The sequence below is a fragment of the Azolla caroliniana genome, unplaced genomic scaffold (assembly GCF_043228905.1).
Source record: "Azolla caroliniana isolate FFs.n. ecotype wild unplaced genomic scaffold, voAzoCaro1.0.p SCAF_14, whole genome shotgun sequence".
In the NCBI taxonomy this organism is placed as follows: domain Eukaryota; kingdom Viridiplantae; phylum Streptophyta; class Polypodiopsida; order Salviniales; family Salviniaceae; genus Azolla; species Azolla caroliniana.
Genome location: NW_028230449.1, coordinates 18,326,466 through 18,398,554, shown reverse-complemented (window position 1 = coordinate 18,398,554; position 72,089 = coordinate 18,326,466). Strand labels below are relative to the sequence as shown.

At 39.1% G+C, this 72,089-nt stretch overlaps 3 protein-coding genes and 1 non-coding gene across 11 annotated transcripts; 1 reads left to right on the top strand and 3 right to left on the bottom strand.

The window, feature by feature from the left end:
• The first annotated feature begins 28,650 nt into the window (after nucleotides 1-28,650).
• LOC147855709 (U6 spliceosomal RNA) lies at nucleotides 28,651-28,753 on the top strand. Its single transcript, XR_015530963.1, has one exon. It is a non-coding gene; the product is annotated as a U6 spliceosomal RNA (small nuclear RNA).
• A 3,079-nt stretch (nucleotides 28,754-31,832) lies between these two features.
• On the bottom strand, nucleotides 31,833-33,475 carry LOC147855708 (pentatricopeptide repeat-containing protein At1g08070, chloroplastic-like). 2 transcript variants are annotated; one of them, XM_087329958.1, is made up of 2 exons: nucleotides 32,304-33,475; nucleotides 31,833-32,101 (listed from the first exon to the last, which is right to left on the bottom strand). In XM_087329958.1, exons 1-2 carry the CDS (start codon nucleotides 33,433-33,435, stop codon nucleotides 32,067-32,069), a joined length of 1,167 nt encoding a protein of 388 aa, XP_087186084.1. In that variant the 5' UTR covers nucleotides 33,436-33,475; the 3' UTR covers nucleotides 31,833-32,066. The 2 variants fall into 2 exon arrangements, with proteins under 2 accessions (XP_087186084.1, XP_087186083.1); XM_087329957.1 differs by having other exon boundaries at nucleotides 31,833-33,475.
• A 1,096-nt stretch (nucleotides 33,476-34,571) lies between these two features.
• LOC147855707 (pre-mRNA-processing protein 40A-like) lies at nucleotides 34,572-50,058 on the bottom strand. Of its 7 annotated transcripts, none has more exons than XR_015530811.1 (32): nucleotides 49,844-50,058; nucleotides 48,426-48,490; nucleotides 48,237-48,305; nucleotides 47,848-48,153; nucleotides 47,585-47,758; nucleotides 47,405-47,454; nucleotides 47,250-47,319; nucleotides 46,943-46,995; nucleotides 46,744-46,801; nucleotides 46,132-46,490; nucleotides 45,953-46,046; nucleotides 45,484-45,591; nucleotides 45,329-45,397; nucleotides 45,181-45,258; nucleotides 45,013-45,099; nucleotides 44,893-44,927; nucleotides 44,488-44,593; nucleotides 44,308-44,388; nucleotides 44,094-44,186; nucleotides 43,953-44,006; nucleotides 43,538-43,654; nucleotides 42,833-42,931; nucleotides 42,676-42,723; nucleotides 42,487-42,579; nucleotides 42,291-42,398; nucleotides 42,124-42,188; nucleotides 41,948-42,050; nucleotides 40,288-40,590; nucleotides 40,021-40,197; nucleotides 39,756-39,786; nucleotides 38,168-38,224; nucleotides 34,572-35,505 (listed from the first exon to the last, which is right to left on the bottom strand). XR_015530811.1 is itself a non-coding variant. In XM_087330359.1 (29 exons), the coding sequence occupies exons 1-29, from the start codon at nucleotides 49,923-49,925 to the stop codon at nucleotides 40,069-40,071; spliced, it is 3,156 nt and encodes a 1,051-aa protein (XP_087186485.1). In that variant the 5' UTR covers nucleotides 49,926-50,058; the 3' UTR covers nucleotides 39,816-40,068. The 7 variants fall into 7 exon arrangements, 1 of the variants encoding a protein (XP_087186485.1); XR_015530810.1 differs by having other exon boundaries at nucleotides 40,042-40,197; XR_015530813.1 differs by having other exon boundaries at nucleotides 34,572-35,501; nucleotides 40,042-40,197.
• Nucleotides 50,059-63,521: 13,463 nt separating this feature from the next.
• LOC147855706 (potassium transporter 1-like) lies at nucleotides 63,522-69,581 on the bottom strand. Its single transcript, XM_087330687.1, has 9 exons — nucleotides 69,249-69,581; nucleotides 68,007-68,244; nucleotides 67,512-67,757; nucleotides 67,367-67,417; nucleotides 66,895-67,155; nucleotides 66,400-66,452; nucleotides 66,171-66,285; nucleotides 65,426-65,680; nucleotides 63,522-64,831 (listed from the first exon to the last, which is right to left on the bottom strand). Exons 1-9 carry the CDS (start codon nucleotides 69,285-69,287, stop codon nucleotides 63,723-63,725), a joined length of 2,367 nt encoding a protein of 788 aa, XP_087186813.1. The 5' UTR covers nucleotides 69,288-69,581; the 3' UTR covers nucleotides 63,522-63,722.
• Nucleotides 69,582-72,089: the final 2,508 nt, after the last annotated feature.

The following is a 72,089-nucleotide window of genomic DNA, read 5'->3' as shown; positions in this document are numbered from 1 at the left end:
ATGACTAGCGATCAAGATGAGCTCAATGTAGCAAACGAAAGCGCTGAAGAGCAACACACCTCAGGAGATATAATAAGTGAAAAAGTGCAGAATAACTTTGCCGCAAGAGTCTGGGATGAGTTCCAGGCAATAGGGCATCCTTCTGAAGAGAACCATACATCAGAAAATATCCATCAGGAAGAACAGAGCGAACATACTCATACGCATACAGTGGATGCTCCTATAGATATTACTCCTGTTGGTATAGAAGAACAATCTGCTGAAGACCAAAAGACCTCAGAAGATGTCCAAAAAGAAGAGCAGCAAGACTTTAAGGTAAGTGAACACAATGAGTTCAACGTAGCAGGCAACACCGCCAATCCAGAACTCATAGATGAGAACCCACAGATTGTCAATCTGATTGGGCACCAAGAAGTGTCAGACAGGGAACATAAAGCTAAAAGTCTTCAGACGATAAATGTTCCAGCAAACCAAGAAACCATACATAGTGATCAAGATGAGCTTGATGTACTAAAGCATAGTGCTGAGGAGCAGTATAGCTCACAAGATATAAGTACTGAAGAAGAGCAAAAAGACTTTACCCCAAATGAGAAGGGCCAGTTCAAGGCAATTGGACATCCTTCTAAAGAGCAACAAATATCGGAAGATATCCAACAGGAAGAACAGAATGAACCTCCTCATGTGTATATAGTGGATGCTCCTGCAGATGTAGTTACTCCTGTAGGTGTAAATGAGGAATTTGCTGAAGACCAAGAGACCTTGGAAGATGCTCAAAAAGAGGAACAGACAGATTTTGAGGAAATTGGTCAGGATGAGTTCAAGGGTGTGAGGCATCCCGCTACAGAACAAAAATCCGAAGATATCAAAGATGATGAACAGAAAGTCTTTAGGGGTATAGATACAGTAGAAACTCAAGAATTCTCTCCAGCCCATATAGTGGCAAGTGCTGAGTTCCTAGAATTGAGAAACGAAATCCAAGAAGTTATAACTAAGGAAATGAAAGCAGAGATAGACTCAGGTAGCGCATTCAATGAGGTGACAGTCCCTGAAGTAGCAATTAGGAATCAGGAGGAAAAAGAAGCCCATACCATTGAAGAGATCCTGCCAGACGAAGAACAAGTCCAGGAGCATGCAAAAACATTTCCTGCAATCAATCAGCATCTCGATGCCCTAAATCTGGAGATCAGTGAAGATCAACCTGAGCCGTTGGAAAACACAACAAAATCTACCAGGGTTACGGATGACCAAGAATCAACTTATCCCTGCATGGAACGGGAAATTAATCAAGAACTTGAAAACGAACCACCAGGTAGCACTGGTTCTGAGGAGTGTCTGGAACAGAGAGGTGAAATGCAAGAAGTTACACCTCAGGAAACAAAACCACAGATAGTCTCAGGCAGAACAGTCAATGAGGTGACAGTCCCTGAAATAGCTATTAGGAATGATGAAGAAGAGAAAACCCACACCAGTGAAGAGATCCTGGCATCAAAAGTCACAAGGATTGAAGTCCTAAAAGGTGATTTGCAAGACAGAGAGCAAGTCCAGGTGCATGTGGAAATAATTAAAGCAATCAATCAGCATACGGTTGCCCAAGAGATTACTGAAGTTCAACCTGAGCAATGGGGAAACACAACAGAATTTACGAGGGTTGGCAAAAAAGAAGAATCAATTTATCTCCACACAGAACATGAAATAAATGAAGAGCTTGAGAATAAACCTCCAGAAAACACCATTTCTGAGGAATGCCTGGAAAAGATAAATGAAATCCGAGATGTTATGCATCAGGAAAGAAAACCAGAGATAAACTCAGGTATAACATTCGTTGAGGTGACAATCCCTGAAGTTAGCAATGATGATGGAAAAGAAGCCCATAAAAATGAAGACATTTTGGCACCAAAAGTCACAGGGATTGAAGAAGAATTCAAACGAGACCTGCAAGCGGGAGAACAAATTCAGGATCATGTTGAAATAATTCCTGCACTTGATAGACATAGAGATGCCAAAGTTTTGGAGATCGCTGAAGATCAGGCTGAGCAATTGGACAACACAACAAAATCTACCAACATTGGAGAACAACAAGAGGAGAATGTCATTAATCCATTCAAATCTACATTAGACACATCTGCCTGTGAATCTATCTTAGAAAATGTTGAGGACTCAATGACCAGTGAAGAATCAGAGAACACTCACCCTCAAGCAAATGAAGTTCCAGCTCCACTTGACCATCTAGATCACCAACTGGAAGAACACAACCTACAGACACTGAAACGGAGAGTAGAACAAGAAGTCATTCAGGAACACCAACAGGACAACACAGGAATTGATGTGGAAAACAAACCATGGGCAGCAACAATCAAAGTAGTGAAAGAAGTCGAAGTTCAGACAGTCAAATCTACAGAAGGCACATCTGCATTGACAACAGGTCCAGAAACAAGTACTCAAAATAGTCCACTCAAAGAGGTTTCACAAAAATGTGTAGAAATAAAGGCTGACGCGGAAGAAAGTAGTGTTAATACATTCAAACCTACATTGAACTCATTTGACTCTGAATCTATCTTGGAAAATGTTGAAGTCTCAAAGACCAGTGAAGAATCAGATAGCACACACTCTCAAGTGCATGAAGTTCCACCTCCATTTGACTGTCTACATTACCAATGGGAGGAATACAACCTAGAGATTCTCAAACAGAGAGGAGAACAAAAAGTCATTCAGGAACACCTAGATAACAACACACAAAAAGATGTGGAAGCAAAAACATGGACAGAAACAAACAATGAAGTGGAAGAAGTCGAAGTTCAGACAGCCAAGTCTACAGAAGTAACATCCGCATCACCAATAATCCCTGAAACACATACCGAAAATAGAACAATCGGAGAGGTTTCCCAAAAATTTGTAGAAATAAAGGCTGGCGCAGAAGAAAATGTTAGTAACACGTTCAAACCCACATTAGAGATATATGCCTCTGAATCTGTCATGGAAACTGTTGAAGCCTCCATGACCAGTGAGGAAATGCATGACACACTCTCGAGAGAGAATGAACTTCCACCTATACTTGACCATCTAGATCGCCAACTGGAAGAACACAATCTACAGACACTGAAACGGAGAGTAGAACAAGAACTCATTCAGGGACGCCAACAGGACAATACAGGAATTGATATGGAAGACAAATCATGGGCAGAAACAATCAATGAAGTGGAAGAAGTCGAAGTTCAGACAGCCACGTCTACAGAAGTCACATCTGCGTCACCAATAATTCCTCCAATGTGTACCGAAAGTAGTCCAATGGGAGAGGATACTCAAAAATGTGTAGAAATAAGTGCTGGCGCAGAAGAAAATGCCATTAACACGTTCAAACCTACATTAGACACATCTGCCCCTGAATCTGTCATGGAAACTATTGAAACCTCAATGACAAGTGAGGAATTGCACGACACGCTCTCTCAAGTGGAGGAAGTTCCAGCTCAATTTGACCATCAAGATCAGCGACTGGAAGAACACAACCTAGAGACTCTGAAACAGAGAATAGAGCAAGAAGTCATTCAGGAACACCAACAGGGCAACACAAGAATTGATGTGGAAGATAAAACATGGGAAAAGACAATCAATGAAGTGGAAGAACTCGAAGTTCAGACAGTCAAGTCTACAGAAGTCACATATCCATTGCCAAGAATCCCTGAGACATGTACTGAATATAGTCCAATGAGAGAGGATACTCAAAAACATGTAGACATAAAGGCTGACACAGAAGAAAATGCTATTAACACATCCAAACCTACATTAGACACATCTGCCTCTGAATCTGTCTTGGAAAATGTTGAAGCCTCGGTGGCCAGTGAAGAATTGCATGACATACTCGCTCAGGTTGATGAAGTTCCAGCTCCAAACACAGATCGCCAACTGGAAGAACACAATCTACAGATTCTCAAACACAGAGTAGAACAAGAAGTCATAGAGGATTACCGAGATAACAACAAACAATCATTTGACACAGCTATTGAAGAAGATGAAATCCCCATACTGATTGAGCAACTAGATCTACCCCTAGAAAAAGACAATATGAGGATTGAAGACCAACAAAAAAGAGGCATCCAAGAGGAAGGAAATTTAACTGTGATGGAGGTCAATGCTGCATTGCCAGAGCAAATAGAGCACACAACACGATAAGAGAATTAAATTATTTCAACATGCAACAGGACAAAAGGAGCATAGAAAGCACTGACTCTGAGGATTCTAGGTTGCAGCATACTGAGAGTAATGTGACAAAATATGAAGAGATCATTGCCACTCCTCTAAATGCCATCAGCAAAGACAAACATGAGGGACAGCAAGAAGGAATGAATGTGGCGGGAGGATATGTAGCTGTGATGGAGGACAATGCAGTATTGCAACACACAACACCTTCTAGCACAGTTCATGATGAAGGATCAAGTTATTTCAGCATGCAACAGAAAAAATAAATCTAGGGAGCAATGATTCTGAAGATTCAAAATTGGCACATATTGAGAGTGATGCGACCAAATGTGGATATTCCAGTTAACCAGGAATCCAGATCTATTGATAACGATGAGATTATAATAATAAACCAAACTTCTGGAAATATCCAAAGGCAACAAGAAAACAACATCACTGGGTGCATGGATGCGGTGGAACCTCAAGATCATGTGCCTGAAGATATAGTTTATGTTCCTACAGAAAAAGAGGACGAATTTGAAAATACCACTATAAGGGATGTCAGACCCAACAGGAGAGAAGGATAGAGTAAAAGCACAAGGGCCAGGAGTTTATGTGATCAAATCTGGAATATTACCTATAACATTTAAGTAGAAGAACAAGTAGATGACACTAAACAACCCCATATGCTGACATTTCTAAAAGAGGAACAGGAACAAACCCCATCAGGTTTACTCACGCAAGAACAGTACACCCACCTTGCAGACTACCTCTGCGAGTTCAAGAAAAAAATGCACAAGATGTGAAAAAGCTTTGGTTCCTAATAGGAATCCAAAAGTCTCGTTCTGATAAAGAACAGAATGTGGTACGTTGAGACTGTGGCCTGCATTTTGTGGGCATGATCTAAGAGCAACAAGTGATGCAGATAAAAACAAGACTGAATTGTCTTCTAAAGAAAAAAAAGAAAAAAATCCAGACAAAATTATCAAGAATTTGGCAAAAATATAGAAGGTGGCGTTGCAAGATGTTCTTACATTTTTAAATCAGTTCAATTTATGATATTGCAGACTCAAATTTTAGTAGTGTCTTGTCTTTTTACACAGAATTGAACAAACAGCTAACTCATTTACAAAGATATACAATATGGCTTCTCTTACTTCCAACAATTCTCAATTAACTTTCCAGGTAAATTTCAATTCCATATTCATCTTGGTTTTTGGGTATTGATCATGTGATAATAGGTGCCAACATGCCAGAAATTTTCAGCTGCAGAATGGCATCACAAACTACCATTAATAAGGCCTTTTTTCATTCGGAAAATCTGTAATCTAAGCACTACTCATGACTCCAACCAAAAACCATAATGTAAGTACTAGTTGAGCAATGTTGAGTAATGTATACCAAATACTGAAGAGTGCTAAACATTACTGATTTTGCACAGAATTGAATAACAATTGCCTCATCAGTAAATAAATTACAAGACAGTGCCTGCTTCCAGAAAGTTCCATATAGTTCAAGGCAAAAAATATGATGAGAGATTAATTTGTGGCACTTTCGCAATTGATTTCCTCAAATGTCAGAAGGTTAACAAGACACGATCTGCTGAGAAATTTCAATTATAAATATTACTGAAAACAGCCAATTCCTTCCGCAATTCTGCAACCATGACAGAAACCAAATAAAATCCTCGTTATATTCTACCATAAACAAGTTAACGGAAGCTGTAGTGCATAGAACACACAAATAGCCACGAACCAGCCATACCATGATATGTGTGTACCAGTTTATGGGGATACAATAGTACACAATATAGCACTTGCAAAGGGGATTAGAGATGCATTATTGCTCTCAGAATGTGAGTCACCAACAAGTGATGCATATAAAGAAAAAATTCAGCAGAGAATGGCACAGCTACACTGTTGTAGCTTGAATATAAAGAATCGATCTGCCAAGGATCACCTCATCGGACAGACTCATGAAAATCAGATCATGGCTGAACACTAACAATGGCCATTATATTTGTTATATGAAAACAAGTGTTCATCAACTGCATAAAATAAGGTGCAGCTGCATTATGTTGTGTGTATCATATTAAATTCATAGACATGTACATATTTTTTCTCGGAAATATTTTGTTGTAAAATTGAAAATACCTGGATTGTGTATCAAATTCTGAGTTTTTTTCGTCTAGAGAGCAATCTTCAGGAATGAAACCCTAAACACCAAGAATAGGGTACCGATCTTTTCTTAATCTTAACATGTGAACCAATGCACCTGTGCTGCATCCCTCGCCTACATATATAGCCATAGAGATTGAGCGAAATTTCGCGACTGCTCTGTATCGATCAACAGCCAAGTCGAGGGCACGCAGACCATGAATTCGTGTTTAACATCTGTGCGTTTAGGGTTCCTTAATCTTTGTGACGACGAGTTTCTTAATTAAGTTTAATGAACAAAACCATGACCATTGATTCAGTTTATGGACTAATTTCATTAAGCTTTGCTTCTTCAATTGGGGCCTAGTCTTATGTTATCAAGTAATGCTTGGGGAATTGTCTCGACCATAGCCTACACTTAAAGTTGAGCCGTAATCGTTCAATATGGACACTAAAAGAAACTCGGTAGAATACTGCAAGAAAGAGGGTCTCACGTATGTGTGAAAGGGCTGAAGACGATTACAACCAAGTCTGTAAAGAGGTGTAAAAGCTACTCATTTAGTTCGTCTTAGGAGGTTGTATCCTCGTTCATTCGTTCTCTAGACTTGCACGTTTCTTAGTTTTAGATCTCTCTATCTCTCTCCCCTAGAGGATTAGTTCTAAGTGCTCTATTATGAGACTTGCATCAACAATCTCTTGTCTGAGCTTGGTTTGTTGTTGAATGCATGCTTGTTAGTTCTTGAGTATAAGTCTTGCTTGGTTAATTTGTTTGCATTAAGTGCTTTCGTGAGCTCACTTTGATTATGACATCTTTGGGCTACTAGTAACTACCCCATCTCCACCAACTATCTTGTTGATACTACTAACTTTGGCTTCAATATCTAAAGTTGTTGGCATTGTGACTAGCAGTGTAAAGCATGAGTCCTCAACTCAACTTTAGAGGGTATAACCTTTAGAAGATCGTGCACTACTATCTATATGTACTAAGAATTTGCATAGTTGGAACTTGGTGCAACCACAATGATAGGTTGTCTAACGAAAAACTTACAAATAGATTCATCACAAGACATTTGACCCAACCCTATATAACTTCTTAGCCGTCTAACAATGGTGTATTCTCTCTAATGTTTGGTCGCAAGTAAACATCCAATGCTCTCCATGCCATGATCGTCATACAAGGCACATCTCAATTTTGTCAATTATGTCAAGCCTGCGTAAATATACACATGCAAATTTAAATATCTGCACATGTTTACACAAACATAAACAAACACATCACTAACCAAAACATACATTGCACCGATATATAACAAATACATGTATTAATTCAACAATAAATGTAAAGTTGCATGAATCTTGTGAGATAGGGACATGGTTAGTATATGAAACATTTTAGCACAAGGTAATCCAATGGCTCTTATACATGAATCTATTTATATAATGGATTCACATATACATTAGAAGGTAGCCGTAATCATCGATGTTTACTTTGTAGGTATGATGAGTTAACCTTCAAAAGTTGAAAGAAAGAAAAATAGAGTATATGTAAATGAGTTCATGATCAATTTCTATTTAATGGAGCAGTATTATAATAGGACAACATATTTCTATTTTATAAACAAGATAGTACAACAAAGACATCGAAAATTACCAAAATGATAATGTTCAATCCCCTATACAAAAACTTACAACTATTTTAACGAAACAACCCCTTTTCATCTTGAAATATACGATGTATAATTGCTTTTCAAACTAGTATTTGTAATAGGAGAATTGGGTGTTAAGTCAACTGACTATCTTTTAGACAATGTTGTGTGGTGGTTTTTGGAGTAGGCCGATATTTACCTCACTTTTATGCCAAGCAACAATGTTATGGAAAAAGGAGACTCAACATGAGGAGGACCAGGAGAATTGGGAGATATATCTTGAAATGATCGTAGAAGTCATCTAGTTGGTTGATAGGATTGTGAACCGTGGTGGTTTATTTAGGTCAAAGTTTGAGTTTGAAAGGATAATATGTCTATGGTCTCTCCCTAAATAAGGGGATAAGTTAACATGTTACATTTGAGGTAAAGGTGGCACATATATTTGAATTAAAAACTAGACAAGTTTACAATTTCAAAGTTCAAACTCAAGAAAAATGTCATGGTTACACACATAACAATCAAGATCGAGTGTTATGGTTATACACATAAAGATTAGGGCCAACAAACCATATTATCTAGTTCATCCACGAATTGATAGGCCAATCTTAGACCTATTTACCTTCTTGTGTGGTTATGAGCATAGTGTAACTATGGGTCATTAACTTGTAATGTTTTACGATGAAGGTCATTACATTAAACTAGCGGCACATCACCAATGATGGTAGAGTAATTCAATCCGATAAACATGAGTAGCACAAAGAAATATTTGAGAGAGATAATGAGGTGAATAAACAATTCAAAAGACAAAAAAATCATAGCCATGATAAACACACATTACATTTATTGGTGTATTGAGGAAAATGGGCTACCTAACCATGGTGAAACTCAAACCCTCAATATAATGGTCATTTGTGAGCAGTGAGAGTATCTTCGATTGGTTCAACACTCAAGCTTCTATCGCCAACTTCTAGCTCTCTCATGTTTATAACATCATCCACCGGATAAGCGGATAAAGATCTTACACATAACTTACATGTAGGCATTGGTCAAACACACCTCTTCACAATAATTCATAATAAAAATTGGTTGATCAATGATGGGAGGAAGAATAACGAACACCATGTTAGAGAACCATTACACATGTAAAACTAACCCCTTATGACATAGGCCGAAATCTCATCATCTGTGTTACTTTTACGACAAGGTGATACAATGTAAAATGTAAGGATATGGCTTGACCACAACCTTCTCGCCGAGCAACCTTACAATCGATTGAAAGAATGCACCACACCTTTAAAGACCAAGTGCCACAATGCAGGATTTAAGGGTCCCACTCGGCGATGATGACTTGTGAGCTTCGGCAAGCAACCTTAAAATCGATCGAAAAAGAACGACACAATTTTAACGACAAGGATATGACAATTAACGACGACCTACAACCTTGAGTGACCAACCCTTAACGCAGATCGAAAGAGTGGAGGTTCGAACGATGGGGCCAATAGAGATGGTAATCAGGGTGTCGTGTGGACATGAGACGAAAGGAGGCCAGTGCACAAAAAGGTATTGTGTATGTAAGTGCTAACATTCCTTCCGTGTGAAAGCCATGAATTGAATGAAGCCAAGCAAAAAACAAAGCAGAACAAAACAAAGCAACGCACTTTGAGTTATATGCAATTACATTTCTGTCCCTTGTGGTTTTCTTCCTTTTTCAAAAACACACACACACGCACTCTCTCTCTCTCTCTCTCTCACACACACACACACACACACACACTCTCTCTCTCTCTCTCTCTCTGTCTTGTCTCACAGAATCGAGTCATCGATCGACCCGGCGTTTCCTTTCTTCTTTTGATTTTTGGTTTGTACACAGACACAGACACAGACAAAGACACAGGCAGAGGCGCTCGCTGCGAAGCCGCCATGGCCAGACGACACGGCGGAGAAGCGGCGGATCTGGCTCCGTTCCCTCCTCCTTCCAAGCGGCGATGGAGCCCTTCCACATGGCGCTTCGCCATCGCGGAGGAGGAGGAGGAGGAGCTTCCCGGCCTGAACCTGACTGCACCTGCCAAGGCCAGACTCGCTCCTCCTCCTCCTCCTCCCCCGCCGTCGCCGCCGCCGCCGCCTCCGCATTGGCGCAGCAAGAACGGGAGAGCAGCGGATCTGCGCGTGGCAAACGCCGGCGTAGAGAGCCATGGCTTATACGACTGCAGCTTCAGCAATTATTACCCGTACAACCACAACCACAGCTACAACAGCTACTACAGCTACTATTCTTCCCCCTCTACTCACACCAGCGCTTCCTTCTACAGCTACAGCCGTAATGGCGGCTACTTCTGGGAAGCAGACGCAGACGACGACGACGACGACGGTGGGGCGTTAAACGGAGGAGGAGGAGGAGGAGGCAGCAGCATGATGCTGCGGCGGTGGCGGGGCTGGAACGCCGGTTACAGCGGAGGAGAGGGAACGCTGGCCATGTGGAAATCGACGGCGGAGACGGCGGGGATCTGGCAGAGGAAGATGAAGGAGGAGTCGGTGGCGGTGGCGGTGGCGGTGGAAATGGCAGGAACGGTGCGGCAGGAAGAGATGGCGGAGGAGGAAGAATCGGAGGACATGAATCGGAGGAGTCGGAGTCGGAGTCGGAGGAGAGTGGGGAGATCGGAGGATAAGGATGGGAAAGCTTCGGCTGCAGCAGGAGGAGGAACGGCGGAGGAGGAGGATGGAGGAGGGGATTCGAAGAGGAGGAGGCAGAAGAAGAAGAAGAAGAAGAAGAAGAAGAAGAAGAAGGAGGGAGAGCGGGAGATGAGCCCGTCGGAACGCTACTACTGCCAGATTTGCCAGAATCTCACGGCGTATCCCGGCGGCGGCGGCGGCGGCGGCGCCTCCTCCGCCACCACCACCTAGGAGTGGGAGCCATGTAATATATAGATATATAGATATATATATATATTTATTTATTATATATTCCTGTTTTCTGTTTTGCTTTTTATTTTTCTTATAATTTCCAATGCATCGATTGGTGTACTCTCCACACCCCCCCCCCCCCCCCCCCGTGTAAATAACCGGAAAAAACAAAGCAAACGAAGAGCGTAGAAATTGGATATTTTCAACGTATATGCCCCTCCCCCCTCCTGCCTTTTTTTTTTTGTTATTTATAATCCATTATGTTTGTACGTTATTCCTTACAATACCCTCCCTCGGAACACATTATTCCGGTCCTCATACCGAAGTAAGTATGTAGTAGTGAGAATACTCAATTAAGTAATAGTGGAAGTAATATATCTCTTTGAAGGTACACATTCTCGTTTGCATTTGTACGAAATAGAATGTTTGCCAATGCATTCGAGTATATTACGTACGATGTTCATAATAATACTAAGTAGTAGTAATAATACTAACTCAAGTAGTAGTAGTAGTATGTAGTAATAGTAGTAGTAGTTGTCATATACATACATACCACTTGTCTCACATCCTGAGACCTTTTCCTCTTATACATTTGTGTAGTTTTTATCCTTGCTTTTCGCGACTCCCTAGGGTTTTCCCTTCTTGTCTCGTCGGGCTTTTCCTTCCTGCCGTAACCTTTCTTCTTTTGCTCCCCAACAACCTGGCAATACAAAAATCTTGATGCTTGTAAAGATATGGAGATTTGGATTGGCGTGTGTACGTTTGTATTGGAAATTTGAGTTATCTACTTTAGGGTTAGAGTTGAGGAATGTGATTAGGTGCTTCCGATAGTTTCGACAATTTCTCTTAGATACATGTAACATCCTTTAAGAATTCATTCACACTATTTGTGATACCTTAACAATAAGTAAGGTTGTTCATAGTACCAATGCACACGACTCCTCTTACTTTTTGGAACATTCTTGTTGAAAGGTACTAATCGTATGTTATTCCATGTGTGGGCAATGTGGAGCCTGACATGGATGTGGATACAAGCAAGGCAAAATGATTGTTAAAGTTATTGTCGGTGCAATCATGTTATTGTTGTTGACATTCTTATTGTGAGGAAGGATGATGGAGGCAAAGAAGCAAGGTGAACTTTTGCATTGAGAGAAGAGGTTGAGTGTTGTGAAGATTAACCAATGAAAAAGACAAGCAAAGAAGACCACAAAGAAGGGTGTAGTAGATTTCTATGCAAATGTGTATGTGGAGGATTGTATGAAAATTGTAATATACTTTTTAGGGTTTAGGGTTTGTCCATTTCGAATAGGCTTTTAAAGAAGTTGATTGTCCAATATATTTGTATGTCAACATTAACACCCACATTCTTTAGCTGAGCAATGATATTATACCATGTCAAAACTAATGTATAGACTTTTGTGATTGATGGTTTCATGTCATACTATCACCAAAATTTGTGCCCAATATTTCTGTGCACTCAAGCATATCTTTGCAGCATGTTAGAGAACGCTATGCACGCACGCGCACACACACACACACACACACACACACACACTCATATGTTGCATATGCATGTTTTTTAGAACATTGCGCGCATGCCAAAACTATTAAATCATCATAAGAAGGCGGAAAGTTTACAATGCCCACTAATTATATTAATTCGTGTTGCAATTGTGGAAGATGAGAGAACTTAAAAGAATGATGATACATAACAATGCAAGAAAACCAGGTTACATGACAACATAGAAAGAGAACGAGGTTGAATAGATAACTCGATCCCAAAACCAGAATATTTTTTCTAGAGGAAATTGATTGCATTGGATGTTTGTTAATTTTAGCTAGCACTCATTAATAGACGTAAAACATTTGATACTTGATCACCATTTTAATACTAGTGCATGGTTGTTGGAGAATATACTATGTCATCAAAGATTCTATGAGAGAGAGAGAACTATATGTATAGATATTGACTTTTAAGAATAAAATTACATGGATGAGTTAGCTACACCTTTGAGAGATTTTATACACATTAGGATGTGATCTACTATAGTGGAACACATGAATGAGCACAAAAATACATCATCAAAATTTGTTTCTACTCTTGAACTAGATCCATCTCATAGAGTTACATATGAAAGCTTGAGAAATTGAATATACGTAAAACTCACGATGAAGTAATAATATAAAAGAATATTTCCGGTCATTTGCAGATGTTTGGAAGCATTAATTGAAAAACATTGTTGCCTAGATGACAACATGCAAGAAATATTGGATTGAATATTGTACTTGACATAACAAATAAAAGGGAAACGAGGAGAACGAGCAACGATAAACACATAAATGATTGGAATCATCACATGGATATCCAAAGAAGAAAGATAAGGCAATTTGAAATTAGGATTTTCCAAACAAGTAAATACAATGAGAAGAACTAGACATTCCTATTTTTCATTAAGAGAAATAAGTACTAGGCCTAGTGACATTGTGGTTCGTGTACGGCCCACAAAATGATGCGTCCTAGGAGAAAACAAAAAGTATAAGCGAATAAGGAATTTTCTAATTTTCAATTGTAATGTTAGTATCACCAAAACGAAAAAGGAAGTGAGTTTTTTGTAGTAATTAATCAGATTTCATTAAAATTTGCCTTGGGATAGGATAAGAGGAGTAAGAAGAGGTTAAAGGAGGAGATAGTACATAATATACTTGAATGCATTGGCAATCATTCTTTTTCATACGAATGCAGACGAATGCGTATGTTATCAAAACATTCTTATGTTTTTTTTTTTACACTTTTTACCTTTACTTTCTTACCTTATAATCAATAATGAATACAAAAGTATGGCATTTACCATACTTTGAGGGTGTTCACCATACTCGAATGATCGAAACATTCTCGCATGCGAATGCATGTATGGTACATATGGTTTACAGTGTACTGTGTACACTATGAAGGAGGGTTAAAATATTATAATTGGATTACAGAGATATTAATGATGAGGCTCCTCTGGAACCCCTTGAAAACAAAACCAACTATTTTTATGGAAACATTAAACTTCATCTTCTAATACCTTTGAAGAACATGTACTGATTTTCCATGTCGACCCTCATGAGTAGAAATGGGCCCTAGAGGATGATGTAGAAGCTCTTCATACGTTATTATTGAGAGCGGCAACAATGAGGAATTGATTCGTGTTGCATTCATTTCTTGCTCGCATATCCCCACAAGAAGTAAGTAACATATTTATTATTTGCAACAAAAATAACTTAGAAAAAAAAGTTATTTCTTATTAAACCAAGCATTGCAAAGAAAAAAATCCTTCTGATTGATAGAAAAGGTATCTTTGCAAGACACTACATAACAATCATGATGGCTGGTAAACGAGTTCTTGTAAGAAAGAAAGTTTTTTTTACCATTTAACGAAGTAAAATCCACACATTCACACTCAAAATCCAGGAATGAGTGAATGATTATTTCGGAACAAAATTGAATTGATGACCTTTCTTTAAGTGTGTGTTCTTTGTAAATATACCATGCTTAAACATTTAAGTGACCAACGATTTTGTGCTATGTAAGTGTTGGTTTCCATGGGAGCATTGCGTATGAACCTAACTAGGTTCCATATTAGTGTCGTGTACGAGCATGTAGAGTTAATAGGTCAATGATTAGGATTGTGACTATTATTCAAATTCTTAAATCATCAAGGACGCCCTACTCCAAAATAACTTTGATTCCCGTCATTTGTATGATGTTGAGTAGGGGTTGTACGTCAAACAAGGTTAGTCAACAATGAGATAAAAAACATAGGGTAACATTGCAACAAAAAGAGTGGCAAAGGAGAGAAGGGGGTTACGAATATAGTGTGGAGCCCTACACCCAAAGAGATTAGTAGGAAACCTAATGGAGTGTTAAAATAAAATTGGGAAATTTCCAACAACTATATTGAGGAAATAGGAGAAAACTTAGTTGCTAGAGAAAGAGTTCCATGGTCCACCCATTATGTCATTTATAGTGTCAAAATCTTCAAGTCATTAGTTACCAATAGTGTTGAAGTTTCCAATGTTAATTTAGTGCTAGATTTTTTGGCATTCATTTTTGTAAGTAATATCGTAATTCCTAGCATGCTTTACATGCGTGGGTTGATGCCAAACTTTATGGTAGTACAAGCACAACAAAAAAGAGAAAGGTTGTTGTGTCCCACTTGTTGATGCACTATGTAATCACCATACATTTCAAAACATACAAGATCATTTTTTTATAACACACAATTTCAATAGGAACATAAATCTAGATCAAACAAATGTAAAATAACATAGATACATTTTATTATATAAGGGAGGATGATAAAACTGCTATCCACTGGTAACTTCTGGAAATATCTAAAGCATAAAATAATGCTTACTCCCAAAATTGTTGCCTATTACTATGGAAAAATCTTGCACTCGTCGGATATAGATCGTGTTACTCATCTACCAAGACATCAATTCCATTGCTTTCGGTAGTTTTGGTAGCCATGTAATCTTCATTGAACATTTGGGCCTATAAAGAAAACAAGAAACAATGTCATGAGATACGTTGAGCAAATACTCACAACATGCGATTCATAATGGATTAGGATGTAAAGAAATAGAGAATATAATTTTGTGCAGCATAATAGATTAAGACATATAGTATGTGTTGTGTGAGTGAGTTGGAGAGAGAGAGAGAGAGAGAGAGAGAGAGAGAGAGAGAGAGAGAGAGAGAGAGAGAGAGAGAGTGGGGAAAACGCAAAGTTGGGAGATGTTGGAGAAGGAAAAACACTATTTTTGATGTATCTTCTTGCTACTGTGTCCGTTTCCTTTGTTCTTTGGCTCATTTCGAAGCTTGCACGGAGAGCTTTCTAAAGAGTATCTGCACGTATCATTTGGGGGTCTTGGTAGAACGCTACGAGTAAAAATTCAATTCGGTTGCATGCATCTCATGATCGCTTGCTTTGACTCCTTCTCCAACACAATTACTTGTAAGTGAGCTCTTTCTTAATTCTTGTCATATGGATGATAGTGTTTTCATGAATATGGACGAGTCTCCAAATTCTGCAAAGGATGCATACTGTCAGGAACTCTATTAAGGTAGAGAAGGAATTAGTACTAAAAGAAGGATTAGTACTATTGTTGGGGAATAGTACTAAGACAGAGAAGGATTAGTACTATGAGAGGTGTCGAACTTTGAGAGAAGGAATGAGTGAGTGAGAGAGAGAGAGAGAGAGAGAGAGAGAGAATGATGATGCGAAAGATATATGTATTATATGACGGAAGATATACAACAGTAGTTAGAAGGCTTAAGACTGGCGTTGAACCGATTTGGTTCGAACTAATGCCTTGCGCCTCCTTTTATAGTGTCTTCAGGAATACTCCTGAAGTTTCTAGAATGTTCCAGAGAAATCTGGAATATACATCAATTTCCTAATAAAACCTAAATGAAAATAATATCCTTCAAATTACAACTCATAACCTAATGGTAAAGTCTCGACCCGTGTAACAAAAGGTTATGGGTTCGAGTCTAGTTATGACACTATCCCCCCTTTAAAACGACGAGTTTCACGAGTCGTTTTGGATTGAGGACCCGGTTTCTCGGGATATCGTCGATGGAAGTCTTCTAGAAGAGCACGAGCATTGGTCACATTCTCGATCGGTTCCCAAGTACGCTCGCTGGGACTATATCCTAGCCAATCGACTAGATAGTAGAGCTTGTTGCGAATAATCTTGGAATCGAGGATGGCAACGACCTCATACTCAGGTCCATCTTCGAGCTCGATAGGAGGTGGAGGTTGTATAGTACGTCCTGGGATAGTGCTCTCGTGATAGGGTTCGAGGAGAGAACTATGAAACACCGGGTGTATCCGAAGTTGCGGAGGTAGCTCGAGACGAAAAGCGACATCATTAATCTTCCCGATAATACGGAAAGGACCTAATCGTCGATAATCCAACTTCTCACATGGGCGAGTAGTCTTGATGTGTCGTCGTAGCAGCCACACCCGATCTCCAATGTTAAAACTGGATGGAAGTCGATGACGATCTGCGTAGTCCTTGTGTGATTGTTGAGCTTGCTGGAGTTGAGTAGATAAATCCGCTTGTATCTTGCGTAACCGCTCCAAACGATCCTCCGCGCAAGGATTTGTGGACACTTCTGGGGTTTCAAGGACACACCACCGGGGATGATATCCCGTATAAGCGTAGAATGGCGTGACTTTAGTCGATGCGTGGATAGCGTTATTATAGGCAAATTCGGTGAACGGAAGAATATCTGCCCAGTCATTCTGATGATAGTTGAGAAAGCACCGCAGATACTGCTCCAGTGTTTGATTTGTTCGTTCGGCTTGACCGTCGGTTTGTGGGTGGTAGCCGGAGGAGAGGTTACAAGTGACCTTCAGCATTTTAAAAAGGTGCTTCCAGAATTTTGACACAAACTGGGGTCCACGATCGCTGATGATATTATCAGGGAGTCCATGATGCCGACATACTTCCCGCATGACAATTTCGGCGGTGTCTTCACTAGATATTTCTTTAGTACATGGTAAGAAATGAGCCATCTTCGTATATCGATCCACCACTGTGAGAATCGCACTGAATCCCTTAGAGACTGGAAGATCTGTAATGAAGTCAAGAGCAATGGATTGCCATGGCTTGCTTGGAATTGGTAATGGTTCTAATAAACCATATGGATGATGTCTTGGCATTTTCGCTCTGCAGCATGTATCGCAAGTCCGAACAAAATCTTCGACAAATTGTCGCATACGGGGCCACCAGAATGATCGTTGTACTAAATCTAATGTTTTAGTACTACCAAAATGTCCTGCTGTATATGTGTCATGGCAGTTTTGTACTACTCGAAGGCGGCAAGAACCATTAGGAACATACAAAAGTTCTTTAAAGAAGAGTAATCCATCACAGTATTTGAATTGCCGATAATCCGTACCTGGTGATTGTGATTGTGAACATGACGCTCGAGAGGGGTCAATTTGTGCTAGTATAGCTTGGGCGAAAGCGTCAGTCTTCAAGTCCTCACGTATTGTATTGGTAATGTCGGAATCCACGGGCATGTCAAAGATCTGTGCTGCTTGCAGTCGTGCTGGACCCAAGATTACTTGCTTCTGGTTATCAAAAGCTGGCTCACCGGGACGTGGTGTTAGATACGAACGCCGTGATAATGCATCTGCCTTCCCTTGGTGCTTCCCCGGACGATATGTAATTTTGAAGTCGAAGCGTGTGAGGAAATGGGCCCACCGAGCTTGACGTCGATTCAGTACACGAGCATCTTGAAAGTAGGCAAGGTTCTTGTGGTCACTGAATACAGTGACCTGATGAGGAGATCCCTCCAGGAAATGCCTCCATTGCATAAAAGAATCAACTATTGCTAATAGCTCTTTATCATGAATTTCGTAGTTGATTTCGGCGGCGTCAAACTTACGGGAGTGGAAAGCCACAGGATGTAGCTTCTCGTCGTTACCCTGTTGTGACAGAATGCTCCCCAATGCGAAATCCGATGCATCAGCTTCGATAATGAATGGTTTTTCCGGATCCACATGACCTAAAATTGGAGCTGATGTAAACGCCTTCTTAAGACTCTCGAAAGCCATGTCCGTCTCTTTAGACCAAATGAATGATTGTCCCTTCCTGGTGAGCTGTGTGAGAGGCAGCACAATTTTTGAGTAATTTTGTATGAACTTCCGGTAGAAATTTGCAAAGCCTAGGAAGCATTGCACATCCCGCACCGAACGCGGAGTGTGCCATTCTATCACCGTTTTGACCTTGGCTGGGTCCATAGATATGCCTTCTGAGGAGATGACATAGCCGAGAAACTCCACTTGGTTGCACCCGAAACTACATTTCTCTAACTTTGCATACAGACCATGTTCCCGAAGTCGTTTTAGTACTAATAGTACATGAGAATCATGTTCTTCTTGGGTCTTTGAATAAACCAGTAGATCATCCAAATAGATGATCAAAAAATCATCCAAGAGGTCTCGAAATATATCATTCGCCATGTGCTGGAAGACTGCCGGCGCATTAGTGAGTCCGAACGGCATGACAGTATACTCGAAGTGCCCATATCTGGTGCGAAACGCGGTCTTCCATTCATCTCCTGGTCGGATCCGTACGAGGTTATAGGCTCCTCGTAAGTCGATCTTCGTGAAGAACCTGGCACCGTTGATCCGTTCTAAAAGACTTGAGATAAGGGGAAGAGCATACCTATTTCTTACTGTGACCTTATTCAAGCCACGGTAATCTACAACGAGTCGAAGCGAGCCATCTTTTTTCTTGACGAAGAAAATGGGTGCGCCGGCTGGAGATTTCGAATGCCGAATGAAACCGTTCTCCAAATTCTCCTCTATATAGGCTCGAAGGACTTCTAGCTCGGTTGGTGACAAATTGTAGATCGGCCCCCATGGCGGCTCTTTTCCCGGTTGTAAGTCGATGGCGCAGTCGTACGGCCGATGATGAGGAAGTGTGTTGGCTTGTACTTTATCGAACACATCAGCATACTGACGATACTTCTCGGGAAGTTGAACGGTGGACTCCTCTTTGGTGGTGCTGGAGGGTTGTACTGATATTGCAAAGAGAAACATTTCCTCCTTGCGCCCTTCCTCACGCAACTGACGTAGCGAAATGGTTGCAACCTTCTGGGTAGATCCTTGGGTTTGTCGCAACCGGATTTCCCTTGTCCTCCAATCTATGTCTGGGTCATGTAACTCGAACCATGGTAATCCTAAAACTATGGGATGTTCTGGAATACTAATAATATTAAATGATACTACACATGTTAAGTTATCTAGGACAATATTAACGGGTTCCGACTCTTCTATGATATTACCAGAAGCAATGGGACGACCATCAATGACTACTACTGAGGCTGGACATGGGAGCTTTCTGAGAGATATCTGATGAGCTCGGGCAAAATTCCTATCCATGAAGCAAGAATTAGCTCCGGAATCTAGAAGGGCTAAGGTATGTACTGGAGGGGTACTTTTAGTACTAACTGCTACTTGGACTACGAACACATCACTAACTTGCTTAGAGGGAATGGAACCACTAATGGGCTGCACAGATCTAGGGCTGTCCAACCAAACGGCTCCTATTTTGGCTGGACTTAGTCGTTTAACTCTTCTTCTAATTGGCTAAGGACATCAAATTTGTTTGCGAGATTCGGACTATTAGTACTATTAGGACTATTATGACTATGAGGATTATCAGAGATTCCTACTGACATAGACTCGGGTTTAGTATAGTCAGAACTAACAATGACTTGGTTTACCTGCCTTCTTGGTCTATGGGGACAGTTTATCGCGATATGCCCTGGTCCACCGCAATAAAGGCATAATCGGTTTGTTCGGCGTCGTTGCTTTTCCTCCTCCGATAGCGGCCCACGACGACGTGTAGTGTCAATTTCCATTGGAGTTGGAGTACTTACTGGAGGCGCATTATGTGACTCCCTTTGAAAAGGTTTCGCTACCATTGAGGCATAGGTAGGCTCGGATCTTGCCCTCGGCATCTGAAATTGTCGTTCCGAACGTCGCTCGAAGAGGCGGTTGTCACATCTGACCGCCCGACTGATTGCTTCTGTTAATGATTTTGGCTCTTCAGGGAAAGTCAAGAGTAAATCCTTGACATCGTTGCGTAGACCATAGCGGAACTGCTCCATCAATGCTTGATCATCCCAGGGGATATCGGCGGCGAGTAGGCGGAAATCTGCAGCATATGCGGAGGCTGGACGGTCACCTTGGCGTAATCGCCGGATTTTGTTGATTGCAGTCCTTATGCTGTCAGTATCTCCAAAACATGCTTTAAACTCACTTATGAATTCTTCAAAATTATTTAGTACTGGAGATTCCTTTTCTAGTAGCGGAGCGAACCATGCTAATGCTGAGCCATTTAACAACGTGCCTACTAAACCCACTCGTGATGCATCGGTGGGATATCGGGACGGATGCATTTGAATAACTAACCGTACCTGGTTAAGAAACCCTCTAAACTGCGATCGCGTTCCATCGAACTTCGTGGGAAGGCCAATCTTGGGTTCTTTATGAATCCCTTGTGCTCCGTGCCCTTGTTGTTGCATTGCTACGATGGTTGCTTCGAGTTGTTGCACGCGTAACGCAAGTTCCCCATGCTGTTGTTGCGTTTGCTGCTTTTCTAAGGAAATTTGCTGAAGATCCCCCAACAAGCGTTGATTTTCTTGTTCCAAAGCATGAAACTTCTCTTTCAAGCATTGAAATTCCGAGAAAACGGATTGATACTCTTCAGCGCTAACGGTGGCCATGGGATGAAGGAAAAGGGAAATAAGAGACTAGTAGGAAAGGAGAGAGACAGAAGGAAGAGGGAGACTAGTAGGGAAATCGGTTCAAACTGTCAGGAACTCTATTAAGGCAGAGAAGGAATTAGTACTAAAAGAAGGATTAGTACTATTGTTGGGGAATAGTACTAAGACAGAGAAGGATTAGTACTATGAGAGGTGTCGAACTTTGAGAGAAGGAATGAGTGAGTGAGAGAGAGAGAGAGAGAGAGAGAGAGAGAATGATGATGCGAAAGATATATGTATTATATGACGGAAGATATACAACAGTAGTTAGAAGGCTTAAGACTGGCGTTGAACCGATTTGGTTCGAACTAATGCCTTGCGCCTCCTTTTATAGTGTCTTCAGGAATACTCCTGAAGTTTCTAGAATGTTCCAGAGAAATCTGGAATATACATCAATTTCCTAATAAAACCTAAATGAAAATAATATCCTTCAAATTACAACTCATAACCTAATGGTAAAGTCTCGACCCGTGTAACAAAAGGTTATGGGTTCGAGTCTAGTTATGACACATACATGATTGAGTTAGTTTCGAGCCCAAGAGGGGATGGTAAAAGAAAACGATGTATTGGAGATAATAGTAATGACATGTCTTATGCTGATGCAATGCGACAAGATGATATTGAGAAAGATGATAGTCATTGGGAACATTTAAGATGCATGGCAAATATATTAATGGAAGATTGTATAAGGGAGAATGTGAAAGTTGTTGAGGAGTTTGTTGACAATGAAGTGGCTAAGGTAGAAATTGATAAGAAGGGGTTTTTGGGCTCATTTGCTAATTTCTGTGATAAAGGGGTCATATTATTTTTCACGGGGAAGATACCTTTCCTTTGGAGGGTCAAACAATGGTTACGTGGGATTTTACAAGTTGATCGTGTTCAGGATGTTTATGCCGGTCCTCGTGGATTTTATGAGGTTGTTTTGGTATCAAAAGAGTATAAAGAGAAATTACTAAATAAATTGCCAGTTTTTTATGAAAAAAGTTTGGTTCATATTGTTCCGTGGAGGCCACTAGTGGAATACCAAGATATATTAAAGCAAGAGTGTCCCGTATGGGTTGAGGTAGAGTGCACATATTTAGTGGTTTGGCCAATATTACGGTCCACAATGGAAAAGTTGGGAAAGATCTTGGTGCCTCCTAGTGCTAATGCTCAAAATCAATATCGGATGTGTATTCTTTAGAATACTGCTATAAAGAGGCCAAGTTGTTTACAGATTTATGCTTTGGTATGCCACCTATGTATTTTCGGCTTAAATGGGGTACATTTGCAGGACATTGTTTCCATTGTGGTGTGTTGGGGCATTTTATGGTTGAGTGTCCTAAAAAAAGAAATAATGTAGTGGAGGTGGTACATGAAGAGCCTACAAATCGTGATCAGATTCAAACTTTGACAATTTCAGAGCAAACAAAAGAACCACAAATTGTGAATGAGAAGGATGGAAAGACCCTAGAGGTCGAAGGACAATGGTCAATAGTTTTTGGAAAGAGGTGAAGAAGTCTAATAAGAATGTTGGACATAATGTATCTATGGAGAAGGGCACACAGATTCAACAAACAAATCCCATGCAGAATAAACCATGGGCTCGTCAAGAGGACTATCCAAAGAAATTATCTTTTGATAATAAAGGTAATTTGTATGTTCCTTGGAATAAACGGAAATCGGTGCCTCGTTCACATGAGGAGCCATGAGGGTCTGGAGTTTTGCACTCTCATAGTAATTCCTATGCAATCTTAGGGGATTTATTTCAGGATATGGCAGAAACATTAGCGGTGAAGGAGAAGGAGATTTCGCGAATAAAAGGAAAAAATAAAGTATGAAGATCACCACATGGAATGTGAGGGGTTTGTGTTCTAGATTTAGAATGCATGAGGTTTGGAGGATTGTGTTAAGTGAGCAATGGGATGTTTTATGTGCAGTAGAGCATAAAGATCATCGTAATGCTGGTTTAATTAGTTGTTCTAAGGGTTATACATTATGTTATGTTGGCAAGGTTCATGGGGATTATTCTGGGATTGTCATGTTTATAAGAGATAAATTTCACCCAAAAGTAATTGTTTCAAATGAATTTGGAAGATTTATTGTGGTAGAGATATGTTATGAAGGGCAAGTTCTTTGGTTAGTTGGTGTGTATGCATCGAATGTTTCACAAGAACAAAAGTTGTTATGGAGATCTCTGACCTCGATGCTTGATAATGGTAGACCCGGTTTATTGATGAGAGATTTTAATGTTTGTTATGAGACAAATCAATTAACATCCATCCACTCTATTATGGATGGACCAGAGGCTCAAGAATGGGGAGATTTTGAGACTGAAATCATGTTAAGGGATGTATGGACGTGGATTAAGGGAGATGAACCTAGTTATACCTTTCGATCGGCTCAATATAAGGATACTTGGAGTAGGTTGGATCGAATGTATGTAATGCATACCGAAGGATTTTTACCAGAGATTTTGGATATTTCAGTGTCTTATGTGTCAATTATATCAGATAATTTCCCATTAATTTTTGAATTCACTCACCACTCAATTAGAGGTTTTCATGAGTTTTTAGGAAAACCAATGTTGATTTTTAATTCATCATTTTTGGATCATGAGGTCTTCCATGCCTATATGTGTCAATTGATTGATGCATTTGCCTATCTTGTTCAATTTGATGGGTATGAAGCGTGGGAAGTATTTATTGCAAATGTTTAGAGGTTAACTAGGTATTATGGAATTCACCATGCTTTTAAAAGGAGAAAGAAATTAAGTCTCCTAGTTAATTTGCTTGATAAATGCAACTCATTGTTAACTTATTGGCCAACGGATGTAGAGTTGTTGGGATATCAAGAGGTATTAATTTCTGCGATGCATGATCTAACGAGAAAAAAATATCAACATACTAGACTACATCGTCTAGGACAAGAAGTGGATGATGCTAATTGTCAATCACATAAGTTTTTTCATGAACTTCATGAATCACATGCACGACATAATGTGGTAAGGTTAGAGGAAAATGGTATCACGTGTTCCGATCCTCAAGAAATTGTGAAGAAATGCATAGACTATTATACACAATTGTTGGATGTACAAGTTTGTATCGATGATAATGTTAAAAAGGATAGAGATGTATTTTTTAATGGAGTGAAAAATCATGTATCGCATGATGTGGCACAATCATTAGATGCTAATATTTCAGAGGATGAGGTGGAACATGTCATGTCACATCTTGCTAATGATAAGAGTCCTAGGTGGGATGGATTAACAAATGAACTCTTTAAGAAATATGTGATTAAGTTAAAGGGGCCTTTTACGGTTTTATTTTAGAAGGTGTGGACATCAGGGGAAATGCCTCATTCTTGGAAGATTGGTTTGATGAAACTTTTGCTGAAGGTGCCTTCTCCATCTTCCTTTGCTCAATGGAGGCCTATTTCATTGATGGGGGGAATGTACAAGATTTTTGCAAAAGTGATAGCCAATAGGTTGCATAAGGTTTTACCTTCTATTATTCATAATGCTCAATATGGGTTTTTAGCAAAAAGAGACATTTTACTTAATATTTTAAATGTTCAAATGACAATTGACTATGCAAAGGATTCAAAGCAAGAATTGGTGTTGCTACAATTGGATATCGAGAAAGCCTATGATAATGTGGATTGGTCGTTTATAAATCAATTGATGTCTCATATGGGTTTTAGTGATCGTATGTCCAAGTTGATATACACATTAGGGGAGGGTTCGGTTTCACATGTGATGTTTAATGGAGGAGTAACACAACTGATTTCTATTCGGAGGTCAGTTAGACAAGGATGCCCGGTAAGTCCTTTACTATTCACTATTGTGACACATCCTATTCTTGTTAAGTTACACAATATGGCTATGGAGGAAGAATTGCTTGGACTAAGGTTGCCATCAGGGAAGCCATGTATTGTTCAAGCTCTAGTAGATGACCATATTATGTTTTTGGCACCTAATCGGGAAAATATTAGTAAGACAAGAGATGTGTGGGAATTGTTTTCAAATGCTTTAGGGTTGAGAATTAATATACATAAATTTGTCCTCATTTCATGTACAAAACAAGATGTGTTGGGGTTGGGGTGGTCAGGAAGGATAGTACATCGTGGTATGATTTTTCGTCACCTTGGATATCCAATTGGGGTGGAAGTTTCTCATGTGAAACTTATTGAGTGGGTGTCCAAAAGGTTGGAGGATAAGTTTATGTATTGGAGGTCTCAAATTTGGCCTTTTCATGTACGACTTAAGGTGGTCCAATCGATTATGGTCTCTTATTATCTTCCTTTGCTCCCATGGTCAAAGAAAGCTCTTGAAATATTGACACGCTTGATGTGAATGTTGTTATGGAAAAGAAAAGGGAAAAGTGCCTTGTCGTGGTTGGCATGGGATCATGTTTGTACTCCGAAGCGTCTTGGCGGGGCATCAATATTAAATCTATATGAGCATATGGTGGCTCGCCGATTTACTTTCATTCAATTTATGTTTGAAGGTGTACAACCTTGGACAGAAATGGTGTCATACTTTATAGAGAAGAACGGAATAAAGCTTGGAAACATGAAGGTTGAAGCAAATTGGTGGAATGTAATTAATTCTGATAGGGATGTCAAATGTGCAAGGTCTATGATAGCTGATCATTTGTTGACATTATGGCAAAGTATGTTAGATTTTGTAGAATGGTATCCCCCACAAGAAAGGGGATGTGCCAATTCATTACAAATGGAGGTTTTGGCGACATCAAGGTTGTTGAAGTGGGAAGGTAAGCAAATTTTTAACCTTCAATTTAATCAGATGGCTAGATTGGGTTTGGTAACAATTAAGGATGCTATATTGGTGTCACAAAGAAGATTAATGGCTTTTTGAACAATCAGATCAACATTTCACATTCCATAAGTTTATACCTTTATTTGGGATAAGTTGCAACAAATACTATCTTCGTATGAGCCAATTCCTTATTTAGATGGGCGATCTCAAGAGCTTGATTGGAGGTTTGTTGGAAATAAGAGATTGACTATGATCTCAACAAATGTTGCTTATCACACATTGATTAACAAACATAAGTGGTTGGAAGAAAGGGTTATAAAGATATGGGGGTTTCATAAGCCCATTACTTGGTGGCTTCATGTGATCAAGGTAGGTTGGTGTTCTCGATTAATGCTACGGGCCAAGGTATTTGTTTGGAGAGTTATGATTGGAGCTTTACCATTGGGGGATGCATTAAAAAAACAGAAACATTACTAAAGGATTGTGTTTCTTTTGTTCGGTAGAATTGGAACATAGTAGGCATCGATTTATTTCCTGCTCGATGGCAAGGATGGTTTGGAGGTGTATCAGTTTAGTGTGGATGTCTCTAACCGGAGTACGTCTATCTTCCTTTAATTGGGTTTTTGCACATATGGAGAACAATGAACCAACGCCTCATTCTCAAATTATTTTTGAGTTCTTGAGGTATTGGGGGCTATGGTTCAATTGGAATATGCGGAATGCCTTCATTTTTTATTCGCAAGTGAGGGTGAGAAAATATGTTCTAAAGTTGAAAGGACTTCTTTTATGGCAATTGACAGTGCTAGAGAAGTCACGAAATCTCAACCAGGAAGAGAGAGAACTCTGCAAGGTCACATATCATCATATTCGCCATTTGAATTGGTGTGTAGGGTGGCATTGAGTTTGGTGTCATAGTTTTCTTTAGATCCCTAGATAGAAGGGGTTCTATAGTTTGTTGTAAGTTAGTCATGGCGGTGTTTTTTCTTTCGTAATGAAAGCCATTATTTACGAAAGAGAGAGAGAGAGAGAGAGAGAGAGAGAGAGAGAGAGAGAGAGAGAGTCAATGATAACATGAGGATCAATTTATCGACATTTGGGTTATCCATTGGGTGTTGATGTTACAAATGTTCAATTCATTGATTGGATTAGTAGTAAATTGAAGGACAAATTTATGTATTGGAAGTCTCAATTATGACCCTTTCATGTACGACTCAAAGTGGTGCAATGTATCTTGATGCCCATGTTATTATATTTTTTGCCTTTACTACCTTGGACTAAGAAGGCATTACAAAACATGTTACAACCTATTCGGTTCATGTTGTGGCGGAAGGGAGAAATTATGAGAGTTACATGGATTTCATGGGACCATTTGGCTACTCCTAAAAGGTTAGGTGGTGTAGCAATATTGGATTTGGAAAGACATTTGATGGCTCGTAGATTTGCATTATTACGAGATATATGTCAACAAGATCAACCATGGATATCTATGACGCAATATTTTATTGAGCATGAAGGATTGGTGCATGGGAAAACAAAGATTCAAGCATCATGGTGGTCATTACTCAATGGAAGTATTCTTCTAAAGATTCGACATTCTGTATGTGGACAACATTTGATAAGGTCGTGGCAAGATGCATCATCTCTTTTTGAGTGGGGGCCATCAAGTGATCGAGAATATTGTAATTCATTACAAAATGAATTGCTTGTTTCTTCTCGAGTGTTGTTTTGGCATGGGAAAGAGAAGTTGAGATCTCAATTCAATCATTTACTTTGATTGGGGATTGTACATTTAGAAGATGTGGTTGATAATAAATCTCAAAGGTTGTCGGATTTTGAAGATGCCAAGTGATGGTTATGTATTCCCTCAAATTATGGATTTATTTGGGAGAAATTACAAGATATACCATTGTTGCAAGGATCTTTGCGGCCATTGAAAACAAATTTTGCAGATGATACACGCTTGTTACAGGTCACTACAAATATATTGTATCATCATGCGATGACATCATTATCTTGGCTATCTCCTAAAGTAGCGAAGTTGTGGAATGTATGTAAGTCATATGCAAGGTGGTGGAAAATATTATAACGTAGTTGGCATTCCCATCTACCATTTCGTGCAAAGGTATTCATATGGAGAGTCATGATTGGTGGGCTCCCATTAGGTTCAACCTTAAAGAGACGAGTAGTGGGGTCCGGTACTTGTTTCTTTTGCACCGTTCCATTGGAGGATAGTACACATAGGTTTATTTAATGTCCTATAGCGTGTACCATTTGGAAGTACTTATCGGACATTTGGCAAGACTTTTTAACCCGTTGTTGTTTGAGACCTTAAAAATGGGTTTTTTCTCAATATGTTCAAAATGGTTCAAATGATGAGATGGAGATATTGTTCCAATTTTTGCGTTATTGGGGTCAATAACACAATTGGAATATGCGTAATGCTTTCATGTTTGATAATAGACATGGGGTGAAAGCCTATATAAAGAAGCTTAAAGGTATTCTCATGTGGAATTTTTGGATCTTAGAGCATGTGGGGATAATTTCCTCTCCCTACATAGGCAGAACGTCCATCTCCCTACATAGGCATATGATAGGTAGAGGAGGCTAAGAAGTGTTGTAACTAAGTGGATTTTACATACAAATAATACAATTGTGTGCTTTTACCGAGAGAGAGAGAGAGAGGTCCCTTCGGGGACATCTGATAAAAATTGGAACGATACATAGAAGATTAGCATGCCCCTGCGCAAGGATGACACGCACAAATAGAGAGAGAGAGAGAGAGAGAGAGAGAGAGAGAGCAGGTGGTCATGGGTTCAACCCCTACATTCCACAATGGCATCTAGTGAAAGAAAAGATATATATGAAGTATATAATAGAGAGGTGAGAAAATTGGGTTTCGAACCCAAGACAGAGTAGTGCTTGTAGTGTTAACAACTTACCACTAGGGTAAGCCAATTATAAGAGAGAGAGAGAGAGAGAGAGAGAGAGAGAGAGAGAGAGAGAGATGGCCAAATTGGTTAAAATATAGAGCAAATTAATCGGCATGGTCTTGATTAGGAATCGGTTTGGTTCAAGCTTGAAAACTCTCAAACTGAACGAAACCAAACCATTGCTTATTCCTAATCAAGACCATGTTGATTGTAATTTGCACTGTATTTTAAAAGCATATCACTAGTTTGGATCCACGTCACTTTGGGAAAATGCAACATGATCACATTGCACGAGAAACACATGTGCTTCATACTTATCCAATGTTTAATGATTTTAATAACAAAGAAACCATTTGTATGAATTTCGTATTTTTTATTTAACCCTTGACGAGTTGCCTTGAACCATTTTATGCGCAATATGAACATTGAGAATATTTATAATAATCCAAATTCCTATAAATGGTAATGTTAATGTTCATGATCAATGTGCGCTATAACCCTATTGTCAAATGTGAATAGATTTTGATCAACGTGAGAACTTGAGTATGGATTGCCCTAATATTGTAATGTGTTAGACATACTTGAGTTCATAGTATGAACCATAAGTACCATACATGCATTCACATTCGAGTATGGTAAACACCCTCGAAGTATGGTAAAATACCATACTGTTGTATTCATTATTTACTATAAAGTAAAAAAGTGAGAATAAAAATAATTATGTTTTCGTAACATACACATTCGTTTGCAAATGTATGAAAATAACTGTTTGAGCAAAAGAATGCGAATATTACGTTTTATGCTTGAGTTAATGGCACTCTCATCATGTAAATTTACATTTGATCTCGACATTGGCTGTGGTGTCATATAGTATTGTCAAGATAGAGCATCTGATTTTCTTTGTTGCACCCCTAGCCGATATATGATCAAAAGAAATCAAAACATATTAGAAATTGTGCCCAATGAGGTTATTATTAACACAACACTAAAGAATTTTAGAAATAGAAATATGTGGGGGTTTTGTTATCATCTAGATAATGATATGATGGGGAGAACCCTCAAAGAGGTGACGTCATTGTTCAAAAGTATCTTTTATGGCCAAAAGCTCCTTATCATGAATCTTGTAATTGGTTTCTACAACTTCAAACACCTACTTATGGCCTTTTATTGATCCACATTAACCCAAGAAAAGACTTCACCAGGAAATTGATGCGTTTGATTTTGCATTGGAAGTATTGTCTCACAAATAGGAGCCTCAACCTTCTTGGATGTGCATTGTGTTCTTTGATCCAACCTATATGATTATTAATCGGTTGAGACATACTCCACTACCCACTTTTGTATCTCGTTTGGGTCCATACGGAAATAAGACATCGCATTTTAATGCATTTCTTTTAACATAATGTAATGTACATTGTATTGTATTTTCACACCTTCACTCGAACTTCCCACTATAATTGCAACATTGTGGGCCGATTGTATGGCATCAAACCAATAACTTTTTTTACTTGGGTCACACCACCTTTTCAAACTGCACAATACCCATTGACGCTCCAATAATGGAGATTACGTCTTTTGAAACTTAATCATCTCCACATTGGATAAGACCGAAGGAGCATGAGGACAAATTTCCATTCTCATCAACTTCTAACTCTTACATTCTATTTATAACTTACAAACCATGGGGTGTGTTTCTTCTCTCACGAGTCTTTAATATCCACTCATGGAATAGTGAAGTACATTTTGCCAATTGGGGGTAATCATGCATTATCTTAACCTGCCTATATTTACCTTGCTTAAGTAAACCTCATAACTCATATATTGAATGCTCATATTTGTGTTTTCCCCTCAAATTTATACGTTACCAATGAAGACTTTTTTACTATTATCTTTTCAAGTAAAAATGATGAAGAATTCACTTTTGAGACCACTCATATGTACTTAATTGTATTTTAGTTACATCCTAAAATTTAATTTGTAGGTAGATAATTGGGAACATACAAACATTCCCAATGATTATGAGGTTTGATCTACATACTTGACAGGTTCATACTGTGAAACACAACTTTATTGCTCTAGGTGTTGGTTAATTTTATTCAAATCTAGTATTTAGTAGGCTCAACAAATAGGTAGTTCATTGCTAGAACTCAAAGAGACAATGCACACTTTTAATGCATCAAATCATAGTCCTTACTTTTCCTTGATATTATCGTGTTCTCCACAATAAGTGCGAAAGAGCACCAAGTAATGTTCATAGTCAAAGAAATTGGATTGTTCTTTATCAAAACTTCTAAGTAGGTTAGACCACAAGTCTTAATTAATCTTCCATACTTATCAAACTAATAGCCATAATGTTGTGGGATACAAAAGGATCTAACTATGCCAACTTGCGAGTCACCATGCATAATGACAAAATCATCATTTCATTGTGTTGAGCCTTGACTATTTTATATTCAAAATACGTATATGGTTATGGACTACGCTAGAACCAACTCACATATAATGTCGTGGCTTTATAATCAACTTGGGTCTTTCAATAATTTAAACCCCATATTTTCTTCCAAATGGAGCCTTCAAATGGCATTACTTCATGAATGTACCATTTTGACCCAATAAAACAATGCTGATAAAAGGTTTTTGACACAAGCACTCTTAGTTAATTATCGATATCTGTTTAGAAGTGAAACCAATAAAAAAATGACAATCAATGACTTCATGAAGTCAAGCATTGGGATAGACAACCCAATGATATTTACAAAGGCAAAAGCCAATGAATGGATACAACATCATTGGATAACATGCAACGCAGTGTGCATTTGTATGTATATCTGTATATTTCTATGGGCATACAAATAGCATACACTCATATATGTATGCATGCGTGGCTGTAAGAATGCCCATATGTATGGATATATGTTCCTTAGTTATGTCATCAAGTAAATTCTTTGGATATAATCCACATGATTTGAAATGCTTATTCTTTTGGATCTGAAAGAACCGACTCAGTAAAATACAGATTAGACAGCACAATGTATGGTGCCCCATGTCCTGGATCAAGAGTGAAGCAGTGATTTGCAGCACAAGAACCTCTCTCCACATCTCCATGAATTCTACAACATGCTAGCAAGCATAACCAAGCTACTACAGTTTTTTCGCAAGGAATACTCATTACCACCTTTTCAGCTTCATCCAATCGTCCAACTCTACCAAGAAGATCAATAACACAGACATAATGATCGATGATTTGCACAATGCCATGATCCTTATCCATACTGAGAAAGAACCATAGCCCATCTTCAATCAGGCCATTGTGACTACATGCATTCATCATAGCAATGAAAGTGATACTATCTGGCTTTATTTGTTCGCTTTGCATATTCCAAAACAAAGACAATGCTTCTTTACCTAGCCCATGCTGACCAAATGCAACAATCATAGCATTCCAAGATACAACGCTTCGCTGTTGAATTGTTGTAAACACATAAAGTGCTGATATCAAACTGCCGCACTTGCCATACATGTCGATCAAAGCATTACTTATCTTGATCTCATCTTCACAGGCAGTGCATGTGATTTTAATATGAATGTCTTGACCTTCTTCAAGGGAAGCCAAGTTTGCACAAGCCTCCATAGCACATATAAAGGTGATATCATTAGGTGGGACACATTCAGACTCCATCTTTTGAAAATGTTCGAGTGCCTGTATGTTACAGCCATTTTGAGATAGACATCCAATCATCGCAGTCCATGTGACCACATCCCGATAAGACATCGCATCAAAAACACTCTTTGCACAATGCAAACACCCACATTGGCCATACATATTGATCAATGAAGTACCTACGAGGATATTATCTTTATAACCACCATTACCTATAATAATAGCATGGATCTTCTTCCCTTCTTTAAGAGAAATCAACATCATGCATGCTTCCATGGCAGCAATGCAAGTGACATCATTCAGCATGATTCCTTGAACTTGCATGTCACGGAAGAGATTTAAAGCCTCCTTGCCATGACCATTCGAAGATAGCAATGTGATCATAACATTCCAAGATACCACATTTGGGAAAGGCATACATCTAAACACATAGTTTGCATCACCAATGCCCTTATTATAACCATACACATTTATCAGTATGTTCCAAGAATAGCTATCAGGATTAGGGATCATATTGAAAATACGTTGTGATTCCTCTATAAGGCCACATTTACCATACATTTGCATGAGGCAGTTCCCAAGCAAGATTTGCCATCCACGTCCACATTCAATAATATGATGGTGAACAAGTCTACCGTACAAGAAGTTCTTGTCTTTCCCTAAACGTTTCAGAAGGGAGCTTGTCTTAACAAGGCGATGGGGTTCTTCCAGCAATTGATATAAGTTGCCATACCCAGCAGGCGAAGCCTCTTTCTTGGAGTTTGAGGATAACCCAAGTTCCGTTGTGAAGGGAGCTGTGCTTCGCCATAGCTCTGCCCGTTTCAGAAAACCAGAACTCGCGAGAGAAGAGCAGGGTGGGGCTCGACTACCTCGCATAAACCCTGTTTTGCTCAAATTTTGCTTTCCTATGGAAGAAAGCTTTCATAGTCGGTATCAAAGGAAAGGCTTCAAAATATCTCACAGAAATGCCCCCCGGTTTTCCTTATTCCTACAGATGCCCCTGAGCTTCTTCTTTGTTGTTCACAGTTGGGCGGACACTCATTATATGTATACACATTCCCCGCCTTATGATTCTTGTAATTCATACATATATTGATCCATTGCACTCACTTTCTCTTGGTTGTTAAAGAAATCAGTCCTTATTCAAACATGATCCTCGCATGTAAGTAAGCATTGCCTTCAACTTGTAATTGGTATGTAGGCTTGGTGTTTTACACGAGTTTTAACGTCTACAATGTCTTGACTAGCATTCCATGTATACATGCGAACTTCTAAAACGTGATTTGCATGTTGAAACCCCCTCCTTGAAAAGAGTATGCTCTTGTCCAAGGAGAGACGCTTTGTTAATCATTTTCTTGTCAATAACAATGGGTCAAGAAGAAGCATCCAAATGCATAACACCAAACACAGATATAAGAATGGGCATCTAAAAGAAAACCTCCCTTCTCATGAACCCATTCCAAATCATGGAAGTGGGAGTACAACTCCTAACAGAAATACAATTGAAGCTCCTAAATGTCATCTAATTTCCCTTGACAAGGATAAGCAAGCGCCACAAACAATATATCATCATAGCAGCAAATGTAAAGCTTCCAAATTCACCCACAAAGCAAGGACACGCCAACCCAACCCATACCTAATGCTTTCTAGACTTGTAAAGACATTGTAGTTGCATACTAATTATGGAGGAATCAAAGAAACAAGGCCTTCTAGCACACTATAAATGCAAAACCAATATTTTAGAGTGAATGATAGTTGGTAGGTGTGACAGAATCATGGAGGGCATATGGATGACATTCTTATTATTTGCAAAAGGTATATCTCTTGTATTGCATGAATGAAATAGATGTTAAGAAATGTGGAAGATATGGAAGGGCACTAACAATGCAAGAATAATCATAAATAGCCATTGCATTGTCAACAATATATATTACAGTCACATAGATAACATTAATAACATGCTGTGCATGCAACAATTGTTCTTGAAAGTTCATAAAAAAACAAATAAAAAATTGCTTAGAAATCAGGTCAATGTGAATATTGTAATTACAGGAAGTGTGAACATTATTTCCTTATGACGTCTTGTGTGGCATTTTTTATCCTTTCTACCTCTGGAAAGGCCATTGAAGGAAACGTAGAACAAAATTCAGGTCTTGGAAAGGACTAGTGCATATTAGCAGTTTAACAAGAGTGCATTCTAGAAAGAGACAACAGTACAATCTTGACTGCAACTGTACTTCTCAGGCTAAAGATACCATTAACGATTGCAAATAATAGAGATTCATGCCTTTGCAAAGTGCCCAACAGGTTTCATCTATGGTATTACAATTCAGATCCAGCTAAATTGACTTAGCTAGAAACGTGTTACTATAAATGCATTCAATAGTTCTCAAACTTTGATTCATGGAAATTTTTCCTTACCTTCAGAAAAGCTGGGTTAATCAATATCCAAGAATGTACAGTTGAAAGACTACCCCCATGTTTGTACCCAGTTTGGCTCAGTCAGTTTTTTTCATATACAAAAGACATTATGTTAGGCACAAATAAACACCGTGAGATTATGCAGTGCTCAGGATTGCCCACTAGCAATTGCACCAATAATGATAGCTATATTCTTAACACCTAAGCCTTGGTTGAGTAGCATTCGTCCGTTGTTGAAGACTGCAACTCTAGCAAAACAGTAGCATTGGAAGCGTAGGTATGTTAAGTCTCTTCATGACGAGGTTAGGTTGATTATTAAAGAAGCTTCAGAGACCTGAATACTTTAAACTCCATAAGTCATTCATTGTGGAACATAACACCCTTTTGGCTGTGGGTAGTTTGAAGCCTGTTATTGAATTCTTCATTATGTTCAATGAATCTCAGTCAGGCTGTCCTAGAATGCATTTTTACTATCTCCATAAAATCACTAAGTCCAACGTCCCTCTTAGAGTGCAGCTAAGCTTGCTACACAAGAAAATCCAAATACAATGTTAGCCTAGCATGTTCATATTTAATTCATACAATTCTCACCTATATAGGCATTCCTTTATTCATTGAAACTGAGGCCACTTCCTCTTTTAACCAAACCTGAAACCACTATTGTGTTATTGTTTACAGATTGTGGTTTGTTTTCATTTCTCAACCTCTACTTCCATAACCAAGTTCATTACAAAGAACAATGATAATAACTTGTGCCATAATACATCAAATTCCTTTAAATGGAACATTGGCATTAGCATGAGAAGATACTAATTTGCATTGACCTTCTTAGAGTAGAATTGACACTACTATGTGTCAAACTGAAATATTAGCATAGAAAACGCAAATAGTGAAATTTGAAACTGGGTACCTGGGCAGCAAAAACGTGGCTCACCACTCCTAACATGAGAAACAAATTACAGACATTCCAAATGCTTCTGATTAAGTAAGAGGTGGAACACATCCAATCAAACTCCTTGTAGACAGAAAAAAGTTAAGCTTAAGCCAATGATTTAGTTATCTCATCTATAATTTCAGCCTCAGAACATGTATCTTTTTGGCCCATATTGTGTGCCCGCCAGCATATATAGAACATAGAGTTCTTAACTTGTAATTAATGGAGAGGAGCTCTGAAATTTTGATCTATAATTTCTGTGTTTCAGGAATGACTGACAAAAGCCCTAAAATAGAGATTCAGCTAATCTGGGCCAGCATATAATTTAACCTTTCGAAGTTACATACAAAAGGCCACACACGCATCTAGTGCTTCAATTTGTGAGCATAATAGTGTGGTTTCATTATTGTTTTCCAAGAAACTGACTTGCATGCAAAACATTAAGTCATTTCAGTTAGTCTCTACTAGCCTTTATGCCTGCAACCCATGAAGCTCAAAAATGGGTAGGCCCCAAAAATAGTCCCTGGCATATGTGTCTAGTTTACATGGCTGTCCAGATGAGCATATGTTATTTCAGTTTATGTCTCTAAAAGCCTCTATATCCTGCTACCCATGAAGCTCAAAAACAGGTAGGTCCCAATGATGGTGTCCATGTGAGATGAACTGTGATAAAGAGCTACCATCAGAAGAGGCAATGGAGGTGAACGAACGCATGTCATCTTAGCTTATGTATTTAAAGGCCTCTGTATCCTGAGAAGCTCAGATACATTGGCCCAGTAATAAAGAGCTACCATCCATAAAGAAATTATCCTGGTGATCATTAATCTCCCACCATGCTGTGTAGTCATACATAGTTCTCTTACTCAAGCCACCTCATTCTCTTTAGAGATATTTATTTCTATCCATGGAGTTGGTCTCAATTTAATAGCAAAAGCCAAATGCAAATACAACTCATGACAATGAGCTCTCATGTATTTTGATGGTCAGAATATCACTACTGTAAACAATGATAGCTGCTTCTTTTGCTTTTGGTTCTCTTGTTAATTTCAGACGTTTTGGTTCCTCAAAAACCTTTCTTCATGTGCTGTTGTGTCATCATGGTATTTCAAAAAGATATTATTAGCTTAAGAATTTTCCAATCATACTATTTTCTTCTAAGTGAGTCCTTGTATGATGGATGATGTCTAGTATTTAAAATATAGCATTCCTTCCACTAGCTGTGAGGAGAATGTGGCAAACGTGAAATTCATACTTGTCTCGGTATTTCAAAAAGATATTATTAGCTTAAGAATTTTCCAATCATACTATTTTCTTCTAAGTGAGTCCTTGTATGGTGGATGATGTCTAGTATTTAAAATATAGCATTCCTTCCACTAGCTGTGAGGAGAATGTGGCAAACGTGAAATTCATACTTGTCTCGGTACCCAAGACAGTGCCACACACACCATTACTTCACCTTCAGGAAGATTTTCCCACAGAAATGCCTGAAAGAAGAAGAAAATTGTGTCTATGATTAAAGATTTGGCATTCCTTCCACCATCTATGAGGAGAACATAGCAAAAGTGAATTCCTTATTTGTCTTGGTAGCCAAAGGCAGTATCAAACACCAGAAATTTCCTCTCCTTCCCACAACCATATTAATAATTCTTGCATGAAAGTATCACCTCTGTGTTAGATTGGGTTTCTAACTCTTCAATTCGGATTGCAACACTACATCAGATTGTATTTGGCTGCAACCGCTTTACACACTAATTACGAATCCAAGAGCAGTTAGTCTTTAGTAATGTCATGTCCAGCTGTTGAAACAAAACCAGTCACACACCGCACAAAGAGATGTGGTCCAGACATGTCATGTTGCAATAAAGCATTTAAGCATGAGAAAACTCATCATCCTTCATTTTAACCATCCTTACTTCCAACAGACCACCATAGGAGAAAAATAAAATCAATCAAACAAGAGCCAAGAGATCCCCCTTCTATGATGCCTTAAAACCAAAACCACTTCAGGAAATGGGAAATAGGACACATTAGAAAACCAGGAGTTTTAATATACCTGAGTAGAAACCCTGATGATTAAATTTGTGCTTTTTACAACATTTCATCCGAAAGATTAAGCAAATATCTTATAGTACGTATAAGTACAATCAAATAACATGAACATAATACAGACATAAATGCACAATAAAAAACAGTCCCAACATTTTGTAAGCAATCTATGAGATCATTAGGCAAAAAATGTCCTGCTTAAATCACCTGGACAGACTGCAAGTAGGAAGCTCCAAAATATTGCTCAAGAGAAGTTAGCTGTAGCTGAGAAAAGAAAGAACAACAAATTATGCAGTCTTAATAATGTCAAAACAAGACCTTTCATACTGCGTTTTTTCCATTTCCATTTGCATTTTTTGTCAACCCGACATACCAGTCATCAAACAGACATCTTGTTATTGGCTGCTACCAAATCCATTGGCAGACAAAGTTCCATTACCACAGAAATCACATCACCACTGCCCATCTGAAAACCCTATACAGCAGAACAAAGACAATCCTAACAAGTAACATGGCTGCGGCCAACTGAACATCACAGAGATGTGCGAATGTCATGAAGGGGAGGAAAAACGTGCCCTGCAGGTCTAAAGAATAATTTGAAATACTCTACTAGTGAACATTTTAGAAGAGCAATTTCCAAAAATAGAAGTTTCTAGAATTATTATTATGGCAACTTGATCATCAGTATACATGACACTCCCATTTCTTGAAGGCCTGCCCTCCATATGTAAAGAAAGCTGTATACTATGTTCATTCCCAAAAATGACGTACAATAGATACACATGCTGTCTGTGAGTTTAAAAGGAATACGTCCTTCTCATGACCCTCCACAAAATATGTTAGTGGGATAGACAGTCTTACAAGGAACAGTCATAACGAGTCTCTATGCTTCAGAGTTTGTCCATCTACCTGATTGTCAGCATCCACCCACACAATACCTGGATCATAGGAGTGAACACAAGGATCCAATTCCAGTGTTTGTAGGTTCAAAGAAAAATCATTTGCAATGCTACATTGCCATCCAGCAACATTTATATATAGTGGAAATGCAACCTTGCAATGTCCTGCTGCTATCTCACAACACTTTAACTTCATAGGAAACATACTTCTGTTTCCATGATGTCAACCCACTTTCCTCATGGACACCCTTATTATGATGTCAAGGTTAATCATAAATTATCTCAAATTAAAAGTTGGATGCCAGGTTAATGTATGTTGGTAAGAGCACATTGAAACCTTAAGATTAGGCTAGTATGTGCTGTTTGCTGTCCAGAAATTAAGAGCTTGCATAATTCAAAACCTATCTATTATGATGGACCAGAAGGAGAGAAGATAGGCTGCAAACTGGTCCTGGTTTGCCACTGTACACTATATTAGAATTACATACTCATAAATTAGCATGCACAGCTACAAGTCTGCAAACTAATCTCGAAATTCACTGAGCAGCCATCATTTGAGAATCAACAGAGGATGAAGTGGTGTAGATTTCCATGCAATCTTGGACTATAGAAATTAGCAAAAATGGGGCAGTTCACATCGTAGATAAAAACCTTGAAACTTGAACCACGAGCTAATAAAAAACTGCACAAAACAACTTTACAGACCATTTTACAGATATACAATAAGTGGAATAAAGTAGACAAAGCAAGGTATCCATGGATCATTCCAACCTATCTTTAGCAATAAAACTATGTGAAACTGCACTTCAAAATTATTCAAGCTAGATACTTATTGCACTAAATAGACCTCAAAACATCAAAAAACATATCTTGGCTTAAAGAGATGCAATACTTACCTTAGTAAAGCCAACTTCTCATAGCATTTAACTGCCAGCCACAGAACAAAGAAACATTCAAACCTTACAACGCATGAACAATTTTCATAGTAAACAACTTTCATACAAATTAAAGAATAAGCATTTTAAAAACTTCATCATGGCAGAATGAACCAATGAAGTAAAAAAGGGTCTTTTTTGGACCCAAACATAAATTATAATCTGCTACTTCACTTTGCAAAAGTGTAAAATTGGAGGTTCAAGACCAAGAGTCTGTCATTTGTACATAGAGATGAGTGCAGAGTACCCCGACTTAACAGCTACAAAACTTGTTCTAGAGATGGTCACCATCTGCCCCAAGCTCACCATCTTCCAAGACAGCAATTTTACCATTCTCCTGATCTCGATCCCTCCGGTGTCTCTTATGCTTATGTTCACCATCAGAAGCTTGGTCATCACCATGCTGCATGAAAGAAGTTCAAAAAATAGGTAGTGCTGATTAGCATTACCATTTAAACATGGATAAATGCTTGAGAACTATTGCAAACCTCACCTTTCGAGATGACTTCTTTTTGTCGGAACTATGTTTGTGGGATTTCTTTGATTCATCTTTTGCTGTGGTCATATCATGATTACTCTTGCTCTGATGGTGCCGTTTGTGTTTCTTGTCACGATGCTTCCCTTTCTCACCATGCCTATCCTTCTTATGTTGTTCCTTTTCAGATTTATCATTGTCAAAGCTTGCCTCAATCTGTGATTCCCTATCCTTTTTAACAGATTTCTCTTTCTCTCGTTCTTTATCCTTTCTTTCTTTCTCTTTTCCTTTTACCTTATCTTTATCTTTCTCTCTCCTTTCCTGAATCAAAGGCAGGAAGTATACAATAGTCAGTCTGCTGATCAAATGAGCTAAAGTGCCTCAATAACTGCTAACAGGGACAGAGATAATGTGCAGCATGAATAGGCCAAAGCCCTTGACTCTAACATAGGATAGTCAAGCCTATATTCTTTTGTGAACACAAGGTTGTAAGATAGATGATTTCAGCAACCAACAAAGAGTACAACAAGTTCATACTGATTCTTCAGATAGAATAATCCAAACATCATTTTACTTCCATGATGTTTTCTTTGTTTCTACAGTGTCACATATACTGTAATATTAAAAAGTAAGCCATTGCATATCAAACCAAAAAACAAACTAGGCTCTCTCAACTTCTCTTTCTGGAGTCAACAACTGTGATTGATGGGCATTTAAGAATTTTCAGTTTATATCTTAGGCTATGTTATATAACCCATCATTCATGGCATAACTTGGGTGCTTTTTAAGCTAGATTTAGCTCGTTTCTCTCATTAATGATTAAATACTCCAATACTTCATGATTTGACTTTTCTTCAATTACTATTGGCAATTCAATATTCGAGACCTCAAGACACATGTTCCTGAATCAGCTAAAACACTATTATTAGGCAATCCTCAACAACACCAAATGCAAAATTCTTTAAATTGCTTTTGAGGAACAGCACGCACACACAAATAAATTAATGAACATGAATATGAAATTTCATGTAATGCATTTTCTAACAGTGTGGATTCAACGAAAAACAAGACAAAATTAACTAACACCTCAATCAATGAGTTCCAGGCTATGGGCCACAGCACATATTTCAGGGAAAAGGGATAGGATCCAAATGTCTATCCCTTAAGATGATGAGAGGGGGTTTAACCAAGGAATGTGAAGGGAAAGGAGACGGACAGATGAAAAACAGCAGCGACCTGTCACTTTGAAATTGTAGTTTCACAGCTGCAGAGCCTGAAGTATGATGAAAATTATCAAGCTTTCCGCTCTCATACTAGAACAACTAGACTACTGAGGCTGGTGGTTTCGTTATATGAAATATGCTTGGTCAGGTGCCTGGGGGAACACCACCACCAAGAAGTACCAGTATAGGAACCATTTTCCAGTATAGATCGCACTTAGTTAAATAAATATTTGCATACCTCCAGGCTTCAAACCATGAAACAATGATGACAAATTTCATATACATAATCTCGTTGCTGCATATCCAGACTAGGACATAACGCAACAAAGATATTGTGCATATATGCACGTGAACACTGACCATGCTCTTTATGCAACCATTTTCTCAAGTTATTACATACTTTTATTTAATTCCCCACAATTTGCAGCTTAGAGACTTAGAATTTGAAACTATACCTTTTCATCTTCCCGTTTCTTTTCCTTTTCTTTGGCTTTTTGTTGCAAATGAAGAACATATTCATCAAATAATGTTTTACAAAGGATTTCGTCACCAACAATCCTGAATTCAAAGAATTAGTTAAGAGTCATCCAAGGCAACATTTCATTTTAGAATCATTCAGTCACATCCTAACCTGAATGCAGGAGTGTTTTCAAGTAACCCCTTGCAGTCTTCCCATACAGATGATACTGTAATTGACTACACAACCAGCAATGAAACAAAAATAAAGATCTGAAGATCAGTACGATTTGATAAATCTCCATCAATCAAATTCTTACAGTATAGTATTTTAAATCTCACCTTGTCTGTGTGGAGAAGCTCATTGAAATCATCAGCAGCTCTTTTCTTCATTTTCACCTCCTTCTCTTCTTTTTCCTTCACTCTCTCCAAGAGATCTTCAAATACAAACTGCAACATTCACATACAAAAGACTCCTCAGCCAAACAAGGTAGTTAATGTCCACAACTTCCAGAAATATAAGAAGAAAGATACTTACCTTCAAGGTCTGCTCGGAGATACTTCCTAGGACACCTGCATTAAGAATGGCAGCTTTAAACTCTTCAAGTGTCCATTCTGAAGTTAAATTGATCTGATATGAACAATTGACATGATACAATAAGATTAGAAATTCAAATGCAAATTCAAATTTCACTACAAAGCATATCCATAAATGGAATGCGTTTACCTTCCTAGCCTTGATAAAGTCTTTTATTCTGCCTTTATCGTCTGAGTACTGCAAAATTCGGCATCCAGGAGTTATTCTTTTAAGAACAGAACCACCAACTAACATATGTTAGAATAGTTTCAGACACCTGGGATTAAATGAAGGCAAAAAACTGCACCTGTTTTATCATGTCATCTGCAACATCCTCAAACAATTCTTTTGGAGTTGTCCCAGAAGTATTCAAACACACAGCAATGTAGACAGGGTGATCTTTAACCTGGAGATAAAATGAGATCAAATTTCATTAATAAAAATTAACTGAAATACATTCTATAAACATAAATTCCCACCATCAATGGTATTCATTTGGCTTCCTGTGTTGAGTCTCTTAAGTAGTAAGTAGGCTTTTACCAACTTGTTGTCTAAACTACTGCATCATTTTTGTACAAAGGCCACACTCATCTATGAGCTTAATTCTGCATTGCTTAGTTCAATGTCGAGAATGATGTACCAAAAATACTCAAAAATTAAACTCACAAGATTCTAGACAAAATTACTGAACTGTTCTAACAGAATATCAGCATTCATTATATCCCAATGCCTTAATCCCTAAGGAGTCATTTTCTGTGTGAAGGACCCTAAATAACTAGGGTAGCAAAGTTGAAATAAAAATAAAAAAGAAGTAAAAAAGAAAAGAATATCTTATATTGTTATTGCAGATGGTGCAAGGCAAGGAAGGTATTCTTCTTAGACATTCTCTTAAAATTTTGAGGTTGTATATCAAGATACAAAATATAGAATTTGATTTGTCCATACTAACCTGAACTTGTTCTATAAAAGATACTATATATATCATTTGATTTTTCTGTATTATCATGCTTACCATCGCCACATAATCCCACCAGGCTACACGTACAGTAAGCAAACCAGATATTCTATGTTCCTCCAACAACTTCCTGAAATCATCTCTGTTTGTCCTCTCCCTCCTCCTTTGTTGTTCCTATATCAACAAAGCAAGTCAAGAATTGATAAATGTGTTCACTTGTGGAAAAATGAACAATTTTATAACAGGTAGACCAATCAGGCTAGCTGAAGAGTTTGATAATAGATTTGTGAACACATCAAAGCCAAACTCAAAGAACAGGAAATGCAGAAAAGGTCTGCTCACAGCCATAAAGTATCTAGAGACCCCATTTGTGTGGATAAAGTGAAGCTAAATTTTGGATTTGAAGCACTTTCAAGAGATGAAATAATCCAAAACCAAATTTATGAAAGCATGTCAACATCCAGATAATTACCTTCTCCTTTTTAATTTCTTCCTCCAATGCTTTCTCCAAATCACGGATGTACTCCTAGTTTATTGAGATTGAAAGCCGATGAGCATATTTTGTAAGTGAGACATACTTGACCGAAAATAGAAAATCTTCCCCAAAACAAACCTGAAAAACATCAAGTCGGTCCGCCTTAGCAAGACGAGTGCATCTTTCATCTTCCTCGAGCCTATCAGCTACCTTCCTCCATTGCGTGCTAGCCTGGCATTCAATACGAAGAAAATATGCATATTCTTGATTGTTGGCAGCCAGAATCTTGTTTCTATCTTTACCAGGGTACTGTCTAACAGAAACGTACATTGAAAAATAGGAAATTATATACCTTAATGAAGTCACAGGACTCCAGGAATTTCCGATACTCAACTATGTTTTTCTTCCTGTCTTCCCTTGCCCTTTCTTTTTCCTGATATTCAGCATTCCAGATATATATATTTTGACACTATCTGCTGAGGTTAACATTTATAAAACTTCTTATGTGTAGAGCTAACTTGAAATAGCATACTTTAGTTTCCAGTTCAATAAGGTAATCCTCAAAAAGTTCTTCCCTCTCCCGATCCTTTTCAACAGCACGAAACCTAGGATCCTCAGCCAGAATAGATGCAACCTTGCTGAAAAAATGTGAAGTAAGCCATAAGACACAATTTTACTGAAAAGCCAGCTCATGGAAATTCTGAAATTCACTACAAATGAAAATTGCAAGACATTTGTTCCTACCACTGGACTGATTATTTGTATAGGTTTTAGTTGCAACTTAGCAGTACAAGCTAATTGCTCACCAAAGCCTTTAGTTACAACATTGGATATGCACTAAATACTAAGCTATCCAAACCACAGGAAAATAAAGTCAATGTATACATAAAAAGACATGCAAGCCAAAATAATCAAAACAACATGGGAAGAAGAAAACCTCCATCTCATTTTGGAACTCAGTGATCTGGACTCCTGGAAATATATAAAGAATGTCAGTGACACTTGAGATTTGAAGTTAAAAGAAAAAGATAACATCTGTTTGGGAGTACACTTAAACCTGTAACATTATTAGAAATTCTTCTCTAGCTTTCTTTTGTCTGGCACGCTTCTCTTCTACCTCTTGCTTCTTTCTGTGAGCCAGAAACTGCAAATACAATTCAGATACTGTCAATATACTGCTTCAAAAGGAAGAGAATTTCCATCACCAAGCCCATGTAACCATCACCTCATTAAAAGTTTGTTTCCTCTCCCCCAAAGTTTTGAGAGCTCCATAACGCTTGTCATTGATTATGACGCGCATTGCCTGCAGAAGTTACTTTTTAGCAAAAAGTATTACTTTCCAACAGTGCATCTTTTCTATATAGAATGCCTACCTGTTCCCAAGTCCAGTCTGATGCAACATGCACAGATTCTAAGAGCTCTTTGAATGCATTTTTTGCCTCCTGCAAGTAGAAGACTTGTCAATAAGCTGTCTAATTCCAGGCCTAAATTTTCATACATTTGTATTTGGAAAGTTTATAGTTCTTACTACTTTATTTGAATAAACAGTTGCTCCTTCAGCAACAACAAGAGGCTTATCCTCATTCAAGGGTGTTACATTAACATGTCCTGCTGATGGCATTGCTTTTTTTGCCTCCTTCATATGATCAAGAAAATGAGATGAGAAAATGTAGAACTATAATAAAGAAATGAGAACTGAAAAAAAATCTATAATCCAAAATGACTAAGAAAACATGAATCCTGAAATAGATAGCTTCAATCAGCATTTTAGAGCTAGAATAAGAACAGATTCCTGTGCAAAGAGGTATAGGAAAACAATCTGCTGAATGTGTCCACAACTTAAATACTGGATCACAACAAAAAGGAATTAAGCACATCAATACCATTTACAAAATATTAATGGAACATAAGAGAAATCTATGTTTCAAACAGTTATTTTGGATGCTAGAAAAATACCATATGAATGAAAACAGACATAGTTTGCTGCACTTGGTTACCTCAATATCTTGGGTTGGAGACTCTTTTAAATCCCCGCCGTCGTTTTCACAAGTCTGTTGCCTACCAGATTTGATATCAATTTCTTCATTTTCTCTGCACCCAAAATTTCATTCATCCACTGAGACAAGTTGAATCTATGATGCTTGACAAGCAAATTGAGGTACAAAGATTTTGTTACTTTTTTTTTTCTTCCTTTTCAGCTGATGTAGCTGGACTATCAGGTTGTGCTCTTGACATCGGGCCACCCTCAGATTGAGAACATCCTATCGCTGTCTCTGGAGCACCCTCAGGTTGAGTAGGTTCTATAGTTGTTGTCGTCAGGGCATCCTCTCCTACAATACTAATTTTAGTTGTTGTATTCAGGCCAGCATCTGCTGCAATACTACTTTCAACGGTTGGAGAAGACGGGGTGGATAATGCTGGGGTAGCTGCGATTGTGACTGTCACAGGAAGAGCTGAAGTTGTTGGTGATGGAGACACATTAGGCACTTCTGCACTTGGAGGATTAGCAGCCTTATGTACTTGCTCCCTGGCTAGCTGGTAACAAAAGAAAGATATATTAACCACTCTTGAGAGACCAAAATCTGAAAAATAGAATACATCTTTAGCAATGAAAATGTTACTCTCTTTTTTAAGACCACCAAACCAAATAAACATGTGTAAAACTTCATAAGGTATCCTGGCTATGTCTTTGAGAATTTGGCTAAGGGTAAAACTAATGATGCTAGATGTCCCAGCTAAAGAGCTACACCAGAAATAAAACAAACCAGTATTATTGATTAAAGCAAACCTTCATCTCTTCAGGAATACTCCATCTTGATTGTTTTGTCAACTTGTTGTAGTAATATCTAGAGAAGTCAGCAATAAGACATTTAGTACCATCCCCAGCCTTGTGTTGGAAAGTTAACATTATTTATTTCTCGTGGTCCCTTGTTTCTAGCACAAATTTTTAGCTCTTGCAAATAAGCCTTTGAAAAAAAAAATATTACTTTCTGCCATCTGCTGCTGTGAATTCCTTCCACACTGTTGAAGCATCCGCTCGCTGTGCAAACAAGAACGATGTCTTGTCAGCATAATTGACTAGCCTAAATGACATTATAAACTATGACTTGTAATATCATGAGTGTGTTGCAAGTTAGCTAAACAGATGAAATACATCTATTGACTCGTGTGACAATGTCCTGAATGCATTCTAACATTAGTCATATCTAAAAACTATGATAGAGAAACTGCCTGAAATACATGTGCACTATTATATCTTAATGTCAACAAAAAATATAAACATAAATAACACACCTCCACTGGTGTCATAAGCTCCGTAGGCTTTTCCCAGCTTGACTGCTTTGTTATTTTGTTGTAATAATACCTAAATGGTCACCAATGGTGGCCATGTCAGTAAATGTTGATGGATTATACATCGAAAGAGCCTGCAATTAAACATGTGCTTCTACCTTCTTCCATCTGGAGCAGAATGCTCTTGCCAATCTGATCCTGTCTGATCCTGGTTGAAATCGAGAAGCAATATGAACAGACATGTTTCACAATAGAGAAAGGGTGAAAAGCTATATGACTAAATGAAGATTGAATCCATTAACCCCACATATCCAGCATCCCGATAGATAAATGCTTACCAAGATTGAATTCACTGTAAGAGAATTTTGCTGACCCGTTTGTCCTGTTTGCAGAGGACCCGAAGGTGCCATGTTCCATGGTTGTTGCATCATGGAAGGTGGTGGGTGAACTTGCAGCGGTGCTGCAGCAGCTGGAACTGTTGCAGGGCGAACTCCAAAGTTCTGAGTAGCATACTGCAATATAAAGATAAATATCCAAATCATATCATTTAATGTTGGGTGGAATCAGAACATTTAAAGCAACTTGAAGCTTGAACCCTTACCGTAAAACTAGGAGGTGGTGTGACCCTTACAGCTCCTAAAGGTAGAAAGTTAACTTGTGGCACTTGTATGGGTCCTGGCAATGGTCTCTGTGGTGGATTAAATGATATCCCTTGAGATGGTAGCACACCCTGTGGAAACTGCATTGTTTGTGGTTGCATTGGAGATCCCATACCTAGCATATTTGGTGACTGCATGGACAAATTCGATGATACACTTGGAGTGGGAGCTACAGGTCGAAATTGTGGTGCACTAGATGGCACAAATGCTGGACTTGGTTGTGGTGGTAATGAGCCAACAGGTCTAAACTGTATTACAACCAATAGGATACTGCTTAGTATGGCAGTATAATAATGCAAGAGATTACAAATCTTCATGATTATTTGAATACCTGTATGGCAGCATATCCTGAAGGTGGTGCTATTGCAGGCGAACCGCCTAAAACCGGTCTATGTGGAGGCTGAAAATACATATATAATCAAAGATCAAGTAGATTAGTTTCTATAAAGTTTCAAATGCATTTGCTTATCTCCCCCCCGGCAAAATTTAGATGATCTATAATAGTGTCTGGCAAATGTACCGGTGGTGCTGAAAGAGAAGGTTGCAATACAGATGAAGGTCCAGACCCATTTTGTGTAGCAGGACCTGAATTAGAAAATATAATATATGAAGCAAAAATACTGAGATTTGTATTTATATATAACACTGCTCTCTTCAGTCAAACGGAATACAAGAGAAAGTAGCTTTTTCAAAACTCACAATGCATACGCAAAAACACTTAACAGAAACACAGGCATAAGTAGTCCATGTAGCTTGATAAGTCAAACAGATGGAATAACAAAGTTTCCTGCAGAGGCAATAATTCGAAAACGAAAATTCAAAAAGTAATTTACAGGCAGAATATCAACAAAACCACTTGTAGCTCGATATTTAAAACCTTTATCTTCTCAGGTAGCTTCCATATTGTGGAAACACAAGAAATTTTTCCAGCTAAAAACTGTAGCTTGATCAGTATAATGTTGATACAAATTACGAAGAAATGACTTCTCCATGTATCTCGCTTAGTTCAGGAGGAAAGGCAACCCCTCCATAATTTGCAAACCAAAAGTTTCAACAGAAATTCACAGCAAGTAAAACCGATAGAAACACAAGTATGACGAGTCCATATAATATGATTAGTAGATTTTTCGGCCAAAGTTCACTTGTTTTTGTCAAGAAGTTTTGATCACAACAAGGGGAATGATAGCTCCTCCATATCTAAAAATGTGACACGGGAAAATGTACATTTTTAGCAAGAAACGTTTTTTTCAGCCAAAGTTCACTTGTTTTTCTCATGAAGTTGAATTTTAGTACGAGAGGAGAGGTAGCTTCTTCATGTCTCACAATGTAATCATCAACAGAAACAAAGGCAAGATTTTTAGCAGAAATACCAGTAAACTTAGGTTTATTAGTACTTTTCCCAGGCATTGTTATTTCTATGTAGTCTGAATAGTACAAAGGAGATGTACCCTCTCCATAACTCGTCATAGAAAAATAGAAAAATTATGACAAGACATTCACACCCAATTTTCCTGACAGAGAACATATCTTCATTAGTGCAATGCTGAGAATAGATATAAGCAAAGACACAAAAAGATAAATATTTCAAACGAAAATAACAAGCATTTTTTCAGCAGAATTGTATCGTCATCAATAAAATGTTGAGACCAACATTTCAAACAAAAGAACTCCAAATTGCCAGATAAAGATACAAAGAGAAAAGAGAAATAGAAATGTCATAAAGAAAGAAACGGGAATAGAATCAACAAAGATGAGGCACAAAGAGAAGCATAAAGAAAGAAACGCCAACGTAGGTCGCACAAAAGAAGAGACACCAGGAAAGAAACACAGAGAAAGAATCACGACAAGAAACAAAAGAGAGAGAGAGAGAGAGCAGAGAGCAGAGAGAAGAAGAATGGAAGGGAAGAGAAGAGAAGAGAAGTGAAGTGAGAGACGAACCTTGCATCCAGGGTGGAGGAGGGGGAGGAGGGGGGCCACGAGCAGAGGCAAGATCAAGAGGAGAAGGGGATATCCCAGCCATGGCGAAGAAGAAGAAGGAGACGATGAGGAGGAGGCAGCTCGATGGAAGTACGCCTTTCGCCTGCTGCTTCTTTCTGTTCCTTCTTCTTCTTCTTCTTCTTCTTCTTCTTCTTCTTCTTCTGAGTCTTCTTCTTCTTCTTCTTTCTTCTTTACTTCTTCTTCTTCTTCTTCTTCCTTTTTTTCTTTACTTCTTTCTTCTTTACTTCTTCTTCTTCTTCTTCTTCTTTTGATGGTGATGGTGATGGTGATGGTGTTAGAGAGCTTCCTGTGTTTTGAAGAAAATTTACTCCCGAAGATTTGATCCGATCCGATCCAATGTAATCTCTTCGATCCGTGCCCCCCCCCCACCATGCCATTCACCAAACGCTTGATGATCTGTCTCGTCCATGCCCTATGTCTGACCTCATGGAACTATGTATATGGAACTCAATCAGGCTCGGATCATTCTGTATCGATTGCTAATGCTTGTCAGTTTGGCTCTAAGTCTTGAATGATCTAGTTAAGTACTTTGTTGGGTTAGTGGTTGCAACTGGAGGTAGCTCGGGTTGGGCTCGATTGGTAAGGCTACCCCCAATGGATACTCAGAGGTCATGGGTTTAACGCCTACATTCCACCATGGCATCGGCGATGGAGACCAATAGGTCAATGGGTTTAACGCCGACATTGCACAATGACATCTTGTAAATTAAGAGATCATGTACGAAGTAATAGAGAGGTGAGAAAATTTGGGCTTCAAACTTAAGACATAGAGTGCTTGTAGTGTAACAACTTACCACTTTGGTAGGCTCTTTACAAAACAAAGAATTCATGGAGTGAATTCTTGAAGAAGAAAAAGAATTCATAGAGTATGTTGATTAAAGACCACGTGCTTATGTGATATCCATAGAGTCCATAAACCATGATCCCCAAAACCTAACCCAATTGAAACTTTAGATATATTATATGAGGTGGCTATAGTAATAAGACCATATATCCAAAAGTTCTTTCCAAAATGAAGTTTTGGGACACGAATAAGAGGTGTTGCCTTACCTTTTCCTATAAGTGATTAGTGTGGTGGCAATTTCAAATCAGAGTGGCTAATTGCTTCTAAAGTGATTCTACATGTTTTGGTGGCAACGTGTCTTCGTTGAAGATCTATCCTGATTGGTAACGCCCTAAGTTAAATAGTGCCATAAGGATAATCTTTATATTAATGGCAAAGTAGCATGCTAAAAGCAATTAGTATACTTTGTTGGTTGCGATTTGATTCGTTGAGAGAGTTATGGAGCTACTAACGAAGTTTTAATCGTGTAAATGATTGTGTGTCCCTATTAATGGAAAAGCCATGCAATCATGGACCAAATCATATATTTTATGCCGAATTTCTTTTTGAGAGTGGTGTTACAATGTTTTTTTTTCCCTAAAGAGATACACCTTGGTATTATAAAATCATAAGAAATACAAAAGTTGTGTTGGATAAAGGAGTATACCAATCGAGTCCATTGTGCCTGATTTGATGTGTATATACAAGAACTACACATATTTGTACACCATATCTCTAAGATTTTTATGGTCTACTCCTCCCAAACTGCAACTAAGTCCATAAACAAAGTTAGTAGACATTGTTTCCCAAAATGATAGGAACAATATACATCCATATTATGTGATCTTCATCTTCCCTAAAAATGACCATTGAATCCCATAACCTTTTAAAATGCATTTGCTTCCTGAAAATGGCATCAACATTGCCTGTAAAACTTTCGTACTTACCAAGTAAGGTATGAATATGTAACAACCAGAATTTAGCAATTATAATAGAAACATCACGAGTGACGTTCTCAAAAACTGATGTACATCGCACTTTCCAAATTACCTACATCAAAATAGATGAAATTGTCTTCCAAATAATATCATCCCTAAATTGCAAACTATATATTAGAAAAGTTTGAACCATTTGTATACGAGGAGGAACTATGTGAAAGGCTTCCACTATATCCTCCTTTGCATATGTATTTTTTATGTATTTACTTGCATTCAACGATGTCAAATGACCATATGTCATTAGATCCTTGACATGGTAAACACCCTTTTTAGTAATAAAATGTGACCTTTTAAGTACATGATCCACCAAGGCATTGTTGCTTTCGTTGATAACACGTGAATATACATGGCTTTGCCCCCTCCTTACTCGCCCCTGACATATAAAGCCAACTTAACTTTAGATATGTAAGGTCAAACTATACTTTACTTTCAAGAATATTCACGTGACCCATAAAAACACTATCCACATCTCACTAGATGACCAACATAGACTATGTTGAAAGGGAATTTCTAGACCAACATCTTAATGTTATGATCAATACCACCATCTAATGATGAGCAACAACAACCAAATTTAGCACATACAACCCAAATGGAATCAAACGAAGGTAGGTTACCCTCAAGAACCAAAATTTAGCTCAACCTACACTTATCATAACATCACACGCACCTTCATTACTATGATTTGAAGCTAAGAGACCTAAAGACACAATTTTGACTCCCTATAATAGAAAGAAATGAGATCCTAAGAGATTTTAGTTTAACCTTGAGTTGATAGACATTCATCGTTGTTGATCCTTTTAGACAAGGTTAACATATCATTGTAGTACTTACTTTCTTGCTTTAAACTTGTTGAGAATCAAGCTCAACCTAGTCTAGTGTGTGAACACACCTTAAGAGTGTATGAACACTCAAAGGTCAAAAGTCACACCACTACTCTCTACACATTAACTATGTGTCATAGAATCATATTCTATGACACATAACAAATGAGTTTCCACATTCCCAATGACCGATGAGCTTTGGTAGTTAATGAAGAGAGAAGGTGACTATATAAAGCACCCTCCTACTTTGTAATGTGTCGGTTAATCTCCTTTGTAATATACATCTTCTTGAGTATTCTATCTTCTATCTATCTCGTGTCTCTCTCCTCTGCTCTGCTCAAACACACACATACACAACACACATCTCTAACCTATTCCATTGCACAAAATCATGTCACGATTCTTTAGATGGTATCAGAGCGCTTTGGTAGCTCGATCTAGCCCATCCGCGTGTGTTGTGTCTACGCTGACGATTCAAAGAAATTTGGTTCATCGCTATCGTAGTGCCACTACATAGCTCGTATTCAAAAGAGAAGAAGAAGGAAGAAATCTACATCAAACAACATGAATACTCAAATGGGGAGCGATCTCCCTAGTGAGAAGTTGGATCGAAACAACTTCAGCATCTTGGGAGTACAAGATGCACCAATACCTTGTCGATCAAGGTTATTGGAGCTACACCAAAGGAGCACAAGAAAATCGATCTAACCCAAAGGACGCCGATTACTCAACATGGGAGCAATTAACGAGTCGAGTAATGTATTGCTTGGTGACATGTGTTCATGACCACATGCTCGGCTACATTCGAGAAGCCACGACGCCAAAGGAAGTATGGGAGAATCTAAGGAAGATTTTTGCGGCCAACACAACCGCAAGAAAGCTTCAACTCCACCAAGAGTTGAACAATGTTCAACAAAGGGACGTGTCCATCACAAGCTACACCTTGAAGATCAAGGAGCTTTGTGATTCGCTCGGCTCAATAAGCGTCAATATGGATGACGACGAGATGGTGCAAATATGCCTCAGTGGCCTCTCACCACGGTTCTATGTGATGAGAACCGTCATTCTAGCAAGGAGAATCCTCCCTCTTTCTTCGATCTTCAATCAATGCTATTGGTTGAAGAAAATCATGTTTGAACTAAGAGCAATGCCTCAGAAGGCCACATGCTCTACACACACTCGGATGGAGGAAGAGCACATAGTCGAGCAAGAAGAGGCTGATTCGGCCAAGGACGAGGTGGACGAGCTCCGACCTATGAAAACAACTCCTATTACTGACAATACATGGGAAACCCGAGAGGAATGTTCGGAAGAAGGGGTAGTTTCCATGCCGGTCCAAGCCGACAAAACTGAACGAATGTGGATATTGCGGAAAAATCGGCCACCACGAAGAAGAGCATCGAAAGAAGAAGGGTGAGTAAGCTTCCACAAGCCAAAAAATCACCAATTACGCCACCAACTCCGACTATGAAGACTATGGCGGAATGTTTGTGATGAGACATAGAGCAAATCTATGTCAGCCTCTACTTCAACTAGTGCCTCCAATCTGGAAGATGTATGGTTCGTCGACTCCGGTGCCTCAAACCATATGACATCTCATCAAGAATGGTTTTGAGATTTGCGAAAGCTAGATCAACCCGACTATGTCGAAACCGGAGACGACACTACTCATCGATTCAGCATGTCAACAATGTCCCATTTGGGAATGATGGCGAACAAACTTGCATAAAAAATGTCTTACATGTACCCACCATAATGAAAATTTTGGTCTTGCTTGGCCAAATTGTGGAGCAAGGGATGCAAGTTAGATTCAACCAAGGTGGTTGCTTCATCGAGAAGGAAGGCTGACTCATCACTTGGGGTCGAAGGGAAGGTCGAATGTTTATCCTTGAGTCGAACGAGGTAAAAATCGGCCATGTTTGCAAAGGGCCTCAAACCCGACACCGACATAGAGTTATGGCATAAAAGAATTGGCCATATCAATCTCAACAAACACAAGGCGATGCAAAGGAGTCGTCATTGTTGAATATAAGTGTATAATGGCCGTATTCACACTGTCCCTTTGGACAACCCAAGTAGAGTTATGGCATAAAAGAATTGGCCATATCAATCTCAACAAACGCAAGGTGATGCAAAGGAGTCGTCATTGTCGAATATAAGTGTATAATGGCCGTATTCACACTGTCCCTTTGGACAACCCAAGTTTGGGCTATTTCTGTAAATAGCATAAAGGGCAGTTGCCCTAGGACAATCACTATATAAAGTGACTTTGTAACCTTTAGAAAAGGTTGTTGTCATTCGTTGTAACTGTTGCTATTGGAATATAACGATTTGTTTTGTGCCTATCTCTCGCTCCGCCCGGTTCTCGCTCGGGTTTGTTCGTCTTCCCCCCGGATTGCCGAGTCTCGTTCTCCTATCGCCACCGATCTTTCTTGTCGGACTCTCGTCGGCACTCGGGACAACGGCCGGATCGGCGTAAGGAATCCCATAGGACCGACTTTCATTCTCTTTCCTTTTCTCGACCTTCGCCCGGTCGGTCTTTCTCCCCATGAAAAAGAGGGCGGCTCGTCCCGCACCCTCTCCCGTATCGGCACCTCTATGCCGAATCCGGCTTTGATTGAACGGTCCACGACCGGATTACGCTCCACGCGTATCGGAATGCCGATCTCCTCGTGCCGCTGCCGTCCTCGGCCTCCTCGCAGGCCGTTTCCCATCCGAATTCGCTGGCATCGTGCCAGGACTCCTCAGTACTGCCATCCATCTCCTCGGTCTTACATGGGCATACGGGCCCGAATGCCGAGATCTCCGGAATCGGGTCCGTGGGCTTTCGTCCGTTCCTTCCCCGTATCGTCTCGCCGGTGATTCTTGGTCTATCGCCACCGCCTTCCTCCGCTTGGGACTTACGTGGGCACTCGGGCCCGACTGCCATCGTCTCGGGAGCAAATGTGGGAAGACACAAAGAATCGCCCGTCCGTAGCCACCGACTCTTCGTGGTCGGTGGTTGTCTTCTTACCGATCGCGCAAGCCCCGTCTTGGCTCGCTTCTCCAACGACCGGGGTCTCGGGCTAACACGCCCGAAACCGCTGGTCCCAACGTTCCGGTTCCGCAATCAGTATCTCGGCCTCGTCCTTGGCCGTTCTTTCTCCGCAAATCGAGAGGGCGTTTTCGTTCCGCACCCTCTCCCATGGTACCGTGGTACCGATCTTCTGCCGTTGCGTGGCGCAAGTCCGTCTTCTCAGTCTCGGCTTACGGCTCCTGTCTTTCCTCTTCCTCGAGCATCGCCTCGAGAGCTGCGTACGCCTCCGCAATCCTGGCCCCAACGCCGACCCTTACCGACTCTTTTTGCCATTCGGCCTCTTCCCGCTGTGATGGCACGCCGTCGCGTACCTTCCTCTTAGCCTTCTCGGCTCGCTCGTTGTCTAGCCATTGGCACACCCTTCCGACCTTCGACCAGTCCTCCGTAAGCCCATTCGCTCCATCATCGTCTTCGAGCTCAATCCCGATGGCCTCCCGTTCCGTTCGGTCGATCGACCTGACGAACAATAGGACCTTGTTCGCCCCCACCAACCCTTGTTCCCGCTCTGGGAGCCGAGCAAGCCGTCGCTCGAACTCTCGGAACGCCTTCGTCGTGCCCCGGTGGGTCTTTGCCGATGCTACCCATTGGTCAAAGTCGTGTCGTCCCCGGCTCTTCCGCCGTCCTCCGTATGCCTTCAGGAGCGCCTCTTCGAAGGCCTCCCACGAACTATGAGCCTCACAGAGCTCCTTTATTTCCGCATGCATCTGGACAACCACGACCCGACAGAAGAACTCCAGCCTCAACGCCTCGTCTATGCCACGCTCCTCCATTCCCGCATTGAAGGCTTCCAAGTAAGATGGGACTTCGTCCCCGTTGAAATGGCCGACTCTTTCGACCACTCGCTCAACCGCCTGTTGCGCTGCTTCTCGCCTCATCACCACTCGTGCCGACTCCAACACCACTTCAGCCACCATCTTCGCAAGGTCGTCGTCTTCCGACTCCATCCTCCCTTGCTGCCTTTCACATCGGGTTCACCAAATATGTCGCGTTGTTACGCGCGTGCGTGGAGAAAGGCGGGACCACGGGGGTCTTGGACTAGGGAGAGACGGAGTGTAGGAAGTCATGCTTCACTGTTTCTGGGGCATCCCGGAAGCACCCCAGAAGCACCCGAAGGGAGAGAGAGAGAGAGCGTGCTTAACACCGACTCACGCCTTATGTACAAAAAACGTAGGAGAGGTTAAGCACCCGATGCCAACAACGACGCGAATATACACAGACAAACGTATATATATATATATATATAAAGGGAAGAATACATTCCCGGCATCGAGCCGGACTGAGGTAGGTTACAATAGTCGTCAACTGCCAAGCCGCCGTCGGGGAGCTCTTAGCTCGTCGCGCCGAGCGGGGTCTTGCACAGGAGGCCGAACCAAAGCAAACCCTAAGCAAACACGAAGGGGAAGAAGGAGAAGAAGAAAACCTAACTCTAAACCTAACGGTATACCCTCTAATGCAAAACGGGCAACTGTTTCACAAAGGGCGTTCCCTTCCTTTTATAGAACAAGGAAAGGGATGCGTTACAATGTGGGACAAATCCCGACTTACATGGGATTGTCTGTCCCGACTTAACTACTCTTCGGCGCCATAAAGGCGCCCCCAATATTCACACTAAATGTACATGGGTGCGTACACATGCTGCACCCCGCCGATGTAGCCAATGTTTCCCGGTTTCCGCCTCTGGCCAAAATTCTTCACGACACCGGTCGGTCTCCTTAGCCAATTTATGCAAACACCACGTGACATTCACTTGGATTGTGCTAAGCGAGTGCTAAGATACGTGAGCGGCACAATGGATTGTGGCATTCTCTACAAATCGGCCACACCAATTCTACTTGAGGGGTACATAGATGCCGATTGGGTCAACTACAAAGTTGACCGCCAATCGACCTTCGGATTTGCCTTCTCCCTCGGTAGTGGTGCAATATCCCAGAGTAACAAGAAGCAACCGATTGTCACTCTTTCAAGCACAGAGGCTAAATACAGGGGCAGAACTGTGGTTGCATGTGAAGTCGTATGACTCAAGAGGATTTTAAAGGATCTGGGTGTTCCCATCAAGGATCCTACTCCCCTTTACTGCGACAACATGTACAATATTTATCTGGTTCGGAACCCGGTTTTCCACGTGCGCACGAAGCATATTAAGGTGCACTTTCAATTCATCGGAGAGCGTATTCAGGCTGGAGATGTCGACCTTCAACACATCAACGCGAATCTTCAGACAACCAACATCTTCACCAAAGCCCTAGGAGCTGACAAGCTTCGACAATTCATGTTAGACCTTGGACTAGCAATCCCCGACTTGCCTAGCTTGAGGGGGAGTACAAACCAGACATTGTCCGAACCAAGTACCAGCCAGCATGGACATCAACCGAAAGGAACCGACTTGAGTTGAGCTTAAGGGGGCATGTTGAGAATCAAGCTCAACCTAGTCTAGTGTGTGAACACACCACACCTTAAGAGTGTATGAACACTCAAAGGTCAAAAGTCACACCACTACTCTCTACACATTAACTTGTGTCATAAAATCATATTCTATGACACATAACTAATCAGTTTTCACATTCCCAATGACCGATGAGCTTTGGTAGTTAATGAAGAGAGATGGTGACTATATAAAGCACCCTCCTCCTACTTTGTAATGTGTCGGTTAATCGCCTTTGTAATATACATCTTCTTGAGTATTCTATCTTCTATCTATCTTGTGTCTTTCTCCTCGCCTCTTCTCAAACACACACACAACACACATCTCTAACCTATTCTGTTGCACAAAATCATACCACGATTCTTTATAAAACTCAAGGCTTGGGGAAAGGCACTACATTGTCGTGAAGATTTTTGGCAATGGTGTGAAAATCGCATAAAACATACGAAATCGAGTATGAATCATATAAAACAATAATAGTGAAAATACTATTTTAAATATATTTAATATCTTAGTACAAAAAGATGGAGGTCTTGAAGAGCTTTCAGATGCACTTTACTACATAAGAAACAAACATCTAAGTGTCAACTTATGTGGGAAGGAAGTTTGCAAAGACAAAGAGAAAAATAAAATTGTGAGATATCCCACATAGATAGGAAATAAGGATCTCACCATATATAAGGTAGAGCAAAAGCTATTATCTTTGTGTCTATGTGTGGAGCATAGAGACTTCAAAGTGACTTGAACTAAGCTATTGGATGAATGGGTGTGGCCTGACTACTTGCAAAGGTTTTGGCCAACCAAAACCGGACTGGCGACGGAGCCGGTGGCAACTGGCAACGTAACCGGCGTCCGACGATGAAACCGGATGGTAATCGGCATCCGGCGACGGAACGATAACCAAAACTGGGATCCGGCGACCGAACGATAACCAGCATTCAGCATCCGACAACCGGCGATCGAACAGTAACCGGCATCCGGTGGCTAGATGGATAAATAAATAAGTAAATATTTATACATATACACAAGGAGGGGAAGTAAGGATTTGAACCTTGCACCTCCAAGTTGAGAGTCAATAGGCTTACCACTAAGCCAACACATTTTCTTAGAATTATATTTTTATCCTTATAACTTTACATGTAAATTCTCATACATGAGAGCTAAAATGAGTGACATGGTTAACATACACCACATGTTATACATGAGCACCAAATGGCAAACATGTATTTTATGCATGTCTTGTACCCTCAAATGCATGAGGGCATCTATAAAAGAGGGGAAGAAAAAGATGAAAGGATTAATGTAAATTTTTTGGGGATTTTTGAGCAAGCAAGCTTTGTACTTTATATCAAATTTAATATTAAGAAGAAAATTCGTTATACAATTGATGTATTAATCTTGTTCTTCAAATCTAAAGTCAAGAGTATCAATCTTAATCTCTCTTTATCTCTCTCACGCCATATCAATCTCTCTCGACCCAAAGTCAAGCGTTTAAATCTCTCTCTCTTTCAATCTAACTTAAATCCTTTCTCGCTAAAGGTAGTAAAAACTTCGAGTCCTTCCGGTCTAGAACCCCGGCGGTTCCGCCTCACGATCCGCACATAGTGACAGATCTTCACGACAACGTGGACTAGCAACTTTGTTTCTTATTTGTATCTAGGCCTTTTTCCTTTTTGTAAACCTCACTATCTCATGACATCCTTTATTTCCTTTCTTTTTGTAATAGTTTGAGTACCTTCCTTCTGCTAATTTAGTATTCAGCCATTCAATGAGCTCAAGTGACTACTTTTTACTCTTAACTTTGATGGCACAACTAATAGTAGGTTTGTGACTATATTTTTCTGCTTCTCAAGGCAATCAAGAACAAGGTGGCCTTAGTCACGACTCAAACAAGGGGCTTCTCATTGAAACCAAGCTTTTATGCCTTGGGCTTATTGTTCTAATGAAATGGTTTGGAATTGAGGGGCCCACATGCTGAAATGTTCTATTACATGTCCAATTGTAATATTTCATGCTCAATGAGGCATTCGTTCACCATGTGTGGGCCTCATAGTTGAACATGTCATGTATAGCCTTTTAAGAGGTCTTCATATGACTTACCTAACTTCTCTTTGCTCACTTCATAGTACAAACATTGAGGGAAGATTACCATGTCGAGGTTGTGATCTTGTGATGAGCGCAAGGTAGTGCTCAATATGACTTGAAGCCATACATAGTGGTATGGGGCACCATTTAGGGCTTTGGTCCATCTTGATCCCTTCAATCCACAACCCCCCCCTCCTCTCTTTATTTTCTTATCTATTTCCTTATTTTCATGCTTACATTACATGTATTACCGATGCTTTGAGCCAAAACAACGACCTTGTTGAATATAAGAACAAGAATATTCAAGCTCTCCATGAGTTGCAAGGATCCATTGAACATAATTACTAGGTTACCTTGACAAGGATGGAAATGTGGATAGGTTAAGCATAAAATGAGTAAAGTAAGAGATTCACTTTCAATTCCAACTCTTGACGCAAATACCCGTGTAAATGACATCTAAACAAACTTGAGAAGAAGCAAAAGAACAACTACAAGTCACAAGTGAAGATTGAATGAGAAACATGGTAAAAAACAAATGAAAGAGACAATGGTGTGGCATCTATGTTTGTTGATGGTCCGCATTCTACTTCCCCCATCACATGCACTCACTCATAAAATTAAATTTGTTGTTTCCACGAGGAGTCTAGCCCTCCCCCAAGACTATTCACTACCACCACCTTGCATTCACCACACACATGATGTCAACCCATCACATCCACAAGAAATCTAGCCCATCCTGTCTCCTTACCACACATTGTAGAAGCCATCATTAGAGAAGCCCTCCCATTTAACACCCACTAACCCAATCCCCCCGATTAAGAATCTATTGCTAATCAATAGACTAAAACAAGTAAATTAAGATATGTGGGGCCCGAAGGATAGTCTCATGAGGAGAGGAGAAAACTTGACTTATTATCTTGTTGTATGTGCAGGATTTTGGTGGTAACCGGCGAGATGGTTGATGTGGAAAGAGGAAGCATTCTTTTTGTGTTTACAGGCATGTATATGAAATGCGGTTGTCTTGAAGAAGCATAGAATGTATTTGATCACCTTCAAAACCGAGATGTAGAGGCATGGAATACATTGTTCTCTACCTTGAAAGGTTGTGGTAGCATTCGGTTTTTTGGATAAAGGTAGATTGATTGGAATTGCATTGGTGGATATAGCATGATGAAAAAGCATTGTAATGGTTCCAATCTATGAGTTGCAAGGGCTTGCCTCTGGATGCTACAACTTTTGTTTCTGTCTATGGATAACGTGGAATGTGTTGATTGCAAATTATGCCGAACATGAGCATGTTGAAGAAGCATTGAAATGGTTTCATGTCTATGGGCTATGAGGGCTTGCCTCCGAATGGAAGTACTTTTGTTGTTGTTTATGGAATAACTTGCAAATTAGTTGTCTGTTTTCCTCTACTTTGGAGTACATAGATTTGTTTCCTCAGCCATTGTCTTACACAAGATGGGTTTGGAAAAAATATTTTGTATGTTGTAGTTGTTATGACTTCTTTTTTTTAAACTAATGGAAGGATATTTTGTTTAGGAAAAATAAGTAAAATAAGGTAATAGATTGGATAGAAGAACCCATTCCACCCGACCACCCCCGAGCTGTGATCAAGACATCGCCAACCAACCACTCACATCCCATACTGCCGGATATTAGGATGACTAATACCTTGGAAGAGATAACATGATTGTCGAGACGAAAGCCTATCCCGCAACATCGGTGTCTTAAGACAACAACCTTCTTACGTAATGCGCTTATGAGGGTAGTTAGGCCTCATATTTATACCTCTTCAATAAATATGCCTTTCTGAAAGACTCTCCATTCATTGGTTGTCAAGATCATGACGGTGCATGCACCTATCATTCATTCTATCCAATCACATTAGTCCCTTTCTAACATTAGTGAACATACCTTTCACTTATGTAAATATTAGAGTTCTACCCTCACCTACATTATGTGTGCATAACAACCCCGATCATTTCTCAAAATTGATCAAGTTAATTATAATTCCCTAGTTGAAGAAACATGAAGTGGTGCACGTACATCAGGTCAAGGGGAGATGTTAAGTATTTGCTACAGATTACACTCCATGCAGCTTTCTGGTGGTATTGGCCTAAGTCCAAGGACACAATGTAAATAAGTAGAGAAAAACATTTAGAAATTAGAAAGAGAGAACCTTATAATCATATTCATACAAGTGTGAAATGCTCTTCGTGAAAATATATTTTTGTAAGAGAAGTATGAAAATCACTTTTAGACTCTTCTCAATTGCATTTTCTTTTGACATATTTTAAAGCCAAAGTTATCTCCCCCTCTATAGCCCTTGAGTTAATCTTATAATCATGATTAAATAGTTGATCTTTTATGTCATTAATGAGTGATGGTGAGTTTCTTGGTAACTAAGTCTCTTTCTTAATTCTTTACCTATGAATACAAGTGTAGAGAGAGTTCTCAAAAGAACTACCTCGATCATTTGAAGCTTAGAGGAGCTCTACAACCTCCTTCTAGAAGAGAGCATGCGGTGGTTTGATCTCAAATAACAACCTTGGTAAGAGAATAAACACTAGTTTGGTTATAGACAAAACCAAGCTTGAAGAGAAGCACCTCCTTGGGCCCCATATATTAATATTGAAGACATTTTAACTAGTTGTGAAAACTCCTTAATTATTTGTAAAGGTTGCAAAACTCTCCAATTATTCGATAAAAGTTTATGTTCATTGAGACAATAGATTATATCATTTATGGCAAAGGTGCATATGTTAAAATCTCCGACTTATTTCACGTTAACACAAATGTTTCTTTTTAACATTGTTAGATTGAAAAGATTCCAACCAAATGTTATCTTAGGGGCCAAGGCTCATACTTCTTTTCACATTTCTCTCGAGAAGCAATTCCTAATTATACCATATTGAATGAAACAAGATATCCGATTTTCAGAATGGTAAATTGATTTACTCTTACAAGAAATTCATACCTTAAAAAAAAGAGAAGTTATATGCTATTGATGCATGGTAGTTTTGGTGATGCAATTTCATCTATAAATACTCCAACTGCGGCTCAAGTTCCAATTATCCACATCGACATTTTTAGAATATTAATCAATGTGTTTTTTCCCAAACCCAATGCGTATATCAAAATCAAGCAAAATCAATAGATTGCCAAACTCGAAAGGTAAGTCAAGCTCATAATGCAATCATCAAATTCGCCCACAAAACTAACTTAAAACAAGATATGTACCAATCATCATCCATTAAGTAACTTCTTCCAACAACCCATTAAGGAAGTGTTCATGGAAAGTAAAATCAAGGTAAGTACTATAGGGATTCATGGAAAGTGAGTGATCATAGTATACATGCCCGATGATGATGATGATAGTAACCCAAGTATACAAAACAGTTTTAATCAATCATTGGTTAGCCATACCACAAGGTGGGCTACCCATTAAGTGATGGCATCCCTCTTTTTCTCTATACAAAATCCTCAAGTGCAAGAGACAACTTGGGGGATAAGGTTTTACAACAAGAATGCTAAGCAAGAAAGAGTCCAACTCTCCCTTCACACTAGTACTCATCAATGATTCAATGATCACACACAGTAGATCATACCCACCTCTATCATTGAAGGATGAGGAATGTTCAAAGCGACCGTGGGGCCACGGCAGTTGTTCCTAAGGAAGTTGTATGCCACATTGATAACAAACTTCTTTAGTAGAGATGAGTTCCTCTTTGCTTTCACATAAGAGTGCCCTAATATATATGCCACACCAGCCTCTTTGGCTTCCACCAGCTCCATGAGCTCGTCACGCACATCGGGGTTGATATCAGGGCTATTCGGAACCTCGAACCGGACTTTCTTTCGTGTTGATCGCATTGAATGTTGAGGCGATTCATGCTCTTCTATGCCATGGAAGCTTGGCATTTGTGGAGAAGACTTCGCATAAGAAAGCGGGAGGGACAATGAAGAGCCATCAATCCCATCACTATGTTCAACAATCTTCATACCACGTTGGGTTGGTATGCCAATAACCGACAAACGACCATCAACAGTGATATCATTGTTCATCGGAAGCTCCTCGAACTCTGTGGCCTCGGTTTGTATGAATTCCCCGATCTTCAGCACAAGTTGGTTCTCGAAATCATCTTCATCTTTTTGCACATCTTTGTAGCCATACCGGACGATACACCTGAACATGTGAAACTCCTTGGGTCCGATGCGTCCAATGAGGCAACGCTCATCGAATGGCACATACGGAACCGGAACATTCTTGATGCATACAAAGACTAGGATCTTATGGAAAGCCGGAAGATTGGTCACAAAGTGTGAGAAAATAGGCGGAACGCCCATAACTAAGTCCGTGTAAATCAGCCCAATACCGGGAACTCGGACTATGCCCAAGCTCGGGCCGAGTGTTAATAACCACTTCATCGACACTTTGTTCTGTAAATCGAATTCATATTTCTTTCGGAACCCATAATGCCATATATACATGATGGCCATGAAGATTATAGAAAGCACCAAGGGAACCCAACCGCCTTCATGTACTTTGGTCAAGGAGGCTGCAATGTAGAGGCACTCAATGGACCCAAAGAAAAGGAGGAAACCAAGAGCAATAAGAATGCTCTTCTGCCACACAATTATCATGACCAAGAACATAAGGCATGTTGTGACAAACATCACTGTGATCACTGCAAGACCTGGTGCCCACAAAAGGTGAGAGCTAAAATGAGAAATAACATTCATTCATATAAAGACCCCTTATACCATGACAAAAAAAGAACTTAAACAGCCTTTTGGGTGGGGCATATTCCACAAAAATGAGAGGAGAGAATCTAAAAATTCTCTCAACCCTAATTGATTAAACATCCTGGTGGATCTTGCATAGTTTAGAAATGTACTCTTCAAAGGTGTTTTCCATTAATACATGACATGTGGGCCCCCATTTGGTGGGACATAATATATATTTTCCGGAGATTCCTTTTTCACAAGTGGGAATCTGTTGCGGATCAGAATCTTCATTGGCACAAAATGGAATTGTGCCAATCTCTACTAGTTTCCCTCAAATCAGACATTATCATATATTGATGAAAAACCCTTGAAGCTACATTTCTAAATCAGGCAGGATCCAGTAATTTTTCGGGTTACTTAATTAGGGTTTATAGAGTTTTGAGATCCCTCCCTTTTCTTGTGGCATATTCCTACATTGGCTCTCTTAGAAGGCCAAAAAATTCGAGTCCCAAAATTTTCTTGATAGATCTTAGTTAGAAGAAATATGAAGCTATATATCTCACCATATGCATTGCCTATCATAATAGTGTCTCTAAATCCAACCGTGATAGCTAAACAGAGAACCATGAGAATCCAATTGATTTCGGGTATGTATATCTGCCCACAAATGTGATTGGACGTATGCAAGATCTTGACACGAGGGAAGCAACCTAATGATTGAGATTGTTTAATGATCGAGAATGTGGCTGAGATGACTGCTTGGCTTCCAACAACTGCAGCAAGTGTAGCGATGAGAAAGACTGGCCAGAACACATGCCCTGCACATACATGGTTTAGATAAGTTAAAAAAACCCCAATCCCCATACACTAAATGATGCAATTGAAGCAAGAAACAAGCTGATAGTTTAAGGCATTACTCTTCATACGAGATGATATATGAAAATTATCCTTGCTATGCCCTTAGTAAACAGGGATAGAAGCCAAAAATGAAAAAGCCTCATATCCACATTTATATGATCCACTAAGATAAAAAGAAGGGGAAGATATTCTTCACCTAGGATGATATATGAGAATCACAATTTAGATTTTAAAGAATGTCAAACTATGCCCTTGCTCAAAGAAAAGGGAAATGAACTTGTCCTTCTTTGACTTCTAGACAGAATCATTGGCAGCCCAACAACCATGTTCTAAGGTTTTTTGATGCTCTATGGTTTTGAACATTAAAAAAAAAAAGAATGCAACAAAAATGATTTTCAATATGTAGCAAAAGATAATGCAAACATATGACAAACAGATGGAAATCACTACTTGGAATAGACATGTAAAAGCTGCGTTCGATATCGCCATTGTTGCGAGACAAAAATGCTGCTTGCCCCATGTATGCAAGAATTAAACAGGGATAAACTGCACATGTGAAAGCCACCTGAAAATTAATCACAGCACATGATCATGATCTATCAGACACCTTTTGTGCTACTGTAAAAATTGTATCCCCTGAGATATAATAAAGATGAATGGATCATATAGGAGACAGCACCTGAATGGAGCGTTGCGAAAAGTGACCTAAGTCAGCATACATTGCCTCAGCACCTGTGATGCAATAAGGATGAAAGGATAATGTGCTGGGTTCCCAAGGAAAAACAATTCTGGCTAAAAGATTTTGCAGATGGCAAATTTCCAAGGTTTTCAAGAGCTTTGGGATATTTTTCACAAACAGTCTTAAAAGATTCTCCTAAATTTACAAGGAATTTTATTAGTAGTATTCAACCAAACGTAAGTAATATGCTGTGAACGGTTGGCCTAATTTATATATCTATAATTGCCAAATTCCAGAATCCTTCTTGTCTTCCATTGAAAGATGAATTACGAAATCAGCTTAAATTCCATCCATCAGCCACTACATTGTGCTTTGCAAATAGTGCATTGATTATTATGCATTCAAAACAAACTGTTTCTTTCTTATTTGTGATGAATTCTGTTTGAGTATGCATTTTTCTTCCTCTCAAAGATACAAATTGATTGAACATCATACCTGTGATACAAAGAAGAACACCTCCAAGAGAAATGAGTCCATCAATCTGTGTCTTTTTCAGAAAATTGTACATATAAAACGGTGACAAGGCTTTAAAAACACCCGGATTCCATCGAAATATGTTGTAAACACCGATGCTGCTGATACAAAAGAGCCAAGCTATGACAATTGGAGCAAACAGAGCTCCGACCTTTTCAGTCCCATGATGCTGGAGTGCAAATAGTCCAATCAAGATCACACATGCAAGGAGTACAACATAATCTACAAGAAAAATCAACAAAAATGTGTCATCATCATCATGTTCAAGCCTTCTCAAAATGTCTTTTTTGCTTTTTTACATCTATCAAAGATTGTGTTTATACACCAGTGAACATTTGTGTGTGTCAAATTATCCGTTGCTGACATGTTATAAACAATTAAAAATCCCTTCCAAATAACAAGGGCTGATTGAAGTAGATTGAAATGCACTTACGCTCGTGGAGATCTTTAGCTTTTACTTTAAGGCCTGAGACTGCAGAAAGAACTGAAAAAGGAAAAAGGAAAAAGATGTAATGTTGGCAAAATTTCCTACTATGATGCAGCTTTGTGATACCTACATTGAAATACAAAATGAATACCAGAGATAGTGGGAGTAAGAACACCATCGCCAATCACCATACAAGTCCCAAGCAGGACAACAATTAGAAGACCTGAACGTAGCCATTGATGCTTCTCAAATAAGTTCTCGATCATGTGTGACCGATGTGAAATCCGATGTTGTTCCAGACTATATGTTGACAACTCCTCATCTATGGCCTGCCTATTAGGCAAAAGACCTATTTTGGCATGTCTACATAGAAGGGAGTAAAGAGCAAAGGTACCACCTAAAGTAAATGAAGAAAAACCTTATTAACATCGACTCCGGCAAAAGAAAATAAGCCTCGTTCAAATACTTTTCATGTTCATACTTCATATGTTTTTAAACAGGCTTACTAGGACACACACACATATATATATTATACATATCTTCATAAGAAAACCCATCAGTTTGAACTTATGAATGTAAAAAAGTAAATAAAGCTACAAAAATTTGTTGTTTTCAGACTGTCTTTCGGGAGGGAAGAAAAGCATACCTTCACCATTGTCATCTGCTCTAAGCACAATAAAGACGTACTTCAAAGCAGGGATCAGAGTGAATGTCCAAAATATGAAGGAGAGAACTCCAAGGATCTCTTCATCAGTGTCGGAGAGCTGAACTTTGCTTCCATAAAATGTGCTTTTGTAGACATAAAGGGGTGACGTGCTCAAATCGCCATAGACCACCCCAAAACTTTGATATGCTAGAGTCAGCACAGCTTTCCATGAGTTTTTCTGTAGAAATATTTGTGATGTTTAAAAGGTTCCATAAAGTGATATTTGATTTCTTACATACATACATACATTCCACGTTAAGCTATATATCACGTATACAGGATGCCTGGATAAATGAATAAACACAATTATTCCTTGCAATGCTAGCAATGTGTACAACTTAGGTTCTTGTTACGTAAATTCAGAAGTCCTTGCAAAACTTGGACTTCATCAAGATTTCATCTGGAGCCCCCCCTGTAATCCTACTCTTTTGGCATGGCATCCTAATATGCGTGTGCATGTGTGCTTAAATATACAAATATGTACTATACCATCTATACATACTTTTGCATTTGCATCCCTACAATATCTATACTATCATGAATAAGATCAATTCTCTTCAATGGCAATAAACTCTGAATTTGTTATGGGAAATAAACTTGCCTTCATAAGTTCAGTTTCATTCATTCCAGGGGGGGGGGGGGGGGGGGGTTGTTAGTTTTCATTCCATCAAGATTTCAATGCTGCAAACAAATAGGCTAAAACCTCATGGAACCATCCCCATCTATGTGGGGCATTGTCTAATTATCTCTTCATTTTATGTGTCCATCGTTGCAAACTACACCCATGTCAGCATTTGGGTGTATGATGATGCATGGTCAATGAAAGGCAATAGATATTTTGTGTCTCTAGTGCAGATCTGAACAATAAAGCTCCAAATCATGCTAATGACTTTAATCATGCATACATCCTTGATGCTTCTGTCAGAGACATAACGCTTTAAAAGAAACATAAAATGCTTCATCTCTCCGAGCATTTTATTTCAAGGTATCCGTGCATGAATGAGTGTCAAGGACTCTTGAAGAGGAATGAATAACACATAATGCAAATGCTATCCCACATGGAATTACTGGTTTCTATTAGCTTTAAGAGATACCATTACAGAATTTGAGAAGTTAAAACAATCATCAGAGAGATAATTTAAATTGGAGAAAGAAATTGACAGAGAGAGAGAGAGAACTCACTCTATAGTTATCTTCATGTTTTCGAGATTCTACATCCATAGCTCAATGATGTCTGAAACACTACCAGAGAGAGGTTAGTTGAAGGGGAATACTAGAGTTCATCTTATGAATAATCAGTGGTGCCTTCTATTGATGTATTAGCATCGCATAAGAACGCCCAGAATCAATTTGAACCACTAATTGATACCATTGATCTATGAATTATTCACAGAAATGATACAGAAAAATACTCATATCACAATAAAAACAATCAAAGATTCAAAGAGAAAACCGTGATAGGAAAATAGACCCAGTTAATGCATTAAATCTCTGTGGAATTCTCTTCTCTTTTAACAAAAATAATCTTTATTTTTAAATTCTTTTTTTTAAAGAAAGTTTTAAGTTAGAATGGCAAAGAGCATGTGTTTTGGGTGGGGTTTATTCTTTTCTTTTCTTATGTTGGGAATAATGTAGGTGTTATCCGTGCAAGGTCATCCAAATGGCATGTCTGTGTGTCTCAGCATTATAGAGATCAAACAGACAACCCACCCAAACTGTGCCACATAAGGAAAAGAAAAAACAAAAAAGAAAAGAAAAGAAACCCCTTTCTTGGCATCTTTTCCTAAAATGGGTTCTCTTTATGTGGGCAGAGCTACCTTTCTCTCTCACTCTTTCACTCGCTCTCTGTTGCCCAAGGAGCTGTCACTCCATATCCCACATTCCTCCTGTTTCTGAATGATCCAAATCCCTCCGTTTCTTCAAAAAAAATAAAAAAAATTCAATCCTCTCTAACAATCCTGCTCTCACCCTCTCTTACTTATCTCTGGCTTCTTCTTTTTTTCAGGTTCGAGAAGGCTTCACACTCTCTATATATACTGCATTCTCCTCTGTCTCTGAAAGGCGCAATCCCTACTTCTTCTTCTTTTCTCCTTTTCTGGATCAATAACCTGTCATTCCATTTCCTCTCAATGGTCCGACCTGTCTCTCTCTCTCTCTCTCTCCTAATTTTCACGCCATATCCTGCATTTCTCTGTTCCCTGTGGATGCAATTGTGGTATGATCCCGTGGAGTCATTAGATCAGTTCCAAACTCTTAGCGATGAAGCACTCTACTCTTCAAGCTTCTCTATCGTACATGATGCACATTCTCATCAAAACAAAACAACCGACTCAGAAGAACGATGATCTCTAATTCCTACAGGAATCCAAAAAGCACTGACCTCAGATGGGCAAAGAAACAATGGCTTTTTTTCCTCTACATTGAAGCAGCAATCTGAGGATTTATGAAGAAACCCATGAAGAAAACGGTGTAAAAGAAGAAGATTATCTCTGGATGCTCTGTTTCTAGAAGAACCCAACAACAGCAGGTGAGCTAAAATGGCAAAGAAAAGGAAGAGCTTCTTTTTCCATTCTCTAAACTGAAGAAATCAATTATTAAACAGAGGATTGATTAATCATGAACCCAATGAGGAGAAATGAGGCTTAGAAAAAGACTAAACATAAATATATATATATATATTAATATACACATAATTTATATATATATATACTGTATATATACATAATTTATATATTTTTTTATATTATGTATATATACATATATATATATATAGAGAGAGAGAGAGAGAGAGATCTGGTAAGTGACAAAAGAAAATGGTCTAAATTTGGAAGAAGTGTTGAGCTTAGCTGAGCCTAGGAAGCAGAGAAGACATGGCCACTTTCTCTCTCCTCTTCAGTGAATGAATGAATGGATGCAGACAGAAGAAAGGACTGATCAGAAAAAAGCTGACAATGGTTCAAATTTCAGAGACACCTTTGCCATAGACAGAGAGAGAGAGGCTTTTCAATCCATGTGCCCAAATTTCTTCCATGTACATAATCAAATAAGAAATCCATAGAAAGGAAATGGAGAGAATCAAAAGAATAAGAGAGAGAGAGAGAGAGAGAGAGATTTGATGGTATCAGTATGTATAATTATTAATTATTATTAATTAATATTATTATTCACAAGAGAGGAGGGAAAATTTTGGGAAAAATAAAAATAAAAATAAATTGAAGGAAAAGATAGAAAAAAAAAGTGCAAACCCAAAAAAAAAAAAAAACACCAATGTAAAGAGAGAGAGAGAGAGAGAGAGAGATAAAAGAAGGAGATAATGAGAATTATATTGTTAGTAACTTAGTACCACAATTGGGTGATAAATAGCAGTAATAAATAGTAGTAGTGGTAGTGGACTGTATATAGTGGGGTTTTTTTTTTAGTGCCTTTTTTTTAAAACAATGTTATGTCTCCTTGGCTGATTCTTTCTATATCCACTCACATCACTTTCATGGGCCCAAGCCCAAGGATCAAATCTCAGCTTTTCTTCTTCTTTTTGTACATCTATGATCTATCCACTAACTACAGTCTACTACTACTACTACATGTAGAAAGAATCAGCAGTAGTTAGACTGTAGACTTGTATATAGTCTTTGCCAATCTTTTCCCATCATTTTGTGAAAAGGGCCTTCTTCTTCTCTTCTCTCGGGAAAAAACTTTTATTTTCACACGAAATCGTATGTCCTCGATGGTTTATTTTATTCTCTCTCGATGGGCCTTTTTTTTTTTCTCTTCCCTTCTCATGGTTTATGTACCCCAAGCCCCTCCCCCCTTGATGATTGTTCTTTCTCTGCTCCAAATCTGCCGAGTGCGCCATTCGGTATCAATCGAGAGAGGATCTTCCTCGAATGCAATGTGACATCGATTCGAGTGGGTATTCGAGAGAGAGAGAGAGTCCCAATGCTAGTGCCCAAAGTGTGTTGATGCACATCTTAGAGATGATGTGGTACATATACTCACATCGGACCCCCGGCAAACTCTAATTGT

Excerpts from the sequence above, each read along its gene's own strand:
- LOC147855708 (XM_087329957.1), bottom strand. The coding sequence starts at position 33,435 with ATGCGAGGTAGTCGAGCCCCACCCTGCTCTTCTCTCGCGAGTTCTGGT.
- LOC147855707 (XM_087330359.1), bottom strand. The coding sequence starts at position 49,925 with ATGGCTGGGATATCCCCTTCTCCTCTTGATCTTGCCTCTGCTCGTGGC. Across the intron at positions 47,320-47,404 it reads TCTGCTCCAGATGGAAGAAG|GTATTATTACAACAAAATAA; the intron begins GTAGAAGCACAT and ends GTGACCATTTAG. Across the intron at positions 42,932-43,537 it reads GGTGGGATTATGTGGCGATG|GTTAAAGATCACCCTGTCTA; the intron begins GTAAGCATGATA and ends TTTTATCTCCAG.
- LOC147855706 (XM_087330687.1), bottom strand. The coding sequence starts at position 69,287 with ATGGATGTAGAATCTCGAAAACATGAAGATAACTATAGA. Across the intron at positions 67,156-67,366 it reads AGCTAAAGATCTCCACGAGC|ATTATGTTGTACTCCTTGCA; the intron begins GTAAGTGCATTT and ends TTTTTCTTGTAG. Across the intron at positions 66,453-66,894 it reads TGTTCTTCTTTGTATCACAG|GTGCTGAGGCAATGTATGCT; the intron begins GTATGATGTTCA and ends ATTGCATCACAG.